The sequence below is a fragment of the Budorcas taxicolor genome, chromosome 15, assembly GCF_023091745.1.
Source record: "Budorcas taxicolor isolate Tak-1 chromosome 15, Takin1.1, whole genome shotgun sequence".
Taxonomy (NCBI): Eukaryota; Metazoa; Chordata; class Mammalia; order Artiodactyla; family Bovidae; genus Budorcas; species Budorcas taxicolor.
The window spans coordinates 75,894,371-75,958,367 of NC_068924.1; the positions used below are offsets into that span (position 1 = coordinate 75,894,371).

The following is a 63,997-nucleotide window of genomic DNA, read 5'->3' on the forward strand; positions in this document are numbered from 1 at the left end:
CCAACGGGGGGACCCTGTCTGTGACCAGCTTCATGGTCCTCTTAGCCTCCTATGTGGTCATCTTGCTCCATCTGAGGACTCGGAGCTCCGCGGGGCGGCGCAAGGCCCTGTCCACCTGTGGGGCCCACGTCACTGTGGTCACCTTGTTCTTTGGGCCCTGCATCTTCATCTATCTGAGACCCTCTACCACCCTGTCTGCGGACAAGACGGTGGCCGTGTTCTACACGGTGATCACCCCGCTGCTCAACCCTGTCATCTACTCCCTGAGAAATGCTGAAGTGAAGCAGGCCGTGAAGAGGCTGTGGATCAGAGCAGTGAAAGTAGAGGAGAGGTAGAGGCTGAGCCTTGGTCTTGATCCTTGGGTTTACAATGATGCTAAGACCAGCATTTAAAAATCCTATTATAGAGGGAAATAAAAACAGAGAAATGCTCACAATAAACATTTTAACAAAAATATATTGTTTCATTCAATAAAAATGTAAAAGATTATGTCTAAGTAGATGTAAAGACTGGAAGGAAATCTACTCCATCTTTTCAGTAGTCAAAAAAGAAAAAAAAGATTCCTAGTCCAAACTGAAAGGGCAGAATGGGACGAAGTTCAGTTCACAGGACTTGTTAGTTCTAGAGTATTCTCACTGGTTTCCATGCTCAACAACTTCATTATAATTACTTGTAAAATATTTCCTCTTATGGATATACTATTACTTAAGCCAACCAGTCCATTCTGAAGGAGATCAGCCCTGGGATTTCTTTGGAAGGAATGATGCTAAAGCTGACACTCCAGTACTTTGGCCACCTCATGAGAAGAGTTGACTCATTGGAAAAAACTCTGATGCTGGGAGGGATTGGGGGCAGGAGAAGAAGGGGACGACAGAGGATGAGATGGCTGGATGACATCACTGACTCGATGGACATGAGTCTGAGTGAACTCCGGGAGATGGTGATGGACAGGGAGGCCTGGCGTGGTGCAATTCATGGGGTCGCGAAGAGTCAGGCACGACTGAGTGACTGAACTGAAATGAAAGCCATTGTTTTGGTTCAGATGATAAAGTGTGATAAAATATTAATATTTGGGATATTTGGATCAAGCATATACAGGAATCCTTTGTACTATTATTGCAACATTTTTGTAAGTCAGAAATTATTTTAAAGTTAAAATATTTTCAAGATTAAATAACTTGTTGTACAACTTGCATTTTTAGTTTTTTTGGTAAGTGAATAGGATAGTTTTAATTATTGTTTAGCTTCGAGTCTTATATACAAAGTTTTTAATGTTTAAAGCTTTACATTTCCACATAGTAATATTAATCAGATTTTTCTTTTGGTTTTTTGCATTGTGTCTGTTTAGATTATCTTACAAGATCAACTAAACTTACATATTTAAAGAAATTGGTTAAAATTTTAACATAATTTTGTGGACTAATATATTCTTAATATTAAAAATCATCAACAAAATAAGAAGACAGCCAAGTGGAAAGTTTCATTCCATTCTTTTCCTCATTCCCACATCTGTACTAGATAAACAATTTTCTTAGTTTTCGTTTTTCTTTTGGTGTTTCTTTAAGCAAATACTAGAATATATATATGACATATATTATATATTATATTTGTATAGTATATTACATATAAATAATAATCTAATCTAATATTATATTATATAATATTTATGTATAATTATATAAATATTATATTATATTATAATATATAAATATTTATATTTATATTATAAATATTAAGATATATAAATATAATATAATAACTATAAGTTTAATATATATTATGTATGTATGTATATATTATACATATATTATTATGTATTATGTTATATATTATTATATATAATATTATATATTATATGTATTATTATATATTATATACATTATGATCATATATATGCATATATACATATATTATTATATATGTACATATATTGTTATTATATATTTATATTATTATATATAATATGTATAATCAATTATATATTATTAATATATAATATATAATGTATATATCATATACATCACACACATTATATTTTAATGTATATAATTAATATATAAACCATATATAATTAACATATATAATTATATATTTATATATTCAATTTATATATAAACTATATATGAATTATATGTATATATAATATATATACAGTATATATTATATATAAATATATATGAATTAAATTCCTGAATATATCATCTTATATGTATTCTAGTATTTGGTTAAAGAAAAAAATATATAAATATATAATATATTTATAATTATTATATTATTATAATTATTATATATTATGCATTTTATATATTATATTAATATATACTAATATAATTATTATGTAATTAATTATTAATATTTAACCATAATTATTAATATAAATAAAATGTAATTAATGATATATTTCATATCATATTATAATTATATATTATATCTATATATATTTTAGTATTTGCTTAATTAAAACCCAAAAGAAAAAAGAAAACTAAGAAAATTGTTTATCTAGTGGGTATATATATATATACATATATATATCTTTTATCTCTATGTTTTACACAAGCATACTATGTAAATGAATCTGAAATTTTCTTTATTTACTTAACAATATATCTTGGAAATTTTTGTGTATTAGTACAAGGAAAACTTCCTCTTTCTTGTAGTTTTTCATGTTCAGTGAACAGGTATACTGTCATTACTTGTCCAGTCTTCCACTGATAAATATTTGGATTGTTTTGAAGTACTGCAGAGAATAACTTCAATTTAAATATGTGCAACAGAACTACTGTGTAGTTCTAGAAATAAAACTGCTTCAGATATTGCCAAACTGTCCTTCACCTATTTGTACTCTCACCAACAACTTTGTTTTTCTTGTAAAATGTTTTTCTGAATTTTGGGATTTTGCTAATACAATCATTGAAAAAATGGGAAGTCAAATAATTTTAATGTTCATTTCTCTTATTTGGAATGAGGTTGAACATCTTTTGGGGGACTCCCTGGCAATCCTGTGGTTAGGACTCCACGCTTCACACACACACACTTTCACACGCGCGTGTGTGAGTGTGCACACGCATGTGCATGTATACGCATGGGTCTCTGACTAAAGGGAGTGAGGTAGGGCTGAAAGGAAACTCTGTCTTCCCACGTCCTTGGCCACAGAAATGCACACCATGGACCACTGTTTATATCACTTCAACTCCATTCCATCAGCCTATGTTATTCCTAGAAGTCCTTCCCAGGTTCTGGATGTAAAAAAGCTGTTAAACATACAGTGGTTTTACTACATTTGTTTCTTTTTCAAAGTTGTAATGGTGAGAAGGTAAGAAATTCTGAGCCTATTATAGTAGCCAATGCCGTTTAGTTAAAAAAAAGTTATGGAGATAGGCATTGATGGAGAAAGGTTTAACATAGGTTCCTTTAAGTAGTGAGAAATCCTGGCACTGTAAAAATAGAGTTTCTGTTCTTGAAGTATTTAAGATGAGTTACAGGAAGAGGCCACACACATACACCACTGTTTCATAATGTATTTGGCCAAACATACAAAGCTCTGAAGAAGTAGCATGGCTGAAGACCGGGGGCAAATTCTAGTTTTATTTCCTTCTGGCCTCTTTGGTTCATAGTGAGGCACCAGCTGCTGGTGACATATTCTGTGCAGATGGGAGATGCTACACTGAGTCATTTGACACAACGGGGAAATGTATTATTTATATAGGTCTGAACCATTCTCATCATCCTTCTGAACCCCAGTGACCTGATCTGTCCAGTGGGAATGCTAGTTTCTATAGTAGAGTGTTACTGTGACTGTATGTGAGATGCTAGAGGAGTTGAAGGACACAAATGTACTGTGCTGTTACTTATGAGACTATGCCCAGAAGTTAGGGAACTGTAGTCTTTCTGAAGCCCTTGCACATGAAAACCATGTGCTCACAGCGGTAAAATGCTTAGAACTTTAAAAGTGAGTCATGGTAGGACCTCTGTACTAGGAGTTAGGAAAAGAGTTTAACTATGCTATCAATGGACAGGGTGGCTTGGCACAGTGATTGTCCCTGTTTGACTGTTTGGGCATCTTTAAAACGAATGAGTTGGGCAAAATGATCCTGAAGGCCCTTCAGTGACTAGCATTCTGTGATTCAACTGTCACATGTGGACTATGTGTGTGAAGTGGTCCTGGTCCTCTTGGTTACAGTCTCCCTGGAGCTCACTGACTTCACTGAGCTAGTGAGGGCTGAGGTCAGAATCGGCTGGCAAAAGCCTCTTGTGGATGTCTAGGGTGGGACAGAAGGATGCTGTGATCCTGGATTCTCCTCCATCATTTGCTTGAAATGCAGATGGAAACCTCTAGGGGTCAGGGCAAGAGGTTGTTAATTATACAGGGGCAAGTAGAAGTCCCAGCATTGTAACTGGATTAATTAGAGAGAAGTTCCTTAACCTCTGAAAGAAAACAATTGGGAAGTTGACTTTTGCTCTTCTCAGAAATTCCCCAGACAGGAGATGCCAGAAAAGTTCAGGGAATTCAATTCTCTTGTCTCAGTTTTCCATCTCATTCACTTAAATACATACAGTTTCACCTCCCAGCAAATATTTTTCTAAATATTCATTTTATTGGGTTTTAGGATAGATTGATCTTGTTCTATTCGCCTATAACTTTCTTCATGAGAAAGTCATTAAGTGCTGGAATTGACACATGCAGATATTGGCATGGATGGTGCCTTGTGAGTCCATTGAAGAAGGTAAACATTAACTGGTGCTTTCTTTGGGTAGAACAGATTCTGACTCAGGCAGGGTCTTCACACACATTGCACCATTCATTTTTGTTACTCTAGCTTCCATGTATTTCAATCATGGGCAGTCTTTCTTAGATTTGTCCACTCTTCCAGCAGATGGGTCACACTTTAGATATCATCCTATTTAAGTCTCTCCTGCCACCTTCAATGACAGGAGGAGAAAGTGATTCTGTAGTTAGACTTAGAGCAGATATGACAGTCACCCTCACCAGAACCACTTGTAAAATGGTCACTGTGGGGGTGTTAAAGCTGGTTTTGATTTCTGCTGAGTCATGTACGAATATCCTTTTGAAAAATTCAAGGGGGCTGGCTAAAACATTTTCATGCCTGAAAGTCTCTGGTGAAAAGGAAGGCATTAGCTTCTTTCAGACCTGGGGATAGAACTACACAGAACCTAAATATTGCTGAGGACCAGTCTTGGCCCAAGATTCCCAAGTTTTAGATCAGTGCAAACTAACATACTATTTATATTTCCTTGTGTTTGTGAAACAAAAATCTCTGTCTGCCTGGAGTGACTTGTGGAAGTGAATCAGTTTTCTGACTACGGAAGTTTCAGAAGATAAAGTTAAGAATCAAGGCAATAAGCAATATTCAAGGTAAGCTTATTCACTTAATCTCTATAGGGGCATACTTTGGAATTATTTTCAGAAAGCTTACTTTTTATACTACATACCTTCATATGCTTATATATATATTTATAAGATACTTGCAATGATATCTTCGTTTTGAAATAGGGGTAGCAGCAGATGCAGAGTTCAGGGGTCAAACCTCCAGTATTTATTAACTCTGCTGAGTTCCCTACCCTATGTGAGGTGTAACAGTAGAACACTGTAAAGATGGAAAACTGAAGTAGGAGCCCACGATTGTTCACATCGTTACTGTTATTTGTTTTAGAGCTTACCCTTTAGCCTTGCTTTGCCTTTTGCTATCAACACGACTCTTCTCTCTCTATGCTCTCTATTCAGCGTGGAAGCCTGCTGTCTGTGGGCACCAGTGGGAGGAGTCAGTGGATGAGATGTGTAAGGGAGAGAGTATTGGACAGGAAGCTGTGCAGACCGATCGTAGTCCAGGCTCTGCACCAGCCCGCTGTGTGAGTCTGGGTCTTCTGTAAGAGGAGGAATCCACGAGCTTCCTTCCAGATCTAACAGTTTATTTCACTCAGTAAGGGACACTAGCGAGGAGAGGCTGGGCATCTGATTCCTCTGATGATAGAATATCTTTGGAAAACAAGTAGGATAAAATGAGTACTGGAAAAGTCAGTTGGACCAATTTGTTTAAAATTATACTTTATCTGTTGGACTTATTGAGGGCTTAAGCCTGGAATACAGCTACTCAGATAGCTCTGGGGAACTGTTCACACCAATCTTATTTTTCAGAAGTCCCAGGACCTAGAGTTCTATGATAGGAAAATTATAGTAAGAAATCATAGATGAGGATGAGAATGAAGAAGCTTCACAGAAGTTGTTTATTGGGTCTAATGTATCTTAAGCTTCTGTGTTCATCCTTGTTTCAGTTTTCTTAACTATAAACCCTGGAAATGTGCAGTTACTTACTGACTGATAAGAGTACGTTATCTTATCTTTCAGACTCTCTTCTTTGGTCCTGCCAGTTAAAATGTCAGAATTAAAATTAAAATTACCCCACAGGTAAAATGTCACTGCCACTGTCAATAATATACAGTCTGATGATCTCTTTATGCAACTCTTTCCCAAATGTTTTGAAATGTCAACTTATTTTTCTTTCTTCCGATCTAAATACTTTAAAAATTTAACTTTTTAGAGAAAACTTGATTGCACCAAATATACATGTTATTCTGTTAACCTTCAATGACGTTAGACAGAAAAGCAGAACTAATTTTTTTTTATAATTTGAAAACTAAAGTGGTCCTTAAAATCTTCTGAGAGAATCTCTCCCACTGGCACCCTCAAACAATGGCAATTATAGAAAGAGGTCGCATTTACATTTAAAGCTAAATTTCACAGAAATAATTTGTGAAATTAATTTTTTGTGAAAAAATTATCCATTTCTAACACAGCCATTTTTGCCATGAGGGTGAAGCATGCCCACCTATGATTCCTGCTCTTCACAGAAACACCCTGAGGATGAAATACTGGCACACAGCCAGGGAGTCAGCTGGATACCCAGAGGAGCCTGATGGGGAGGTAAGGGAAGGGCATGCAAATGAGTACAGTTTATGATGCCTATTTTATACTTAAGGAAACTGAGACTCAGAGAGGTCCAGTCCCCTGCTCGAGGCCACAAAGGTCAGTTTGAACAGAGATCTGTATTTTCCAAAATGAAGAGTGTGTAATATTGATTGCATAGCAGGAGTGTCGTATTGTGGACTTCCTCCAGCTAGTGCTAGTTTTTCAATTATTCTGCAATCTTTAAAATGAACCAAGTGCCCTAGTACATATAAGAGAGAAAAGGCAAAGGAAGTGGAAACGACAAGGTTGCCAAGCTTCAACCTCTGTGCTTGGAGGTTGGTATGGGTGAGGGGATATGTGAGTCTTTTGGGTTTATCTATTTCTGTCTCTCTCTCCTCTCTGTCTGTCTGTCTATCTATCTGTGGTAGAACACAAGTAACATAAAATTTACCACTTTAACCATTTTTATGTGCACAAGTGAAGTGAAGTCGCTCAGTCGTGTCCAGCTCTTTGCAACTCCATGGACTGTAGCCTACCAGGCTCCTCCATCCATGGAATTTTCCAGGCAAGAGTACTGGAGTGGGTTGCCATTTCCTTCTCCAGGGGGTCTTCCCTACCCAGAGATTGAACCTGAGCCTCCTGCATTGCAGGCAGACGTTTTACCATCTGAGCCACCAGGGAAGCCTTGACGTGCACAGTTCAGTGCATTAAAGAGCATGCACACTGTTGTGCAGCCGTCACCATCATCCATCTCAAGAACGTCTTTCATTGCCAAAACTACTCTGTGCATGCACGCACCAAGCACTAACTCCATGTACCCCCACCCCCGGCCTCTGGAAACCACCATTCTACTTTTTGTCTCTCTGAATTTTACTACCCTGCAGACATCATACAAGTGGTCTCATGCAGCGTTTTTCTTCCTGGAACTGACTTTGCATGTCACTTAGCATATTCAGTCCTGTGTTATTCCATAGCCCACTATTCCATAAGCTAGTTCTAAGATGTTTAAGTCAGATCCCGAGGCTGCTGCACACAAAGATGGGTGTCAGACCCGCCTTCCGAAGTGGGGAACATTGAGTCCCCATCAGACTCTGCACTGATAGGGTGATAAGGCAGAGTAAAAGTGTAAATCAATTATACTGATATGCATTTCTCTAATAGTGATATTGAGCATCTTTTCATGTGATTCTTGGCCATCTGTATGTCTTCTTTGAAGAAATACCTATTCAGGTCTTTTGCCAGTTTTTTTTTTTTTGATATTGAGCTACATGAGTTGTTTGTATATTTGGAGATTAATCCTTCATCTGTTGCTTCACTTGCAAATATTTTCTCCCATTCTAAGGACTGTTTTTGTCTTGTTTTGTCTTCCTTTGCTGTATAAAAGCTTGCATTCCCCAGTGGCACAGAAGGTAAAGAACCTGCATGCAAGGCAGGAGACCCAGGAAGATCCCCTGGAGAAGGAAATGGCAACCCACTCCAGTATTCTTGCCTGGGAAATCCCATGGACAGAGGAGCCTGGCAGGCTATGGTCCATAGGGTTGCAAAGAGTCAGACATGACTGACAGATTAACACTTTCACTTTGCTGTACAAAAGCTTTTAAGTTTCATTAGGTTCTATTTTTTTATTTTTGCTTTCATAGAAACTAACACAACATTGTAAAGCAATTAAATTCCAATAAAATTATACCTGATATTCTTATCAATAATTCTCTTATACAATTACTGTTTGTTTTAAAACTTGTGAGCTCATTCAATCCCGAAAAACAGCACCATGGAAAAGGTACTTTTATTTCTGTTTTTCAGATGAAATTTATAGGCATGGAAGAAAATCATAGACTTGTTTAATATCACAGAGCTACTAAATAGCTGTGCTGGAATTGAAAACTCATCTTCTGACCCCAAACCCTGTGTTTCTGTCACTGGGTCAACACACAGACGCTGACCTGGACTGCAGGCTGGTTGTGAAGTGTGTGAATATGATCTTAGGATACTGGCCGAGCTTGTTTACCTAGAGGGAACGACGGCTTCAGAAAGGTGATTATACATTTTCTGTGTCTGATCACCCTTTGTCAGTTTGTAGAGCCCTCTAAAGACTTAGTCACATTTCCTCCGCTCCATAGCCACCTCCAAGGATAGCAGATGAAGCAGGGTGACTGTCCCTTCCCTTTCAGCCTCTCCTATGCCTTTTAGGGAGCCAGCCTGCAATTCAGTAACTACAGGGTGATTGAGGTTGAGAACGTCTAGTAGCCACTGCAAAAGTTGCTTCCATGTTCCCGTGTACGGCAGGACTGACTGAAACGTATTATGGGCCCCAATAGAAGGTGCACACTTCAGGAGTAGAATGTGTAGTAGCAGCAGCTACCTTTCGAGGGATGCAGACCTCAGTTTAAAGATGAGCTGTGTGTCATTGAATTAGTGACTGAATTTCTCTGAGCTTCAATTTTTGTGTGTGAAATATTCTCCTATTTCCTTGTGAAGATTCATTAGTTAATGTAGGGACTGAATCAGAGAAAACACTTCAAAGAAGCATTATTACAAGCTCAGCTCCTGCTTTGGGAATAGTATCAAGATTTTATGACCGTTGTCTTGTCCATTTGTCTCAAGGAGAGCATGTTTTGGAGAAGCTCAAGGCAGAGGGGATCAAGAAGGAGCAGAAGGACAGCATTCCTCAAGGTCTGAAAGGAAAAGGGAAAGGGAAGTCACTCAGTCGTGTCTGACCCTTTGCGACCCCAAGGACTGCAGCCTACCTGGCTCCTCCGTCCATGGATTTTCTAGGCAAGAGTACTGGAGTGGGGTGCCGTTGCCTTCTCAAGGTCTGAAAAGGAGGCTCCTAACTATTGAAGAGACCGCTTTGCTTTCTGTGATTTCAGGTGTCAGCCCCTGAGCTTTACAACATGGCTGCTACAAGCAATGTGACTGAAATCATTTTCTTGGGATTCTCCCAGAACCGGGACGCCCAGAAGGTCATTTCTGGGCTGTTTCTCCTCTTGTACGTGGCCATCCTGCTGGGTAATGGCCTCATTGTGGTGACCATCATGGCCGGCAAAGGGCTCGCCTCCCCCATGTATTTATTCCTCAGCTACTTGTCCTTCGTGGAGATCTGCTACTGTTCTGTCACAGCCCCCAAGCTCATCCTGGACTCTTTGATGGAGAGGAAAGTCGTTTCCCTCAAGGGCTGCATCACCCAGATATTTTTCCTCCATTTCTTTGGTGGCACCGAGATCTTTCTCCTGACGCTGATGGCCTACGACCGCTACGTGGCCATCTGCAAGCCCCTGCACTACACGGTCGTCATGAACCGAAGGGCATGTGGCCTCCTGGTGGGGGCGGCGTGGGGTGGGGGCTTGCTGCATTCTGTCGGGCAAACCTTCCTCATTTTCCAGCTGCCCTTATGTGGCCCCAAGGTCCTCGACCACTACTTCTGTGATGTCCACCCGGTGCTGAAGCTGGCCTGCTCAGACACCTTCCTCGTCAGCTTGCTGATCATCGCCAATGGCGGCTGCATCTCAGTGGTCAGCTTCATGGGGCTGCTTGCTTCCTACGTGGTCATCCTGCGCTCCCTGAGGACCCAAACCTCAGAAGGCCGGCGCAAGGCCCTCTCCACCTGTGCCTCTCACCTTGCGGTCGTGGCCCTGTTCTTCATCCCCTGTTCCTTTGTCTACATGAGGCCCTGTGTGACTCTCCCTGCAGACAAAATAGTCACTGTGTTTTACACAGTGGTCACACCTCTCTTAAACCCCGTCATTTACTCATTCAGGAATGCTGAAGTGAAAAACGCCCTGAGGAGACTGATGGGGAGGAAAGGGCATTGGGAAGAGAAATAGATGATTCCATCAGGGAAAAGGACTTCTCTGGTGGCTCAGACGGTAAAGCGTCTGTCTACAATGCAAGAGACCCGGGTTAGAGTCCTGGTTTGGGAAGATTCCCTGGAGAAAGAAATGGCAATCCACTCCAGTACTATTGTCTGGAAAATCCCATGGATGGAGGAGCCTGGTGGGCTACAGTCCATGGGGTCGCAAAGAGTCGGACACGACTGAGCGACTTCACTCACTGTCACTTCGCGATCAGGGAAAAATGGGGAGTAAGGCGTAGGAAATTGGGGTACCGAGATTTCACTGTCTATGTTTAACTGACCTAGAGGTCTTGGCCCAGCCACCATCTCTTTTTTTAACATATAATTTCTTCCTTTTGTGTTCCTTCCTTCCTTCCTTTTCTATTCTTCAAATTCTTCTCCTGTTTAGGTTATTACAGAATATGGAACTAACTTGCTGTGCTGTACACTAGGTCCTTGTTGGTTATCTATTTTAAATATAGCCGAGTTTATATGTCCATCCCAAACTCCCAGTCTATCCTTTCCCCAATCCACTCTTCCCCACTGGTAACCATAAATTCATTCTCTAAGTCTGTGAGGCTGTTTTTTAATCAAGTTTATTTGTATCATTTAAAAAAAAAATATTCTGCATGTAAGTGATATCATTCAGAGAAGGCGCTGGCAACCCACTCCAGTACTCTTGCCTGGGAAATCCTATGGACGGAGGAGCCTGGTAGGCTACAGTCCATGGAGTCACGAAGAGTCAGACACGACTTCACTTTCACTTTCACTTTTCACTTTCATGCACTGGAGAAGGAAATGGCAACCCACTTCAGTATTCTTGCCTGGAGAATCCCAGGGACAGGAGCATGGTGGGCTGCCGTCTATGGGGTTGCACAGAGTCGGACACGACTGACGTGACTTAGCAGCAGCAGCAAGTGATATCATATGATATTTGTGTTTTTCTGTCTGACTTACTTCACTTAGTATGATAATCTCCAGGTCCATCTATGCTGCGGCAGATGGCATTATTTCACTCTTTTTAATGACAGCGTAATATTCCATTGTGTATATGTACCACATTTTCTGACCCATTTGCCTGTTGATAGACATTTAGTGTACTTTCATGTCTTATCTATTGTAAACAGTGACGCTCTGAACGTTGGGGTGCATGAATACTTAGGAGCCAAATTTTTCTCTGGATATATGCCCAAGTTTCAGTTTCTTCTTCTTAATGGGACTGGACAGGGTTGAAGGGGTCGCTAGGACGAAGTCTAGGAGGGGTGTTCTGGTGCTGCACTTCCACATTTGACAGTGCTCTTGAGGCAGATTGGCTGATTTGGAGAGAATGAACTCTCTAGAAAACCAGGGGCTCTCTGGGAACAATGAAGAGGTAGGTGGAAAAGGAGAAGGAGCTGCTTCAGGGAGGTGAAAGTTTAGGAGAGAAATAGTGGCCATTCCAATGCTTAGAAATTTTATTGTTCTGACATACCAAAGATTTGCCCAGTGGATTCTAGGCAGGCCAAGTTGGTCCTGGAGGTTTTAGTCCTCAGAATAGAAGGTGTTTTAGCTTTTGACAGAGATTTTTTTTTAGCTGCATTCTGGTAAAGCTCACTGGCTTCTGAAGGTCCGTAGTGCCGTTCCTTTAAAATATTTTCCCGTCTCTACCTTTTAGCACCGTACCTACTTTACAATGCCCCTCAGAAATGCTGCTACCTTTAGGGAGCTTCCAAAATTATCCAAATTGAATGTGCCTTTTTCCTTCTTTGAACTCCATAATGCTCAGCTGGAATCTTTTAAGACCTTTAATAACTATATTTCAGTGTTCATTTCCCCCATTAGAATATAACTCTTTTGAGAATATTGCCTGAATCCTATTTATTTGTATCTTGCTCTAAGTGAAATAGTGTAAAACTCAGTAAATATTTTGTTGATTAAGTTTCTAGAATTCCATAGTGCTTCAGGTTGTAAGTGAACAATGGTTGTTATAACTCTATTATTTTGGTTAATCTCAATTATCTAAATAATACACCAACATCACACAACTTAAGACAGACTAATAATTACACCTTATATTATTTCTGAAGATAATGTTATATACAAAGAATAAATATGTATATGTGTGTATATTTTACAATTATCCAAGTGATTTCATATATTTTATCTCACTTGATCGTATTATTAATAAGAAAACACTTTGGTGAGATGAATACTTATCCTTTTGTTTTACAGGCGAAGACACTGAGCCTTTGGGAGATCAGTGTCTTGATTAAGGTCACAGAGTTAGTAACCTACAAAGCTGGGTTCAAACTCAGGTTTGCCTGATTCCTAAGCCCTTTTTCTCTCTGTACATGCCTCTACTTCTCTTTAAGGATCACCAAAACATACATACATCTAAGTTTCTGAATTCTGATCTGAGAGACCTGAGATAATTTCTTTACTGTCAGGTATTTCTTTCCAGACACTTCAGGGTAAAAATAAATGTTTTAAAAAAATTGCTGCCTGACTCCCTTCATGTTTTTGGGCCCACAGAAAACCTGAGCTGCAGATCTGGAAGTATAGGGCGTGAAAACAGAAAGATATGATATTTCTGTTAGCTCAGGCTCTTCTTCTTATGGAGGCAAAACCTGGGCATTGAGCCGTGAGAGTTACCTAACACATGGAAACAAAACTCAATGTGTTGGCCAAGAAGAGAGTTTTTTTCTAGTGACGTAATTACTGAAAATGGCACAAATCTTGAGAATATCATACAGATCAGACAACAGAAAGTATGACTCAAATGACTACTATGAATTGAGCATCCACCAATAAATTTCCTAAAGTTAGATCTCAGGGGACAAAGCTTACTTTGCAGTTGAGGAAACTTCAGGTCAAAGACTCTTCCAAAACCCTTGATGTTTTTTCTCTACCAGTTGTGTGTGGACTGATTTAGAATCCAGAGTTCTTCAGGTACATCAGGGGCTGGTGGGGGAGCAGAGCAGGAGAGGATAGGATGCAGTCTAACAGGCATGTGAGGACTTTCAATCAGAGCAGTGAATTATCTCTTAAAAATCCATTTTATGTAAGATTTATGTTGATAAAAGTCAAATATTTTTATCAACATATATCTTTTTGATTTACGTTGATAAAAATATTCAAATCCTTAAAAAAGTTTAAAGTCACCGTAATATAATATGCTCACACTTCTTTCTTGATTGGTTATGGCCAGGTTCTGTGGCTTGGTTATGGAGTGGCAGGCTTTAGGAAATTACCTACATGCTGAGCAGGGAAAGCATCTGAAGTTTAAGTCCAGAGAGTCAGGGGAAGACCTTCCTCAATGAAAGTGAAGGCATGCCTCAGAGTATGTAGCGCGTCCAATCAGGGTGAACTCTTCTGAACATGCAGTTGTTGACTCAGCCTGCTCAGCCCTCTTGGGATGATATCACTATTGTCTCTTTCTATTATAACTGCAGACTGTATCATGAGACTCATAGCATTCAGGGTCTTTTTCAAAATTTAAAGAAATGTGAGACTTGTATGGAACTAGAAGTATTGTACTTTATGTGTGTGGTTAATGTCAAGGGAATTGGGTGAAACGTTGTTCAATTGCTAAGTTGCATTCCAACTCTTGGTGCTCCCATGGACTACAGCATGCCAGGCTTCCCTGTTCTTCACTATCTCCAGGAATTTGCCAAAATTCATGCCCGTTGAGTCAGTGATGCTGTCTAACCATGTCAGCCTCTGTTGCTCCCTTCTCCTTTCGCCTTTACTCTTCCCTAGCATCAGGGTCTTCTCCAATGAGTTGGCTCTTCACATCAAGTGGCCAAAGGATTGGAGCTTCCGCTTCAGCACCAGTCCTTCCAATGAATGGGTTGATTTCCTTAAAGATTGACTGTTTGATCTCCTTGCAGTCCAGGGAACTCTCAAGAGGCTTCTCCAGCACTACAGTTCGACAACATCAATCCTTCAGTGCTCAGACGTCTTTGTGGTCAAACTTTTGCATCCATACATGACTACTGGAAAAACCATAACTTTGACTATGTGGACCTTTGTCAGCAAAGTGATGTCTCTGCTTTTTAATACATGGTCTAGGTTTATCATAGCTTGTTCTTTTTTTAATATAAATTTATTTATTTTAATTGGAGGCTAATTACTTTACAATATTGTATTGGTTTTGCCATAGATCAACATGAATCTGCCACAGGTGTACACGTGTTCCCCATCCTGAAACCCCCTCCCATCTCCCTCCCCATTCCATCCCTCTGGGTCATCCCAGTGCACCAGCCCCGATCATCCTGTATCATGCATCGAACCTGGACTGGTGATTCATTTCACATATGATATTATATATGTTTCAATGCCATTCTCCCAAATCATCCCACCCTCACCCTCTTCCACAGAGTCCAAAAGACTGTTCTATACATCTGTGTTTCTTTTGCTGTCTCGCATACAGATTATCGTTACCCTCTTTCTAAATTCCATATATATGCATTAGTATACTGTATTGGTGTTTCTCTTTCTGGCTTACTTCACTCTGTATAATAGGCTCCAGTTTCATCCACCCCATTAGAACTGATTCAAATGTATTCTTTGTAAATTATATTGAGAATTCTAGGTGTTTAGGCTTTTATCAGTTGACAAACCATCTTCAGAGACATCTCCCTGGTTCTCTCGCTTCTTGGCCTTGTTTGACATCCACATTTAGTCACACTTCTGGGAAGCAGAGACATAAAACAGAGATGTGGCTTCTTTAGGAAAAGTCTGAAAAGCCAGATGTTGCAACAGAGTTAAACACATTGTATATCTTCTGAAAATGATGATTTTCTTGTGTGCGAAAACCTACCCTGAGGAATCATAAACAGTGTTAGAGCTGACAGAGTCATAGTCACGTATGACATAGTTGTGGTCATATGCAGGACATCACATAATGTAGGCATTGGGGGAGGTGTTATTACCCCCCGTTTACATAGATTTGGCTAATACTCAGATAATTTTGGCTAAAATTGCAGAGTAGATAGGTAGGGATTGGGTTTCACACCTATTTAATTTGGGAATGCTCTTTGACATGAAGCCTGGGTACTTTTTCAAAAGGTGGATGAGTTTTCCCACAAGCCTTTAAAGAGCCATTTCTTAGTTTGCTATAGCCCTTTGAATCTTATGGACATGAGCCCTGTTGGTTTTAAAAGCCAGATGTGTTGGGGGCTTATCTCTTGGGTATAGGTATTAAAAGTTGGGATGCTGGAAGTGGGATACAAAGCCTTCACTGCTCAAAGAGACGTTCTGGCTTGTGAGTTCCCTCCTGACTGGGGGTGTGTTCTGGGGTTGCGGTTCATGTAGAGGTTGTGTCTGAGCCTTGGAGGTATTAATATCTCCAACTATCATTGTGAATTTCATATTGATTTCTTTAAATCTGAGATAGGAAAAAAAATTCAGATGGGAAAATGGCATTCAGGAGATGTAAAGTCACTTGTTAAAAGTTATGTATCTACCAGGTGGCAAAGTTAACCTTTAAACAAGACAAATTGACCCTTTAGCCCTTGCTTTTAGGCATCATAGTACACTGTCTGTTGTCTGTCTTACCCTATTCACAGGGTGGAAATACTTTTCAACATGCTTTGTTAACATAAGGTAGTAGTCAAGTTGCTAGGTTAGTTCCAACTTGTCTCTGCTGCTTAAGAAAAACAAGGAAAAACCAGACAAGTTCATACTTAATACTAGCTTTTCCCCTAAATTGATAACACAGTACTGCACTGGATACGTAGTAGTTGTTGTTCAGTTGCTCAATAGAGTCTGATTCTTTGAGACACCATAGACTGCAGCATGCCAGGGTTCCCTGTCCTTTACTATCTCCTGGAGCTTGCTCAAACTCATGTCCATTGAGTCGGTGATGCCATCCAACCATCTTGACCTCTGTTATCCCCTTCTAGTCTTGCCTTCAATCTTTCCCAGCATCAGGTTCTTTTCTAATGAGTCAGCTCTTCATATCAGGTGGCCAAAGTTTTGGAGCTTCAGCTTTAGCATCAGTCCTTCCAATGAATATTCAGGATTGATTTTCTTTAGGATTGATTTGTTTGATCTCCTTGCTGTCCAAGGGACTCTCAAGAGTCTTCTCCAACACCACAGTTCAAAAGCATCAATTCTTTGGCGTTCAGCCTTCTTTATGATTCAACTCTTGCATCCATACATGACTACTGGAAAAACCATAACTTTGACTATATGGATCTTTGTTGGCAAAGTAATGTCTCTGGGCCTGTACTTGACCCCATATGTTTTTAACATTTGTTTCATGGTGTTATTTTCAGTCAAAAAAGTCCTCATTATCTAAAACCTTGCACATCAGATTTTCTGTTACTTCTCAAGAATTTTGGCACATCTGAATGTTTTCATCTACTCTGCACAGGACAGAATCCCACAATGCAGAAAACACTGTAGATTTGGAAGCACTTCCAGTGAAGCCTCAGTGGGTGGTAAAATATTTTCTTACATAGAGTCTTCCCCCAATTAAATAATATCTGTAGAAAATGAAGAGAGAATGGAAACCCAGCAGCAAACCTGGAGGACAGTTCCAGAGCCTTCCTGTTATGCAGACAGCAGGGGCCCAGGTGCAAAAGGAGGGGGAAGGTAAGGGATTTTGGACGCAAGAGCCAAAGTGCAGCTCTTAGTGTTTGCAGCTCCGGTCACTACGTAACCTGAGTAGCCCCTGCCCCGTCTGGCTAAGGCAGAGGGATGATGGCAGTGCGAGGAGGCGCTGCACTTTGTAAGTAGAAGGTGCAACAGAAAGTGTTCTCGCAATGCTAATTTTAGGCCAACTGCTTCCTTAACACAGGCAGAATCACCTGGGCGGCCTTCTGAAGAAAGGTTCGAGGGTCTGTATGCTTAGACCATCCTAGATGACTGTGCTCCCGTATGTCCCCTGCTGGACCAGTGCCTGCTCCATCTGCACCCTACTCACAGAACTGACCATCCTACCAACTTGCCCCAGGCGCAGCTGATGATTGTTCCCAATAGTTCATCAAAAGCGCGGTAAGGGGCGTGCCCCTCTGCTGGTTTCCGGGGTAACTGATGAGCCGACCTGACGTCATTTCCTCCTGTAACTGGTTACCTAGCCTCCAGAGGGAAGACTGCCGCCATGTCCTGTTGCGTCTGCTGCACATAGTGATGAGTTGCTCCAGGACCTTGCTTCAGACGTGTAAGTTCTGTTTACCTGTTAAACCACTAATGTTTCTGTTGCTGACTCAGGACTTTTTCTTCAGTCTTTATGCTGGTCAAGTAAAGGCCTGGTAGGCCTGCAGGACAGAGGTCTTGTAGACCTGTGGGGTAGAGATCTTGTGGGCCTGTGGGGTAGAGGCGTGGTGGGCCTGTGGGGTAGAGGTGTGGTGGGCCTGTGGGGTAGAGGCCTGGTAGGCCTGTGGGGTAGAGGCCTGGTAGGTCTGTGGGGTAGATGTATTGTAGGCCTGTGGGGGTAGAGGCCTGGTAGGCCTGCAGGGTAGGGGCCTTTTGGGCCTGTGGGGTAGAGGCCTGGTAGGTCTGTGGGGTAGATGTATTGTAGGCCTGTGGGGGTAGAGGCCTGGTAGGCCTGCAGGGTAGGGGCCTTTTGGGCCTGTGGGGTAGAGGCCTGGTGGGTCTGTGGGGTAGAGGCGTGGTGGGCCTGTGGGGTAGAGGCCTAGTGGGCCTGTGGGGTAGAGGCGTGGTGGGCCTGTGGGGTAGAGACCTTGTGGGCCTGTGGGGTAGAGGCCTGGTAGGGCTGTGGTGTAGAGGCCTGGTAGGTCTGTGGGGTAGATGTATTGTAGGCCTGTGGGGGTAGAGGCCTGGTAGGCCTGCGGGGTAGAGGCCTTTTGGGCCTGTGGCGTGGAGGCCTGGTGGGCCTGTGGGGGTAGAGGCCTGGTAGGTCTGCAGGGTAGATGTATTGTAGGCCTGTGGGGCAAAACCTCTTAGGCCTGTGGTGTGCAGCCCAACAGGGCCAGAGACACAGTCCTGTGAAATATGCTCCTCCCTTTATGTCAATTACAAGAAAATGCAGTTATGCCGTTTGCCTGTTGCCATGCCCTAATTCATTTGAACAGTCCTTGGACTTCTTAGAGTTACGGCCTTAGACTGATCTGTTAGCCTGGTTCAATACCTTAATAATGATATGGCCCCTGCAGGTCCAAGTTAATGCTCCTTAATCCTTGCGGTTTGCACTGTGTACGTGCATGCTAAGTCATTTCAGTGCTCTCTGACTCTTTGCGACCCTATAGACTGTAGCCCACCAGGCTCCTCTGTCCATGGGATTCTCCAGGCGACAGTACTGGAGTGGGTTGCTATGTTCTACTCCTGGGGATATTCCCAACCCAGCTAAGTTTGCATTAGGAGCCAGTATTTTTCCATGATCTAAGACAACCTCATGTCAGCTGCAAGAATGAAAACCAAGAAAGGCCCTAAAACATAGCCTCCAGGTGGAGAGCACTCACTGACTTCTGGTCACTAATAGGAATTATTACAATGGCTTTCACCATATAGAAATATTGCTCTGAACTCAAGGTCATTTGGCAAGTCCACAAGAACCACAGAATATAAGATCCATGCTCAGGCCCTTTATGACAGATGAGGAAGACCACAGAGGAGCAGTGGCTTGCCCAAGGTCAAAACATAAATGGTGGCAAAGCTGGTCCAAGAGCCCTTGCAACATGCCAGGCTTTCCCAGGGCCTCCCTGTACAGTTGAGCAAATTATGCCCTATGCAACCTGGGGGCCATATTCAGAAGCCCTGGCTCTCCCTTGCCCCTGGTGGAGTCTTTTGACCACTTGCTCAAGTGACCTGGGTTTTGCCTTATGTAAGAGAAGGGATTATAAATAGGACTTGGTTCGCTCCTGTTTTATGGGAAGCCTTCTCTGAACCGCAGATTGGGTTATATATCCCTCACTTCTGGGTTTCAGTTGCACTCTGAATTGTAAATAGCATTGAGAGGACTAGTGATTCCTTGAGGGCAGGGTCTAGTCTTATTTACTTTATATTTATGGTTTTGTCCTTAGCAAATATCAGGTACTCAATAGACTCTCCTTGTCTTATTCTCAGTAATTCAACTCAATAAGCCCCATTTGGGGCCTAATGTTTGCTTGTTGCCAGCCCATTTCATAAAGCTGTGGGAAGACTTGTTATTCATTAACCATGGTGACCGCTTCTTGGTAGATAAGTTTAGATATGGAGTGGCTGCATCCTAAGAAACCTCATGAAAAAAAAACCCAAAACAGTACCTTACATTTATTGACTGCCAATACCGTTCTAACTAGGGGGTAAATAGTATTATTATCCCAATGTTACTGTGAAAAAACAGGATGCCAGGAGATTTATCTTATGTTGCGCAGCTGATGTTGAGCTGCAGACCTTGACTGTGTGATTCTAGAACTTGTGTATTCTAGAACAGTGTATTAAAGAGCAAGGTCTTTGCAAAATCATATTTCCTAGACAACTTAGGTTTAATTTTTTTAAACACCAAAGCATCTAATTGTAGCCTAACATCTATTATGTACTTCATATCCAATATAAAGGTCACCAATCGGAACCCTCTGGGCTATTGAAGTATTGCAGGGACAAAGTTCCCCTTCACTGGATAACTCCAGACTTCCTTGATTTTTGAATGTAACAATTTTATTATTGCTATCATTATTACCTTTTAAAATTGCAAAGTAATACATACTCATTGCATTAAGTTTAAAAAGATACAGAAAATAACATTCAAATGAAGTCCTCATGGTCACATGGAAGGGATTGTTGATGAAGGAATTCTGATAGGCTGTTCTGGATGACCTCTAGGGTTTATTCTAGTACAGTGTTTCCACGTTGATTCAGTTCCCTGAAACACCTAGCATCCCATCATCAGAGCTGTCTGGTCTTGGCTGTTTTCTCCATTTAATTACATTATCACTTTCCCTACAAGCTACCATGGACTACCACTTTCCCTACCAGCTTCAAGTCCTCCATGACCTGATTGTCTAACTAAATTTCCCAGTGTTGTCTTATTTAGGCCTCCAAGACACAGTTGTTTTAGGAAAGCATCTTTTGTTCTGAACCATATATACAATGTTTACTTGGTCTTCTTTACTCAGTGTTATCTAGAGACCACTGGCATCAGATTAATCTGAGATCTGAGATGCACTTGTTAAAAATGGAGATTAAAGGAATTTCACCCAAGACCTATTAAATAAGAAAGTCTAAGACTGAAGTCAGAAATCAACATTTTTCTCCAACCAAAACATGCTTTGTTTTGTGTTAGCAAATTGTCAAACATTCAAAAGTAGAGATAATAATATAATAAGCCACATGTAGTCATTACTCAGTTTCAACAATTATTAATCCATGATTGATCTTATTTCATCTGTAAGTTGAAGTAAATTCCAGACACGATATCATTTGAATGTTTGCAGATCTGTCTATACAACATAACCACAATACAATTATCATATCTAAAAGTTAAATAATAATCATTAATGTCATTACATTTCTAGGGCAGATTTTCCTTGTCTTAAATATTTCTTAATTGTGTAGTGTCTCACTGCAGATGGTAATTGCAGCCATGAAATTAAAAGATGCTTACTCCTTGGAAAGAAAGTTATGACTAACCTAGATGGCATATTCAAAAGCAGAGACATTACTTTACCAACAAAGGTCCGTCTAGTCAGTTCAGTTCATTTCAATTCAGTCGCTCAGTCATGTCAGACTCTTTGCGACCCCATGAATCACAGCACGCCAGGCGTCCATGTCCATCACCAACTCCCACAGTTCACTCAGACTCACGTCCATTGAGTCAGTGATGCCATCCAGCCATCTCATCCTCTGTCGTCCCCTTCTCCTCCTGCCCCCAATCCCTCCCAGCATCAGAGTCTTTTCCAATGAGTCAACTCTTCACATGAGGTGGCCAAAGTACTGGAGTTTCAGCTTTAGTATCATTCCTTCCAAAGAAATCCCAGGGCTGATCTCCTTCAGAATGGATTGGTTGGATCTCCTTGCAGTCCAAGGGACTCTCAAGAGTCTTCTCCAACACCACAGTTTAAAAGCATCAATTCTTCGGCGCTCAGCTTTCTTTACAGTCCAACTCTCACATCCATACATGACCACTGGAAAAACCATAGCGTCTTTTAATTTCATGGCTGCAGTCACCATCTGCAGTGATTTTGGAGCCCCAAAAGATAAAGTCTGACATTGTTTCCACTGTCTCCCCATCTATTTCCCATGAAGCGATGGGACCAGATGATATGATCTTCGTTTTCTGAATGTTGAGCTTTAAGCCAACTTTTTCACTCTCCTCTTTCACTTTCATCAAGAGGCTTTTTAGCTCCTCTTCACTTTCTGCCATAAGGGTGGTGTCATCTGCATATGTGAGGTTATTGATACTTCTCCCAGCAATCTTGATTCCAGCTTGTGCTTCTTCCAGCCCAGCATTTCTCATGATGTACTCTGCATATAAGTTCAATAAGCAGGGTGACAATATACAGCCTTGATGTAGTCCTTTTCCTTTTTGGAACCAGTCTGTTGTTCCATGTCCAGTTCTAGCTGTTGCTTCTTGACCTGCATATAGGTTTCTCAAGAGGCAGGTCAGGTGGTTTGGTATTCCCATCTCTTTCAGAATTTTCCACAGTTTATTGTGATCCACACAGTCAAAGGCTTTGGCATAGTCAAGGCTATGGTTTTTCCAGTGGTCATGTAGGGATGTGAGATTTCATGGCAGCAGTCACCATCTGCAGTGATTTTGGAGCCCCCCAAAATAAAGTCTGTCACTATTTCCATTGTTTCCCCATCTATTTGCTATGAAGTGATGGGACTGAATGCCATTATTTCAGTTTTTTGAATGTTGAATTTTAAGCTAACTTATTCACTCTCTTCTTTCACCTTCCTCAGGAGGCTCTTTAGTTCCTCTTGGCTTTCTGCCATAAGGGTGGTGTCATCTGCATATCTGAGGTTATTGATATTTCTCCTGGCAATCTTGATTCCAGCTTGTGCTTTATCCAGCCCTGCATTTCACATGATATACTCTGCATATAAGTTAAATAAGCTAGGTGACAATATACAGCCTTGATGTACTCCTTTCCCAACTTGGAACCAGTTCGTTGTTCCATGTCTGGTTCTAACTGTTGCATACATAGACGTTTCTCAGGAGGCAGGTAATGGCCTGGTATTCCCATCTCTCACAGTTTTCCACAGTTCATTGTGATCCACACAGTCAAAGGCTTTATCATCGTCGATGAAGCAGAAATAGATCTTTTTCTGAAATTCTGTTTTTTTTTTTCTATGAACCAATGGATGTTGGCAATTTGATCTTTGGTTCCTTTGCCTTTTCTAAATCCAACTTGGACATCTGGAAGTTCTTGGTTCATGTACTGTTGAAGCCTAGCTTGGGGAATTTTGAGCATTACTTTGCTAGCATGTGAAATGAGTGCAGTTGTGCTTTAGTGAGGGATCACACCGTCATGGTTATCTGGGTCTTTAATATCTTTTTTATATAGTTCTTCTGTGTATTCTTGCCACTTCTTAATATCTTCTGCTTTGGTTAGGTCCCTACCATTTCTGTTCTTTATTGTGCTCATCTTTGCATGAAAATTTCCCTTGGTATCTTACTTTTTCTTGAAGAGATCTCTAGTCTTTCCCATTCTATTGCTCTTCTATGTTTCATTGCATTGGCCACTTAGGAAGGCTTTCTTATCTCTCCTTGCTATTCTTTGGAACTCTGCACTCAGGTGGATATATTTTTTCTCCTTTGCCTTTCGCATCTCTTCTTTTCACAGCTATTTGTAAGGGCTCCTCAGACAACCATTTTGCCTTCTTGCATTTCTTTTTCTTGGGATGATTTTGATCACTGCCTCCTGTATAACATTACAAACCTTCTTCCATGGTTCTTCAGGCACTCTGTCTATCAGGTCTAATACCTTGAATCTATTTGTCACTTCCACTCTTTAATCATAAGAGATTTGATTTGGTCATACCTGAATAGTCTAGTGGTTTCCATACTTTCTTTGATTTAAGTCTGAATTTTGCAATAAAGGGTTCATGATCTGAGCCACAGTCAGCTCCTGGTCTTGTTTTTGCTTATAGAGCTTCTCCATCTTTGGCTAAAGAATCTGATTTCGGTATTGACGATCTGGTGATGTCCCTGTGTCTTTTGTGTTGTTGGTAGAGGTGTTTGCTATGACCAGTGCCTTCTCTTGGCAAAATTCTGATAACACAGATTTGTGTCATCAGAATAAATTGATAACAGGAAACTGTGCCCTGTATGTAGTGGTGGTTCAATAAATATAGTTGAGTGAATGGGTTTGGGATGATTCAGTACGGAAATCCAAAGTCGGGATAAGAAAGTGGTTTCCATGGACAGAGGAGCCTGGTGGGCTGCAGTCTGTTGGGTCGCAAAGAGTTGGACACAGCAAAGCGCAGCGTGGTGGCGGCCTCTAAAGTCTGTCTGAGCCACTAAATTCATGCGACAAGAGAGCTGTGCCTGTCTCTGTGGCCCACTCCTCTAATTGGGTTGTAGTGCCTTTGAGGTCTCATTAGCAAACCTCAGGGTGCTCTTGCCAACCATGAATGTGTGTTGCTGACACTTCAGAAGCAGAGGTGTCCAAGCTCTACAATGGCTTTGCCTGTGGAAATTCTCTGTAAGATTCCCTGAACACTTTGTGCTTAAAAGTTTCCTGAGACCCTTCACTTCTGCAGCCAGAGTCCTTTACTCTCACTGCTCAGCTGGGAGGGTGGAGCTCACTAAGGTCAGTTCTCATGTAGTCATGAGAACTGGGGGCCTCTGGGAGGCCTCTCTAGCTAGAATAAAGCTGAACCAACCAAGGACTCTTATAGAAAACAGATGTTTTCACTTGCTCTGTGCTTTCTCTGTTTTGTTCTCAATACAAAGATAGAAACAACAGCAGTATATCATAGAATTATTTATTTGAGAAAATTTCCTTTTTTAGATCGCTTTATTTTAAACAAAGTTAAATGTATCTAGATGAAAAATAGAAATTTACTCTACTGTAAAGATTTAGAGATTTAAAAAGAAGCATTCCAGAATTTGTAACATATTTGTGGAATTCATCTGAGTAATTTAAAGAAATAAAGGAACTGAATTTTTCAAGCTTCCTCCCAATGCACTGTCACTGTATTGGTGTAATTATTCTCCTTTTGTCTTGATTTTTTTTTTTTTTCCTAAAGACGTGGCATTTGTGTGGTTACAAAGCAGGGATATAACCGATGTAGCCTGTGCTCACCTCTCGTCACTGAGCTCCTGTCTGCTGCCTTCAGTCGTCATCTCCCTTCATTTTGGATGATCAGAAGCTCCGACTTTCCTAGTCAGGAGTGTTGTACGGCAACTGAGGGCATAACTTGAGAGCTGTGTACCGGGTTGCATTTCTGGCTGTAACTCTTACTGGTCTGAGAACTTGGCCAAGTCACTCACTTGCTCTAATCCTCATTTCTCTCATCTGAAAAAGAGAAACAAGCCTTATAGCTTCCTCCAAGTACTGTTTAGTGGGTTTACTGAGATGATGCATTTTAAGTGCTCCCCGTAGGGCTTGGCATACAGCAATGCTTAATAAATGCAAGCAAATGTCTTCGTGCTTGGGTGACCATTCCCTCTACTTGTGGAGGTGTTCAGACTCAGAGAGTGTTTTCACAAGTACTTTATTATTTAGAGGCTTGCCCTATGAATGCCCGGTCCTTCACTGGGGGTTGCTGAAGGCAGAATGGAAGGATCAGAGTGTGCAGAGAAGGCTGAGTTCCCAGTCTTTTCCCATGGGCTGTCCTGGTGTGTGGTCCCTGACACCAGTCAACTTCCTGGAAATCCGAGCAGATTCCACAGTGTATTTTACCGAGGCACAGTTTTAGCACCCTTTCCCCAAAGCACAGCTGGCAAATCATGTCAGTGACTCCTCAGATACCTGAAGTCTGAAAGCCTCTTAAAAGACTTACTGACATTTTAATCTTTTAAGGTAGAAATGTTTCTAAATTGCATTACAAATTTCCTTTCTCTTTCAAGAGAGAGAATATATCTGAAAACTTGTGCGAGCTCAATCAAATTCAATGTAAGGCATGGGAAATATGAAATGCATACCCTAACCCCCCACCAATGCCTAAGCAAAGGAGTGAAAGACATGAGTAATCATATAAAGGTATTTACTTACTTTCTAGTTATTTTAAAATTCACCACAATATTGATGATATTTATCAGTGAAATTAATTTGGGGGCTGTGTATTTCTACTTTCCCAGCTTAAAATCACAGTACTTTTTCGTACTATCATTTTGAATAGATGGGGAAATAGGGCACCAGGCAGAGAGAGAAAGAGAGTTGTTAGAGATGACTGCAAATAACAAAGTTGGGACTAATATTGAGGTCTTTTGACTTCCAGATCAATGCCCTTTTCAGGGTTTCAAGCTGCTGCTTTTGGGCAAAGTCAAGTCTATGTTAATCACCTGAAAATTTTCAGTAGGTTGAGAGTAGGGAAGGTAGGAGTCTGTAGCAAACAAGTACTGTAGGGGAGCGAGTAGGAGGAAATGATTGCAATAGGGGTGAGGGGACTGTTGTATTGCCTAAAAAAAAAGCCTCAACCTAAAAGTTTAGAATTATGTTTTATTTGGTGGACACAACTGAGGATTTAAGCCAGGGACACAGCCTCTCAGATAACTCTGAGGGACTGGTCTGAACAGGCAGGGAGGGGAATCAAGATATATAGAAGTTTTTGCAACAAAGACCAGGCAGTTGGAACACCAAAGATCATTGTTAACTAAACCAGATAGCTCCAGTTGACGAATTCAGCACTCTTCTCTGTGTGGGAGGATGCAGGAATCTGGGCTCCCTGAAATCGCCCCTTTGATATGCACCTCAGCTCTGTGAGGCGGGATCCTGTGTTTCCTCATCCCAGTCTCCTCAGGGTGCATCCTTGAGGGTAGCTGCAGCAGGTGGCTGTAGATGTCAGGCGTCCTCTTTCTGACCTGAGTTCCCTCAGGGCTCACTGGAGGGGTGGCTGTAATGTGAAGGCTTCATGGCTGCGGCATCCTTTGCCTGCGGATACAGCAGGCAACGGTTTTCATCCACAATTGCAATAGGGAGAACTCTGACAGTAAGGTCTACAAGTGTCTTTCAGATCAGCTTGTAACACCTGTCATGGTGCTTGCTATCGGTGACCTCGAGCAAGTCCCTTAAACACGGAAGTTTTTGAGCTTCCTTTTCCACAGCTCCAAAGTGAGAATATTAATAGTTGTCTTACAGGTTTGTGATGAGTGTGAACTCGGATAATGCGTGAAGGTCATGAGCCGTGCCTGACCCACAGCAGCTCTGCCGCAAGAGGTGAAAAGTCCTTTTTGCACTCCTCACAGTCTTTTTCAGGTCCTCACAGGCTGCAAGGTCCAAAGGTGTGTTTACAGGTTAAGGGTGGTGTGAGGACTTTGGGGGGAACCAGAGAGGAGGAAACAAGGACAGAAATGAGTTCTTGGAGGAGAGGCTGAAGGTGTATGAAGACGTTTAGGTTGGGGAAAAGTGGTCTGGGTTGGGAGTTAATGAGCATTCTTGTTTCATCAGTGTTTACTCCCAGGAACAGCAAATGATGTTGCTTCAAACTGCATGAGATTCTAGCTGGACTCTAATTGTCATGCCCTCTCCCTCAGTCTTCCTATTCCAAGAAATTGATCCCAAGATATTTACAGAGGGAGGCCATACACTGGAGTACGAAATAGGGAGCAACTCAAAGCTCATAAACAAGAAAAAAACAGTCAAATAAATTAGGGCATGTGTTTTAAGATGCACCATTAAAAACATCTCTTGAAAACTATCACCTTGAGGAAATGCTGAAAGAAAGTGTCAAGGGAAAATGCTGAATATAATACTATGTATACATCTCATTCAAATTCATAAAAATGTTTTCATAACTGAAGGAAACAACCAAAAGAAACTCACTCTAATAATAGTGACTTCTAACTTCTAATAGTATTTTCACTACGTTCCAAAGTGTCTCTAATGAATATGCTGAACTTGAGCAAATTAGTTAATCTCCCTGAGCCTAATTTTCCTTATCTGTAAAATGGGGATAAGGACAGTAAATATATACTCTGGATTAAATAACAAAGGCATGTGTTTTTTCATTATTTTATAATACAAATCATAAAAGTAAAGTTCATATGATGATGATGATGTTCTCTGGGAGAGTCTGGGTCAGAACAGAGTCTCGTGAGTGAAAGGGAAGTGAGGATGAATCTTGACTTGCATCACCCAAACATGTTCCCTCTTTGTCCTTAGAGGAATTGGCTTTAAGAGCAGGTGGATGACCATCTTGCTCATTAGATATCCCACGTTTAATGATTCTTTGTACTAGAAATTTATAAAAATGTTTGGAAATTAAATGGCAAATCACCTTGGCAATAAATCCTAAGACATGGTGCTTGCAAACCAACCTCCCACCCGAGAATGACATGAAACCATTGAGACCTAATAATACTTGGTATTTACTCAGCACCTACTAAGGGCAAATAACTGGGCTATATGCTCTCTTCTTTAAAAAATTATTTATTTAATTTTGGTTGCACTGGGTCTTTGTTGCTGTGTGCAGATTTTCTCTATTTGTAGCGAGCAGCGGCTATTTTTCATTATGGTGTATGGGTTTCAAAAGTTGTGGCACACAGGCTTAGTTGCTCTGCAGCTTGTGGAGTCTTTCTGGACCGAGGATTGAACCCATGTCCCCTGCATTGGCAGGAGGATTCCTGTCCACTGTGCCCCCAGGGAAGTCTTAAATACTCTTACTTTATCTTATAATGGCAGCCTAGGTGATATGTATTATTATCTGATATAGGAGGAAACAGTTTCTAAGGGGTCAAGCAACTTGTCCAATGCCATCCAGAGAGGGAACGGAAGAACTGGAAATCAGTTTCACAGAATTTGTCTCACAGCGGCTGGCTGTGATACTGCCTCCCAAAGCAGTTTTCATTTGATGGCCTGAACACCAGCTGTGCAAGTCCAAGCATTTGATCTCACATCAGAATGTCCTTTTTTTTTTTTTTTAGCATGACAAAAGACCAGATAGAAACAATGGGTGTATTTTACATTTATTACAAGGCTAAATAAAAACAAAATATGGCAGAACTTTTTTTTCATGGAAATAATGGTTAGATTATTTATCTGCTATCAAAGTCTGTTTTGGGGTGTACGCAATGATTGTATTATCTTTTTATAGCATTCTCCATCAGTGGCTGGCAGGAGCTGGCTTTCTATTTCCGGTGCTATCTCTCCTCTCTGCCTTGTGGGTGAATTTAACCATCTGATCAAAGCATTTTCACAATTTGAGCAAGGAGTAGAAGAATCTTACTGTACAATCCTGGATTTTAGGAAATTTCTGGATAAGGGAGATGCTAAATAAGTCTGGGTAATATCCCAGGGCATGACAATTTTTTCCTTGTTCTTGCCTCTGACATTGTCATTGTTTATTATTTTAATTTTCAGCTTAAAGCAGATTCAGCTGCTTGAAGACAAGCAATGTGTTTGGGGCCTGGATTTGGAGATAGGAAGGAGTGGAAGAGGCTCTGAGTGTGAAGTCTTTGTGTCAGCCTCTGTGGGTCAATGTCCCAAGTGTTTCGAGTCTTCCTCTCTGTCTTCTGTGAACCTTTTCCAGGATCCTAAGTCTCCTGGGAATGTAGGGGCTGGAGTTTATCACATAAAATGTGATCATCTTTATAAAGACATATTTATTATATTAATTTATTTGACTGTGCCATTTCTTAGTTGTAGCACTCAGGATCTTTAGTTGTGGCCTGTGCGATCTAGTTCCCTGACCAGGGATTGAACCTAGGCCCCTGGTATTGGGAGTGTGGAGACTTAGCCACTGGACCACTAGGAAAGTCCCCACATGTGATCATCTTTACTGTTCTGCTGGGCTTCACTGGTGGCTCAGACGGCAAAGAATCTGCCTGCAATGTGGGAGACCCAGGTTCGATCCCTAAAAATCCCCTGGAGAAGGGAATGGCTACCCACCCCAGTATTCTTGTCTGGAGAATCCCATTGACAGAGGAGCCTGGTGTGGCCACAGTCCATGGGGTCGCAGAGTTGGACATGACTGGGCAACTATCACTTCACTGTTCTGCTATTCATAAATGTTATTTGCCATTTCTTTTCAACAGCTACAATAACAAGACACTTGGGATAAAAGCACTACTCAAAACAGTCTTGTATGATTTCCCTTCCTTTTTCCCTACACTCTAACAAGCTGCCCTTGACTGTGAAATAATGACCATCCAGCACTCTCCGGTTGTTACTGAGGTACTCATGGTGGTTTTTCATGCTTACTGATTGATGTACACAAAGCCCAGCTTTGTAATGTTGGCATCTCTCACCTTCCCCCTTAAAATTTTTAAATTATATGCTATACACAGCCCTGTGGTTAAGGACGTTTGATATGGTTCTAGGCACTTAAGGATCAGTGACAATGTTTGTTGGCACTTAGCGGGCTCAACAATTTTTGTTGAATTTAATATGATTTTTTATATCTTAATCATTTATAAATTATTTAGTATCTGAGACGTTTGTTCATGCACTCACTCACTCTTTCATTTATTTGTTTTACATGCTTTCCTATTTTCCCAGGTCTGTCTCTGGTCTGTGTTCTGATACATGTATGTTCTAGGGTAAATCTGTGCATGAAATCTTATAGGTTCTAGATAACAAAATGCTTTCCACATACTGTATTTTAGCTATGGCATAGAAAGGAGTTATGAATGTTAGTTTTAACATCCTTTGAAATAGGGTGTTAAAATCATTATCAGACTTGAATACAGTGTACTGACTCCTGGATTTGGGAAACCATCTTTAAATTTTTTTTTTTTTTGCTATTATAATGTTTTTTACTTCCACTATGTCTGTTTTCTACTATCTTCTTTTTTTTCACTTTATTTTACTTTACAATACAGTATTGTAAAATAAATTTATTTTTTAAATTGTAATTGCTTTGCAAAGTTCTGGTGTACAACAACCATAATTCAGCTATGAGGATGGATATATCTTCTCTTTCTTGAGCCTCTCTGGAGAAGGCAGTGGCACCCCACTCCAGTACTCTTGCCTGGAAAATCCCATGGATGGAGCCTGGTAGGCTGCAGTCCATGGGGTCGCTAAGAGTCGGTTATGACTGAGCGACTTCACTTTCACTTTTCCCTTTCATGCATTGGAGAAGGAAATGGCAACCCACTCCGGTGTTCTTGCCTGGAGAATCCCAGGGACGGGGGAGCCTGGTGGGCTGCCGTCTATGGACACGACTGAAGTGACTTAGCTTAGCTTGAGCCTCTCTCCCATTCCCCCATCCCTCCCCGTCTAGGTCATCACAGAACACTAAACTGAGCTCCTTGTGCTATATAGCAGCTTCCCACTAGCTGCCTATTTACACATTACAGCCTGTGTCCATAACGCCCTCTCAGTTCATCCCGCCCTCCCTTCCCCCCACTGTGTCCACAAGCCCCTTCTCTATGGGAAGCTTTCTTATATCCTGCAGTCTGTGTCCTTGCAGACCTAATCAGATTGTCAGTGCTCAGGGTAGACAATCCATGGGCGTCAAGAACAACGTGACTGAGTTCGTCTTGCTCGGCCTTTTCCAGAGCCGGGAGATGCAGCGAGCCTGCTTCCTGGTCTTCTTTCTCTTCCACGCGCTCACGGTCCTGGGGAACCTTCTGGTCATTGTCACCATCAACGCCAGCAAGACCCTGCACGCTCCCATGTACTTCTTCCTCCGCCACTTGTCCTTTGCTGACATGTGCTATCCATCCGCCACCACACCCAAGATGATTGCTGACACTTTGGTGGAGCGCAAGACCATCTCCTTCGAGGGCTGCGTGACCCAGCTCTTTTCTGCCTGCTTCTTTGGTGGCACTGAGTTCTTCCTCCTCATGGCCATGGCCTATGACCACTACGTGGCCATCTGTAGGCCCCTCCGGAAGTGTGGCCTGCTGGCGGGGGCCTCCTGGGTGGCTGGCTTCCTGCATTCCATCCTGCAGACACTCCTCACAGTCCAGCTGCCCTTCTGTGGGCCCAACAAGATCGACAGCTTCTTCTGTGATGTCCATCCCCTGCTGAAGCTGGCCTGTGGGGGCACAGCGGCATGATTTCTTTAATGTCCTTCATCATCCTTATCATCTCCTATGTGGTCATCCTACTGAACCTGAGAAGCCGGTCTTCTGAGAGCCGGCGCAAGGCTCTGTCCACATGCGGCTCACATATCATCACTGTACTTCTGGTCCTGGTGCCCCCCATGTTCATGTACATTTGACCCTCCACTGCCCTGGCTGCTGACAAACTCGTCATCCTCTTTAACATCGTCATGCCACCTTTGCTGAACCCTCTGATCTACACGCTGAGGAACAGTGAGGTGGAAAATGCCATGAGGAAGATCTTCAGGGTCAAGGGGAGCTCATGGGGAGAAGTGAAACTACAAGGCTTCTCGTGAGCCTGGACTTGGGAGACTTCCCGTCTTTGTAGCATCTGAGACGGTTTTGCATCTCTGGTCTGATGCTTGTAATGACAACTGTTGTTCTTTTTCTAATAATATTCCACTTGCTCCTCAGTCTTTGCAGATATTTATTATCTGCAATGAGTGAGGCACTGGGAATACAAATAAAAGTAAATTGTAATCACTACACTTGAGGTGGGGTCATAGTGCAGGAGGCTCATGTATGCTGTCGCTTCAGTCGTGTCTGACTCTTTGCAACCCCGTGGACTGTAGCCTGCTAGGCTCCTCTGTCCACGGGTGTCTCCTGGTAAGAAGACTGGAGTGGCTAGCTGTTCCATTCTCCAGGGGATCTTCCTGATCCTGGGATTGAACCTGGGTCTCCTGCACTGCAGGCAGATTCTCTACCATGTGAGCCATAGTGGAAGCCTTTATGGGGCTCTTAGTGTGATATTTAAAGGCTCATTCAGGAAACCTATGACAGCCTGTGAATGTACAGGTATCTCATCTATAAAATGGATAATAGCACTCAATAACTCCTTTATTAACACAATAGTTGTTGAAGTTCACTTTCTCTTTGGTTATGATATTCAAGGCGCTTTACTCATATTCCTCATTTTGTGCTCTCAGGAGACAGCTGAGTAAATAAATGCAGCAAGGTTAAAAGATTTACCCAGGTCACACAGTAAGTCTTGAGCAAGGGGGCGACCAGGATCGTAAATCTGCTTCCAGGGCTCTACCACCTCCAGAGGACTCAGGACAAAGCCTGAGTGCATGGCTACCAAGCAGGATGGACCGGGAATTTTGGGGACCAACGATTGATAGTTTCCTGGGATGCTGGGGAGAATAGCTTGTTGGCATTCCACCCAGTAGTGTCCAGTCCTTTCTCCCGCAGAACAGGGGCTGTTCCACGTTAATCTCCTTTGCTTTGCCCTACTTACTCCAGAGAGGGCCAGTTTGTTTAGGATGGAATTTGAGGAGCAGAGTTAGAAGTCCTACTGAAGTAACCATTCATGGATCATTTAATTCATTTGGGTCCCAGTTTCCACAAATACAAATGGAGACAGTAATAATACCAGCTTCAGAAGGTTTCAAGGAGACCTTCAGGGCTTTATACATTCTTATATCAAAGAATGTTCTTCAGGGGTGGCTGCTACCTCTGTTCCTTTATAATGTCTTCTAATCCCTTTTCTCTTCTTATTCCCCACTTTGTCCTTGACCTAAACCCCTCTAATAACCATATTGATTAGTCCTTCCTCACATGTCTGTTGATCACTTAGCATGTGATAGGTTTGTTCTTTTTTTTTTTCCAATCTGTGTTTGTGTTTCTTCAATATAGGTAGGCACCCAGCTCTTTCTCAGAAAAGTAGCTGAGCTGGAGGGAACAAAACAAAGGGTTTCAAGGTGTGAGTGTGGATTGGGGTGAAGCCCGAGATGAGGTGAGGGTGTACATGAGACATGGACCCCAATATCAGTGCCCACCCCTGAATCCTCACTCTTCACACATTCTAGGTAGGGCCAGTGAAGTTTGTCCATGGGAACAGGTCTTGGACTTTCTACCACTTCCAACATATATATATTTTTTTCATTTCTGCCTTCTCTTTCCAAGGCAAATACTTCCTCCCATTCTGTAGGTTTGTCCTTTTGTTTTGTTTTATGGTTTCCTTTGCTGTGCAAAAACTTAGAAGTTTGATAGGTCCCATTTGGTTATTTCATCCCAAAGTCACAGTTCAGTTCAGTCGCTCAGTCGTGTCCGACTCTTTGTGACCCCATGAATTGCAGCACACCAGGCCTCCCTGTCCATCACCAACTCCCGGAGTTCACTCAGATTCACGTCCATCGAGTCGGTGATGCCATCCAGCCATCTCATCCTCTGTCGTCCCCTTCTCCTCCTGCCCCCAATCCCTCCCAGCATTAGAGTCTTTTCCAATGAGTCAGCTCTTCGCATGAGGTGGCCAAAGTACTGGAGTTTCAGCTTTAGAACTGATCGCCTTCAGAATGGACTGGTTGGATCTCTTTGCAGTCAAGGGACTCTCAAGAGTCTTCTCCAACACAACAGTTCGAAAGCATCAATTCTTCAGCGCTCAGCTTTCTTTATAGTCCAACTCTCACATCCATACATGACCACTGGAAAAACCATAGCCTTGACTAGACGGACCTTTGTTGGCAAAGTGATGTCTCTGCTTTTGAATATGCTGTCTAGGTTGGTCATAATTTTCCTTCGAAGGAGTAAGCGTCTTTTAATTTCACGGCTGCAGTCACCATCTGCAGTGATTCTGGAGCCCAAAAAGATAAAGCCTGACACTGTTTCAACTGTTTCCCCATCCACTTCCCATGAAGTGATGGGACCAGATGCCATGATCTTCGTTTTCTGAATGTTGAGCTTTAAGCCAACTTTTTCACTCTCCACTTTCACTTTCATCAAGAGGCTTTTTAGTTCCTCTTCACTTTCTGCCATAAGGGTGGTGTCATCTGCATATCTGAGGTTATTGATATTTCTCCCAGCAATCTTGATTCCAGCTTGTACTTCTTCCAGCCCAGCGTTTCTCATGATGTGCTCTGCATATAAGTTAAATAAGCAGGGTGACAATATACAGCCTTGACGTATTCCTTTTCCTATTTGGAACCAGTCTGTTGTTCCATGTCCAGTTATTTTTTTTAGCATATTTATTTATTTATTTTTGTTGTTGTTGGAAATTTATTTTTTTAAAATATAAATTTATTTTAATTGGAGGCTAATTACTTTACAATATTGTATTGGTTTTGTGATACATCAACATGAATCCACCACAGGTATACACGTGTTCCCCATCCTGAAACACCCTCCCTCCTCCCTCCCCGTACCATCCCTCTGGGTCATCTCAGGGCACCAGCCCCAAGCATCCAGTATCATGCATCGAACCTGGACTGGTGTTATGTTTCATATATGGTTCTAAGTGTTGCTTCTTGACCTGCATACAGGTTTCTCAAGAGGCAGATCAGGTGGTCTGGTATTCCCATCTCTTTCAGAATTTTCCACAGTTTATTGTGACCCACACAGTCAAAGGCATTGGCATAGTCAATAAAGCAGAAATAGATGTTTTTCTGGCACTCTCTTGCTTTTTCCATGATCCAGCAGATGTTAGCAATTTGATCTCTGGTTCCTCTGCCTTTTCTAAAACCAGCTTGAACATGTGGAAGTTCACGGTTCACATATTGCTGAAGCCTGGCTTGGAGAATTTTGAGCATTACTTTACTAGCGTGTGAGATGAATGCAATTGTGTGGTAGTTTGAGCATTCTTTGTCACTGCCTTTCTTTGGGACTGGAAGTCCCAGTCACAAGGACTATTCAACTTACACAAATCAGCATACACAGATCAACCAATGTGATGCACTTCATCAACAAAAGAAAAGATAAAAACGACATGATCATTCATTAGATACAGTGAAGCATCTGATAAAATTCAGCATCCATTTATGATAAAAGCTCTCACCAAAGTGGATATATAGGGAGCATATCAAAATATAATAAAAGCTATTTACAACAAACTCTCAGCCAACATAATACTCGGTGGTGAAAAACTGAGTCTTCCTGTTAAAATCTGGAAAAAGACAAGGATGACTGCTCTCACCACTTGTTCCACATTGTATTGGAAGTCCTGGTCACAGTCTTCAAACAAACAAACAAAAAAAATGGAATATTACTCAGCCATTAAAAAGAATACATTTGAATCAGTCCTAATGAGGTGGATGAAACTGAAGCCTATTATACAGATTGAAGTAAGCCAGAAAGAAAAACACCAATACAGTATACTAATGCATGTATATGGAATTTAGAAAGATGGTAATGATAACCCTATATGCGAGACAGAAAAAGAGACACAGATGTATAGAACAGACTTTGGGACTCTGTGGGAGAAGGCGCAGGTGGGATGATTTGAGAGAATAGCATTGAAACATGTATATTATCATATGTGAAACAGATCGCCAGTCCAGGTTCGATGCATGAAACAGGGTGCTCAGGGCTGGTACAGGGATGACCCTGAGGGATGGAATGGGGAGGGAGCTGGGAGGGGGGTTCAGGATGGGGAACAGATGTGCACCCATGGCTGATTCATGTCAATGTATGGCAGAAACCACTACAGTATTGTAAAGTAATTAGCCTCCAACTGAAATTGAAAAAAAGAAGGAAAGTTACCCAAATTGGAAAGGAAGAGGTTAAACTGTCCTTATATGCAGATGACATGACACTCTGTGTAGAAAACCCTTAAAACTCCACACAAAAACCATTAGAACTGACAAATGAATTCAGCAAGGCAGCATATAAAAGAATACTGGAATCTATTGCATTTCTTTAGATGAACAATGAAATATTAGAAAGAGAAAGTAAAAAAACAATCCCTGTTAAAACTGCATTAAAAAAATATCATAGGAGAAAACCCGACCAAGTAGGTGAAAGACGTATATGCTGAGAACTATAAAACACTGATAAGGGAAATTGAAGATGATTCAGAGAAATGAAAAGATATCCCATGCTCCTGGGTTGGAAGAATTAATATTGTTAAAATGGCCACATCACCCAAAGCAATCTACAGACTTAATGTGATCCCTATCCAGTACATGACATTTTTCATGGGACTGAACATACGGAAGTCCTCTGCTTTCATGTATTATTGTTGATTGTCCCTGTTCGTATTAGTTTAACATATAGGATTGGCCAAATATTAGTATGAGTTTTTCCGTAAAATCTTATGGAATGAACTTTTTGGCCAACAAAATATTTAGGTGCTTCAGTGTTAGTTGCATATATATTTACAAACGCTACACCTCTTTGATGAATTGACCACTTTATTATTATTTAATGACCTTCATCTCCTATTCCAGTTTTTGCCCTAAAGTCTACTTTGTCTGATATAAATATACTGCTATTCTGCCCTGTTTTGGTTTCCATTTTCATGAACATTTTTTTTTCACCCCTTTACTCTTGAGTGTGGTGGTGGTTTAGTCACTAAATCGTGTCTGACTCTTGTGACCCCATGGACAGTAGCCTGCCAGGCTCCTCTGTCCATGGGATTCTCCAGGCAAGAATACTGGAATGGGTTGCCATTTCCTTCTCCAGGGTATCTTCCCAACCCAAGGATTGGACCCAGGTCTCCTGCATTGCAGGCAGATTCTTTACCAACTGAGCTATGAGGGAAGCCCTACTCTTGAGTGTAGATGTTCCTAAAGCTGATAATGGGTATTGTGTAACAGCATATAACTGAGTCTTTTTTTTTTTTTTTAAATCCTTCCAGTAACTGTGCCTTTTGATTGGAGAATTCAATCCACTTATCCTTACAGCAGTCATTGAAATATAAAGACTTACTATTGCCATTTGATTGTTTTCTGGCTGTTTTCTAGTTGATTTAAAAAAAATTAATTTATTTTAATTGGAGGCTAATTACTTTACAATATTGTATTGGTTTTGCCATACATCAACATGAATCCACCACGGGTGTACATGTGTTCCCAAACCTGAACCCCCCTCCCACCTCCCTCCCCATCCCATTCCTCTGGGTCATCCCAGTGCACCAGCCCCAAGCATCCTGTATCCTGCATCGAACCTGGACTGGCAATTCGTTTCTTATATGATATTATACATGTTTCAAGTGCCATTCTCCCAAGCATTCCTATACACTAATAATGAGAAAATAGAAAGAGATATTAAGGAAACAATTCCATTTACCATTGCAATGAAATGAATAAAATACTTAGGAATATATCTACCTAAAGAAACTAAAGACCTATGTATAGAAAACTATAAAACACTGGTGAAAGAAATCAAAGAGGACACTAATAGATGGAGAAATATACCATGTTCATGGATCAGAAGAATCAATACAGTGAAAATGAGTATACTATCTAAAGCAATCTATAGATTCAATGTAAAGAACAGTCTAATTGATTTTTGATTCTTTTGCTAACTACATTTTTGAATTGGTAACTTTACGTGATGTTATGCTCTGATTTCCTTGCCTTTATTCTTTTTGAATCTACTGTAGGTTTTGCTTGTGGTTACCATGAAGCTTACATGAAACAGCAACACAGTATGTTGATGGCAGCTTAATTCAGTTGCATACAAAAACTCTACCCTCTTACATCTCCTTTGGTGTCTTTAATGTTGTAATATGCCTCTTTTTATATTGCATATTCTTTCACAAATTGCAGTAGTCGTGGTTATTTTTGATACTCATGTCCTCTTTATACTAGAGTTAAGCAGTTACACACCATCTGTTACAGTATTAGATTTTCAGAAATTGGCTATACATTTACTTTATTCAGTGTGTTATATATTTTTCAAATATTTTCATGTTCTACCTAATTTTCTTTTATTTTAGCCAAACAAACTGACAGTATTTCTTGTAAGGTAGGTGGAATTGAATTTTTTTAGCTATTTGTCTGAGAAAGTCTTTTTTTCCTTTATTACTTAGTGAAAACTTTTCTGGATAGAGTATTCTGTGTTGGAAATTTTTTTTTGTTGTTCAATAATTTCAGAATATCAATGCACTTTCTAGGGCCTCTAAGATTTCGGCTGAGAAATCTTTTGATAATCTCATGGAGGTCCTTTGCAGGCTTCGAACTTCTTTCCTCTTGCTGCTTTTAGGATTCACTCTTGATTTTTACAATTTGATTATAATGTGTCTCGAGAAGGTAATTTTGGATTGGCATAATGAGTTTTGTCTGCCTCTTGCCCCGCGCACCTGTGGATGAGATTCTTCTCAAGTTCCTTGGCATATGGAGCTGGATCCCACATGTCCCACAGATGGACTCCTTCATAGGTAGATGCCAAATAGTTATTGTTAACTGAAGGGAGGAGACAAAAGGGAGGGTGTCTTAAGCCACCATGCTGCTGCTGTCACACTATATTTTCAGGCATTTGAGGCAATTCAGTCCTTCTGTTTTAAGGCTCCTTTGGCCGGTCTTACTTAATAGTTTTTGCTTACCAGGCACAGTACTTGGCACAGTATAGCTGCTTAATAAATATTTGTTACGTAGATATTGTCTGTAACGTAGCACCTCTCCTATTTTTTATGCTAAATATGCTTATATGGTTGACTCTTGAAACACGTGGATTTGAACTATGCAGGACCACTTATATGAGGATTATTTCCAATAAATATATTGAAAAAATTTTTGGAGATTTGTGACAGTTTGAAAAACTTTAGAGGAACCATGTAGCTTAGAAATACCTTGAAAATTATGAAAAAGTTAGGTATGTCATTAGTAAAATACACATGAATAGATATGAATCTACTTTATCATTTGCTACGATTAAATATATACAAATCCATCACAAGCGGTGAAAATTTGTAAAAAATATGCACATTTAATATTAATATTAAATATTGGAAGCTTTTATGTAATTATTTGCTAATCTTCTTCCTAGTGCTTTTTTTCAATATAGTGAATAATGATTAATTAGGGTTTGCATTCTCAAAGCGATTGCATTACAATCTTTAAAACAATCTTAAAATATGTCATTATAATTTTCTCCTTAATTATTAGTTGGAATTTCTCATCTTGTTTCAGCTTTAGTTTTACTCAAGACTGCATTAATGACATTCGTGAATAGCACTGGTGTAGAGTACATTGATTTTGCAAAGTGCTATTATGGCATTGGTAAAACATTTTGTTGCAGGGTCAAAGCCGATTAATAAACTCATATGCAGTGAAAGTCCAGTATTAATAAACACCAATTCAGATTGTTTTCCCTCTTTAGTAGGGTATCTGAATGGCACTAGTATTGTGATCTGGCTCGGATAAGCTATGCTGTGGAGGCTGTCCTGTGCGTTATAGGATGCTTCTTAGCATCTCTGGCCTCTGCCCACTGGATGCTGATAACACCTCCTCCCCTGCAGGTTGGTACAGTGAAAAATGTGTCCAGATATTGCCAAATATACTCTTGAAGGCAAAAACTGCTCAGGTTGAGATCTGCTCTTCTGCACCCTCATCCACACCAAAGGCCAGTAGAAGTGCTATCTCAGTTCACCAACACCACCCATAGTCCTTGGACCCATCCTTTGAACGGTGTCATTTCATGTAAAGTCACATGACTGAGTTCATGATAAGACCTGGATCTGACTGACCTCTAAACAGCATGGAGCCCCATAGCCTAAGTACCCTGTGAAATTAATTTACCATTCCCTATTGATTTCTGAAGTTATGTTACCTGTGAGGAAGTCTGAGATGTTCGTATCCAGGTCCTGCTTCCCATGAGGTAGGTGCCTGATTAGGAAGGGGCCAGGCATGGGTCTCTGGGGACCAATCTTCTCTCACTTGATCACCATGCTTTCCTCCCTGGTATCTCTCAGCTACGTGAACTCAGGCTGAGTCACCAGAATTCTTATATCTCTAGGGAACACAAGGGAGGCAAGTCTAGTGTGCTCTTGTTTTATTTATTTATTTATTTTTAAAATATAAATTTGTTTATTTTAATTGGAGGTTAATACTTTACAATATTGTATTGGTTTTGCCATACATCACCTTCTGGCTTAGTCTCAACATTCCCAAGCCTGAGGCTGCAGAGGAGCGGATTCTCTATCTGGCTAACCCTGAGATGTATGAGCTCTGTTTGGCCACTTGGCCTTAATGGTTTTAGACTGAATAACTGGGAAACTGCATACTCTAGGGGATGTTCTTGGGGTATTATTTCCCTCTCTGTGGTCAGAACAGAAAAAAGAATTGTGGGGAGACAATAAAGCTACAGGAACCCTGGGGTGAGTTTTATTTTGTGAGCATGTGATGGTTGCCACTTCACTTTGAAAGCAAAGGGAATATTGTAAGACATCCATGGCATTTTACAAAGTGCTCCACATTGATCTGGTCTCTGCCTGAGGCAAGCACTGTGCTAGACATGGGACACAGGGATGGAGAATATTTGGTGTTAATCCTTTATTCTTTCAACATTTAATGAACATTTACAACGTACCAAATACTGTGCTCAGAAGCTAGGAAAGACCTATATTTGCTGCTCATTCTATGCATATTCACTGAGTACTATATTGTGGTGGATACTCAGTTGGCACCAGAGATGGAGTGTTGAGCAGCTTATAATCTCTGCCCCAGTAAATTCACAATTTAGTGGAGCAGATGATCATAGAACACAATTATAAGTTAGTGTGTAACATGCTGTTATTTCAAAATGTCTTGAGAGTGGAGGGATCACTGACTGTAAGGGTCTATAGATTGGGAAATGGATTTCCTATCTCTGAGAAGCTTCCAAGGCAGCACAGTGTATGAATACTTAACTTCTCCTGGGATGGGCTAGGAGGGAGATATATGGCATCCGATTGTGAGGTAGGTTTTATCTCCATGGAACAGTGTGGATTTGAGTCTCTGACAGGGTAAATAACTTTCTAGATTAGTTACCACCTGTAGTAATTGGAATGTGAACCTAGGAGTCCAGCAGTGGTTTCTTCTAAGAGTGATTTGGTAAAATTCTCAAAAGATCTGAGGGTTTAGTGATGGTCTCTGCCCTCTCTTGGTCTCTGCAATCATAAACTCTATTGGTGATTTCCTTGTAGTGGTGACTTGTGATAGTCCGTCATCACCTGTTCCCAATGTTCAAGGAAGGATGCTTTGTGGTGTGAGTGGATGTCACGTGACTCCTGGTCTCAGGTGCCCTGGAGTCCACTTGCAGGAGGGACCATGTTGATACACTTTGGTCTCAGTCACCTTGACCAAATCCAGCATGGGTGAAAATGGTCTGCTAACCAGTCAATGCACAGTCGTGGCGATGTTTTTGAGGTGTTGGAAGGCCTGCCTTCTTATAAGGATGTGTCTTAGACGGCATTTTGGGTGGAGAGGTGGTTTGTACTTCTCTTGCCACTGAGGGACAGAAGTCTGAAAGAAGTGAAGGTACCTGTAAAGAGAAGAATTGTGAATGGATTGAACTGGAACTTTTGAAAGGAACCCCTGGTGACCGAATGTAGAAGCAGATAATTAGGTGGAGAAGCAGAAATAAGAGAGTGTGCTGAATGTCCAGTGAAATTTCTTCAGAAGACCCTGAAGGGTATACGGGAAGGTGAGACTCCTATTCTGAAACCCAGAAAGGGAGAGGAGCAAGAGGAAGTAGGATGAAGGAAATCTGCAGGCAAAAGACAAGCATTCAGTGGCAATAGACAGTCATTATGGACACAGCAACGCTATACCTGCCGCCCTACATCACCCAGTGAGGCAATCAGTCTCCTAGTAGACTTCTCCTAGTTCAACCTCTAGTCCACTAGCCCAGTTTCTGCAGCCAAGTGATCCTGCCTTTGGGTCCAGTAACATTTTTGATGATTCCTCATTGTCTGTTGCGCAAACCCCAAAGTCCATAACAGTCCTTTGTGAATTGGTACTAGATCCTGTCTCCAACTGTATGGTTGCTATTCTTCGCTTTACTCCAGCCTCGCTTAAGTTTTTATAGTTTGCACTTCTCCACGGCTTCCTTGGAGTGTTCTTCCCTTCTTTTCTAAATAACCAACTCCTACTTGTTGTTCAGTATCCAGCTTACAAGCTTCTCACACTTAAATCGCCAGTCTATGTCTGACGCAGGATACAGCATGCTTGGGGCTGGTGCATGGGGATGATCCACAGAGATGTTATGGGGAGGGAGGTGGGAGGGGGGTTCATGTTTGGGAACACATGTAAGAATTAAAGATTTTAAAATTAAAAAAATAAAAAAAAATAAAAAAAATAAAACAGATTGTTATGTAAATTTCCCACTTAATGTAGGAGTCTTGTTTCCTGTCATTTCAGATCACCCTTCCAAATTACTGCCTCCTGGTGGCTACCTCATGGCTCACATGCACAATGTGACAGAATTCATTTTCCTGGGACTTTCTCCCAATCCAGAGGTGCAGAAAGCCTGCTTTGTGATATTTCTGCTCCTGTACACAGCCATTGTGCTGGGGAATTTCCTCATTGTCCTCACTGTCATGAGCAGCAGAAGCCTTGGCTCCCCCATGTACTTCTTCCTGAGCTACCTGTCCTTTGTGGAGATCTGCTACGCCTCGACGACAGCCCCCCGACTCATCTCAGATCTGCTGGCTGAGAGGAAAGCCATCCCTCTGTGGGGCTGCATGACACAGGTTTTCTTTATCCACTTGTTTGGTGGCACTGAGATTTTCCTGCTCACTGTGATGGCCTATGACCGCTACGTGGCCATCTGCAAGCCCCTCAGCTACACCACCATCATGAGCCGGCAGGCGTGTGCCGTCCTGGTGGGCGCAGCATGGGTGGGGGGCTTTGTGCATTCCTTGGCCCAAATCCTTCTTGTCTTCCGCTTGCCTTTCTGTGGCCTCAATGTGATCGACCACTATTTCTGTGACGTGCTTCCCCTGCTCAAACTTGCCTGCTCTGACACCGTCCTCATTGGCCTTCTGATCGTTGCCAATGGGGGGACCCTGTCTGTGATCAGCTTCATGGTCCTCTTAGCCTCCTATGTGGTCATCTTGCTCCATCTGAGGACCCGGAGCTCTGTGGGGCGGCGCAAGGCCCTGTCCACCTGTGGGGCCCATGTCACTGTGGTCACCTTGTTCTTTGGGCCCTGCATCTTCATCTATCTGAGACCCTCTACCACCCTGTCTGTGGACAAGACGGTGGCCATGTTCTACACGGTGATCACCCCACTGCTCAACCCTGTCATCTACTCCCTGAGAAATGCTGAAGTGAGGAAGGCCGTGAAGAGGCTGTGGATCAGAGCAGTGAAAGTAGAAGAGAGGTAGAGGCTGAGCCTTGGTGTCTTGGTATTAACATCCATCACCACAAATAGTTACATATATTTTTTATACATATATATATATATGTCTTTCACCTTGTGAGAATCCATTTCCCCTGCCCCCACCCCAGTCCAGCTGTCTTGCTTGTGGGTCTTAGTTTCCTGAGCGGGAATGGAGACTGCATCCTCATCACTGAAACCATGTCCTAACCGTGAGACTGTCAGGGAATTCCTCTTCTTTTTTAAAAATCTATCCAGCAACTCTGTGCCTTTTGATTGGAGAATTCAATCTATTTATCCTTATGGTAATCATTGAAGTGTAAAGCCTTACTGTTTCCATTTGATGAAATACTTTCTGGCTGGTTTGTAGTTAATTTTTAATGCTCTGTTACCTAGATTTGTGAATTGGTGACGTTGCATGGCGTTATCCTCTTATTTCCTTCTCTTTATTTCTTGTGAATCTCCTGTAGACTTGCCGTGTGGTTATCATGTGGCTTACATAAAAGATAACAAAGCAGTCTAGCTTATGTTGTTAGCAACTTAATTCAATTGCATACAAACACTTTACCCTCTTATACCCCCTAAATGTCTTCAATATTACAATATGCATCTTTTTATATTGTGTATTCTTTCATAAATTATAGTAGCTGTGATTACTTTGCTACTCATATCTTTTAACTTTTATACTATAGTGGGTTAACACATCTATTACAGTATTAGGTTTTCAGAATATGACTATACATTTGCTTATTTTATGTGTTGAATATTTTCCATGTGTTTTCATGTTACTAGTCACTGTCTTTTTTTTTTTTTTTTTACCATAAGGAATTTTCAGCACTTCTTGTAAGGTATGTCTAGTGACATTGAATTATCCTAGGTGTTTGTCTGTGAAAGCTTTTTTCTTCTTTATTTCTGAATGATAACTTTTCTGGATAGAGTATTCTGGGTTGGCATGTTTTTTCTTTCAATAATTTCAGAATATCTTTTCATTCTGTTCAAGCCTGCAAGATTTCTGCTATGAAATCTGCTGATAATATAATGGAGGTTTCTTTGCAGGCTTCAAACCTCTCTCCTCTCTCTGCTTTGAAGATTATCCCTTTGTATCTGATTTTTACAGTTCTGTTATAATATGTATTGAGAAGGTCATTTTGGATTGATATAATGAGCAATTTATTACTTTCATGACTTGAATGCCCAGATCTCTCTCCAGGTTTGGAGAGTCTTCTGTAATTTCTTCAAATAAGCTGTCTGACGCCTTCTCTTTTTCTTTGGAATGACAATGATATTGATTTTTATTTTGATGGTTTCCTATAGGTAACATTTCTTCACCTTTTAATTTTTTTCTATTCAGCATTGGATAGTCCAATGTTTCTATTCTGTATGTGGGCTTCCCTGGTGGCTCAGATGGTAAATAATTCACCTGCAATGAGGGACGCGTGGGTTTGAACCCTGGATTGGGACAGTCCCCTGGAGGAGGGAATGGCAACCCATTCCAGTGTTCTTGCCTGGAGAATCCTCACGAACAGAGGAGCCTGGCTATGGGATCACAAAGAGTCAGATATGACTGAGTGACTAAACGCACTCTGTATCTCCTGATTTTTTTTTTTCTGGGCCTACTCTTGTTGATGTGCTCTATTGCATTTTCTATCTGTTGAATTCTTCAGAAATTCAGCTGCAGAATTCCTGTTTGGTTCTTTTGTATGATCACTAATCTTTGTTAATTGTCTCATTTTGATCATGTATTGTTTGCCTGATTTCATTGGATTGTCTTGCTAGGATTTCTTGAAACTCAGTAGCAGGTAAACTGTAGATCTCCATGTCTTTGGGTTTGGTTACAGGAAGATTACCTCAATCTTTTGGTGTTGTCTTGTTTCCTTGATATTTTATGTTCCTGGGAATTTTGCATTGCTGTTGTTGCATTTGATTTAACTGTCACTTGCTCTGTTATTTACCAGTTGCTTTAGGATAAAATATCTGTCATCAATCTTGCTATTGATTCTAAGCTGTTATAGATTCTAAGGCTTTCTCATACCTTGTATAGATGTACCTGCTCTAAACCTCTTGCTTCCTTTGTGGCATAATTCTTAAGATTATTTGTATTCTTTTGAGCCTACAATGCATCAATGGAACTGTCTCTCTCCTTTCCCCCTGAATACAGTGTACAGTCTGGGTTTATGCCCACACACCTGGGGCTATTTCTACATCTCTGCCTATCTGTTAGAACTTGCTCTTGCTGTTGCCCTTGGGAGTATGCACTGGGAGTTGGCTGCAGAAGAGGGGAAGATGGGAGCTTGCATGCAGGGTGTTGGGGATGCCAGTGGTTTAGCTGGGTGTTCCTGGGTGAGATTTGCTCCATGACTTGTGAACAATCTTCCTGATGGAATCTAGAATTCAATCAGTATGAACTTGTTGTTCAGTCACTATGCTGTATCCAACTCTTTGTGACCCCATGGACTGTAGCACACCTGACTTCCCTGTCCTTTATTATCTCCCAGAGTTCACTCAAATTCATGTCCATTGAGTTGGTCATACCATCCAACCATCTCATCCTCTGTCACCCCCTTCTTTTGTCTTTAATCTTTCCCAACATCCGGGTCTTTTCAAATGAGTCAATTCTTCACATCACGTGGCCAAAGTATTGGCGCTTCAGCTTCTCCAATGAATACTCAGGACTGATTTCCTTTAGGATTGACTTGTTTGATCTCCTTACTGTCCAAGGGACACTCAAGAGTCTTCTCCAACACCACAATTCAAAAGCATCAATTCTTCAGTGTCAGCCTTCTTTCTGGTCCAACTATCACATCTGTATATAACTACTAGAAAAAACCATAGCTTTGACTATATGCACCTTTGCCAGAAAAGTGATGTTTTGCTTTTTAACATGCTGTCTAGGAATGTCATAGCTTTTCTCCCGAGGTATAAGCGTCTTTTAATTTCATGGCTGCAGTCACCATCTGCCGTGATTTTGAAGCTCAAGAAAATTAATTCTGTCACTGTTTCCATTGTTTCCCCATCTATTTGCCAAGAAGTGATGGGACCAGATGCCATGATCTTTGTTTTTTGAATATTGAGTTTTAAACCAGCTCTTTCTCTCTCCTCTTTCACCTTCATCAAGAGGCTCTTTAGTTTTTCTTCCCTTTCTGCCATTATACTGGTATCATTTGTATATCTGAAGTTGTTGACATTTCTCCTGGCTATCTTGATTCCAGCTTGTGATTCATTAAGCCTGGCATTTTGCATGATGTACTCTGCATATAAATTAAATAAGCAGGGTGAACTTAAGTCTGTTTAATAAATTCAAGAATCCAAAATTCCTCACCACCCATCTGCTTCCTCCTTCCCTCCCTATTTGTGCTAATCATGAAACCCCCAATACAATTCTCTGGAAGCTGTGAGGGTGAAACGAGCCTTCTCAGCAGCATCCTGCAGAGCTGGTGAAGTCATATGTTCACTCACCAGCTCTCCTTTTCTCCTGTGGGAAAGTCACAGGGAACGAGGTCAGCCCTAAGTTGTGCCCCTTTGGGGGAGGAGTGATGCCGGCAAAGTCAAGATGTTAATTCTTCACACTCTAGTGCATGCAAAGGTATAGATGTGTGTGTGTGTGTGTGTGTGTGTGTGTGTCTGTGTGGGTGTTATACATGAATTTTGCTTCAATGGAGTGTGAAAGTTCCATTGAAAAGTCTCACCTTCACAAAGATTCTCTCATATGTAGGTGAAATCCCCAGTTAGTGTTCCTACTGGCCCTCCCATTACAGGGCCAAGAGGGGCCAGAACTCATTCACAGTCTCCTGTAGGCCCCACAGCTGGTCCTGACATCTGCCTGCCTCTTGCCCCATACACCTGTGGGTGAGATTCTTGGTGAGCTCCTTGGCGTATGGAGCTGGATTCCACATCTCCCATAGAGGCACTTTTTCTCATGGGTGGATACCAAGTGTTTCCTGTTAAAGTAAGGGACGGGGCGGAACTGAGCGCATCTTATGCCAGCGTGATGCTGCCGTTGCTCTCCATTTTCAGGCATTTGAGGCAATTATATTCTTCCTTATTGAAGCTTCTTTGACCTTTGTTGCTTAATAGTTCTTGTTTGCCAGGTACAGTACCTGGTATGATGTAGCTGCTCAATAAGTACTTGTTAAATAGATATTGTCTGTAACATAGCACCTCTATTATTCTTTATGCTAAATATGCTTACATGATTGATCCTTGAACAATACGGTTTTGGACTGTGCAGGGTCACTTATCTGAGGATACTTTCCAATAAATATGTTGAAAAGTTTCTCAAGGTTTGTGAAAATTTGAAAGAGCTGATAGATGAACCATGGAGCACAGAAATACCTAAAAAATGAAGAAAAAGCTCAATAAGTCATGAAAAAAGTGTAGATATTAGTCTACTTTACTATTTACTGCAAATAGTACATACAAATCCATTATAAACTGCTAAATTTGTCAAAACTCATGCATAGTTAATATTCCTTAAATATTGGAAACTTTTATATAATTATTTGCTCGTCTTTTTCCTAGCATTTTTTTTTTGTGTGTGAAGTGAAGTGGAAGTCGCTCAGTTGTGTCTGACTCTCTGCAGCCTCATGGACTGTCCTCTGTCCATGGGATTCTCCAGGCGAGAATACTGGAGTGGATTGCCATTTCCTTCTCCAAATGTTTTTTTAATTGGAGGATAATTGCTTTACAATGTTGCATTGGTTTCTGCCATAGAATAATGCAAATCAGCCGTAAGTGTATAGGTATATATCCCCTTCCTCTTAAGCTTCCCTCCCACCCCCCACCCCCATCACATTCCTTTAGGTCATCACAGAGCATCACTGGGCTGAACGACCATACCATATAGCAGCTTTCCACTAGCTATACACACTCTTTTGCAACATAAAGGGTAATGGTTAATTCACGGTTTTCACTCTCAAAAGCAATTGCATTAAAGTCTTTAAAATGATGTTAAAATGTATAATGATTTTCTCCTTAATCATTAGTTAAAACTTTGCATCTTGTTAGAACTTTAATCAGCATTGAATTAATGACATCCTGAGTAGCACTGGTATAGAGCACACTGATCTTACAAAGTGCCATTATGGCACTGGTGAAAGCTTTCACTACAAAAAATTTAGTACATATTCAGGTGTGGTCAAGACAGATTAATATAATCACATGTAACCAAACTCCACCTTGAATAAATACTGCTTTGGACAAATTTTGTTTCCTCTTGAGCAGGGAATCCCAATAGCAGTAGTATTGTTGCTCTGGACTCAGATACCTTTGCTCTGGGGGGCTGTCCCATGCATTGTAAGATTCTTCTCAGAATCTCTGGCCTCTTCTCATGAGTTGCCAGCAGCATGTCCTCTCCACCCAGATTGGGATGATCAAAAATGTCTCCAGATATTGGGGGGCAAAAACTACCCATGATTCAGAACCACTATACCTTATCCTCATCAATGGCCAGGAAGTGCTATTTCAGTATTCTGACACTTGTGACCCATATTCCTGGGACTCATCCTTGAAATGGTATCATTTCATGTAAAGTCACGTGATTGAGTTCACGATAAGCAAGAGGTGTGTCTGATTGACTTCTGAACAGCATAGAGGTCCATAGCCTAAGTGCCCTGTGAACACTGGCTGAAATTAATTTAACATTTCCTATTGATTTCTGAAGTTATGTTACCTACAAGGAAGTTTGAGATGTTCGTATCCAGGTCCTGCTTCCCATGAGGTAGGTGCCTGATTAGGAAGGGGCCAGGCATGGGTCTCTGGGGACCAATCTCCTCTCACTTGATCATCCTGCCTTCCCCCTGGTATCTCTCAGCAAAGTGAGCTTAGGCTGAGCTGCTAGACTTCTTATTTATGGAACATAGAGAGGCAAGTCTACTCTGCTCTTGTTTTTAATCGGGTGGAGTAGACACACTGGCTTAGTCTCAACATTTGCAAGCCTAAGGCTGGAAGGGGATCATATTTTCCATGTGGCAACTCCTGAGCTGTGTGAGCTCTGGTTGAGATCTTGGTCTTAATGCTTTCAGATTGAGTAACTGGGAAACGTGCATGCTCTGTGGGATAGTTTCAGGGCATCATCTGCCTTCTGTGGTTGTAACAGAAAAAAGAATTGTGGTGAGACAGGAGAGCCACAGAAACATTGGGGTGAGTTTTATTTTGTGAGCATGTGTTGATTACAATTCCACGTTGAAAGCAAAGTGAATTGCCCATGGCATTTTACAAAGTGCTCTCACATTGGTCTGGTCTTTGCCAGAAGCAAGTGCTGTGCCAAGTATTAGAATTCAGGAATGAAGAATATGCGGTCTTCGTCCCTGGGGACCTTTATTCTTTCAACATTTTCTGAACACTTACAATGTTGCCAAATACTGTGCTATGACGGTAGTTAGTCTGTGTTAGTCTCTCAGTCGTGTTTGACTCTTTGTCGCCCCATGTACTGTAGCCCACCAGGCTCCTCTGTCCATGGAATTTCCAGGCAAGAATAGTGGAGTGGGTTGGCATTCCCTTCTTCAAGGGATATTCCCGACCCAGGAATTGAACTCCAGTCTCGCATTGTAGGCGGTTTCTTTACCATCTGAGCCACCAGATCTGTAGCCACTCTACATTCTATGTACACCGCTGAGTGCTATATTATGGAGGATATTCAGTTAGCACTGGAGATGAGTGTTGAGCAGGACATAATCTCTGCAAATTCATAACTTAGTGTGGCAGATAGTCACATAACACAATTATAAACCAGTGTGTAAAGTGCTATGATTCCAAAACGTCCTGAGAGTAGAAGGCCACTGACTGTAAGGCCTGTGCATTCAGAAGATGGACTTCTATCTTTGAGAAGTGCCGGGGTCCAGCCCCGGTGGATCCAGGGTGATTTGAAGGTGGGGACGGGGTTGGCGTCTTTGGAAAAATACATATTTAATCACAGATATAGAGAAATTAGAAATGGATAGTGTAGTAGGAAGATTAGTGGAGAAAAAGAGGCTGAATAACTTCGATTACATGGAATAGCATCCATGCTCCAGATGGGAATTCAGCCAGAAAAACGGGAGCAAGAAAGAAGCGACATGGGGGAATCAGTCTTTCTGGAAACTGATCCGATTTCTTTATTTTTGGATTTGGTTATATACCTTTTGTTACACATAGGGATGAATACAGAGTCACGCGGGGGTCAGCAGTCCTGACCTTTATCAAAATCAGGTGCTTCACATAAATGTATAAAAAAAAGGTCTTAGGGATATTACATCATCTTCTGGCCATGAGTGAGACCTGCTGACATTTTATGATCCTTTCTTTCTGATAACCAAAAAACTTATTTCTTCCAAGGGTGTTTTTTCTTAAACCAGGCACCACCCTCCAAATAAAGTTACATTCCTATAGGGTGAGGGTGTAGTGAGTTACAATCAAGAAAGGAATTTATTTAACCCAAGGTTAACATGATTAGTCTTAAAGGTTAATACTTATTTCTCCTATATGCTTAAAGGTTAATACTTATTTCTTCCTATATGCTAGTTATATTCATTATAAGGGTAGGGAACATGGAGATTTAGCAGCAAACATCAGCCCAACAAATGAAAATCCTTTCACCAATGCTCCCCTTAAGATCTATTTAGTCTTAAGATATGGTAAAGTTACATTCTTACATAGCAAGGACACAGTGATTTATAACAAAGAACAGTGATCTATTACAAAAGAGAAAATCCATTAACTCAAAAAGTCTAGTATTGCTAACATCGAAAACTACTGCATTTCCTTTTCTATATTCCAAATACATTGATTAATATATTCCCAGGTGCCTAAGGATATGGAGGCCTGGCGGCAATCATTGACTCAACAGGAAGAAAAAGTCCTATGCTAATTAAGATTCTCAAAATACTCCAAAACTCTCTGTGCTGTTTATGGTTGAGAGGTAGTAAACAATCATGTGGCAGGAGTATGGATAATCCTGTCACACAAGCTAGGCTGTCAGCAGAGAGGTTTGACCTGAGACATCCTTGTCCCACCCAGAGCAGGGAATTAGCAGCAATTATTGACACAACAAATGAAAAACCCTTCACCAATATAATTCCTAACCAACCCATTATACTAATAATTTCTAACTCCCCAAAGGAATTTGCCTTTAGTAAGTCTAAAACATCTCGTGCCTCTCAGATTGGGAGGCTCTAAACAATCACATGTGGCTGGACGAACCTATACAGGCAGGCTAGATAACCTTCAGAGGAGTCCGTAAGCTGAAACACTCTTGTCACGCCCAGGAATTTTTATTGCCTTGGAGCTGCACGTTTACTCCTTCTCCGAGAGAAACGGTTGTGGGGGAGAGCCCCCCGAAAAGTCAGAGGTGTAGGTGAGAGCATAAAACAGACTCTGGTTTTGGGGTTAGATGCTCAGGAACAGGGGGTTTCCTGAGGCTTGATCACGCCTTTGCGTATGCCAAGCCTCGTTCCTCATGACCTTTGCCATGGGCGGAGTTCCTCACGCTGGCTCCCGGCAGAGAAGTGTCCACGGCAGCACAGTGAATGAGTACTTAACTTCTCCTTGGATGGAGATGTATGACATCCACCTGTGAGGTAGGGTTTGACTCCATACAATTTGGATCTTGAGTCTCTGTGAGGTGAAATAACTTTCCAGGTAAGTTACCACCTAAGGGTATTGGTATGTATACCTAGGAGTCCAAGCAGTGCTTTCTTCCATGAGTGATTTGGTAAAATTCCCAAGCTGATCTGAGAGGTTAGTGCTGGCCTCTGCAATCGTAAACTCTGTTCATGGTGGTGGCTCATGATAGTCCTCAATCATCTTGGCCTGTCTGCAATGCTAAAGGAAGGAAGCTTTGTGGTGTGAGTTGTTATCATATGACTCCTAGTGTCAAGCACCCTGGAGCTTAACCATACAAGGGCCTATGTTGATACACACTGATCTCAGTCAGCTTGGATGAATCCAGCCTGGATGAAAAGAGTCTGCTAATCAGTCAGTGCACAATCTTGGTGATGCTTTAGGTGTTGTAAGGTTGGACTTCAGAGGAGGATTTGTCATAGCATGAGTTGGGATTCTGGGTGGAGAAGTCGTTTGCGCTTCTGTTGCCACTGGGGGATATACAACTGAAAAAGTGAAGGTACCCGTGTAGAGAATTGTGGGTGTATTGAACTGGAGCTTCTGTAAGGAACTAGGTCACCTAATGTCCAAGTGTAGAAGCAGATAATTAGGAGGAGAAGCAAAAGTAAGGAGTCCTGAGTGTCAAGTGAAATTTCTTCAGAAGACTCTGAAGGGTATATGGGGAGGTGAGAATTCTATTTTGTAAGCCACAAAGAGAAAAGCAGCAAAGGGCAGTGAGATAAAGGAAATTTTGTAGGTAAAAGCCAAAACATTCAAAGTCAATACAGAGACGATTATCATGAAGATAGCAACACTATCCTTTCTGCCCCTATATCACCCAATGGGGCAACAAATTTTCTAATAGGTTTCTCCTAGTCCAAAGTCTGGGATCCGCTGGTGGCTCAGTTCAGCTCAGTTCATCACTCATTTGTGTCCGACTCTTTGCGACCCCAAGGACTGCAGCACGCCAGGCCTCCCTGTCCATCATCAACTCCCAGAGTTCACTCAAACTCATGTCCATCGAGTAGGTGATGCCATCCAACCATCTCATCCTCTGTCCCCTTTCCTCCTGCCTTCAATCTTTCCCAGCATCAGGGTCTTTTCCAGTGAGTCAGTTCTTCACATCAGGTGGCCAAAGTAAGTTTCAGCTTAAGCATCAGTCCTTCCAATGAATATTCAGGACTGATTTCCTTTAGGATGGAGTGGTTGGATATACTTGCTAACCAAGGGGCTCTCAAGAGTCTTCTCCAACACCACAGTTCAAAAGCATCAGTTTTTTGGTGCTCAGCTTTCTTTATAATCTGACTCTCACAATCAGTACATGATGACTGGAAAAGCTGTAGCTTTGACTAGACAGATCTTTGTTGGCAAAGTAATGTCTCTGCTTTTCAATATGCTATCTAGGTTGGTCATAACTTTCCTTCCAAGGAGTAAGCGTCTTTTATTTCATGGCTACAGTCACCATCTGCAGTGATTTTGGAGCCCCCCAAAATAAAGTCTGTCACTGTTTCCATTGTTTCCCCGTCTATTTGCCATGAAGTAATGGGACCTGATCTCATGATCATAGTTTTCTGAATGTTGAGTTTTAAGCCAACTTTTTCACTCTCCTCTTTCACTTTCATCAAGAAGTTCTTTAGTTCTTCTTCATTTTCTGTGGTAAGGGTGGTATCACCTGCATATCTGAGGTTATTGATATTTCTCCTGGCAGTCTTGATTCCAGCTAGTGCTTCATCCAGTCCAGCATTTATCATGATGCACTCTGCATATAAGTTAAATAAACCGGGTGACAATATACAGCCTTGATGCACTTCTTTCCCTATTTGGAACCAGTCTGTAGTTCCATGTCCAGTTCTGTTTCTTCTTGACCTGCATACAGATTTCTCAGGAGGCAGGTCAGGTCGTCTGGTATTTCCATCTCTTTAAGAATTTTCCAGAGTTTGTTGTGATCCACGCAGTCAAAGGCTTTGATATAGTCAATAAAGCAGAAGTAGATGTTTTTCTGGAAGATCTGCCTGCAGTGCAGGAGACCTGGGTTTGATCCTCTGGTGAGGAAGATCCCCTGGAGAAGGGAATGGCTACCTACTTCAGTATTCTTGCCTGGATAATTTCATGGATGAAGGAGCCTAGTGGACTGCAGCCCATAGGGCCTCAAAGAGTCAGACTTAGTTGAGAGACTAACACTTTCACCTGTTTCACAGTTCAAAGTCTAATCCACTAGTCCAACCTCTACCTACAAAATGCTTTTACTTTTCAGTTGCCTAACTTTTTTCAGGATTTCCCATTGTCTGTTGACTGAACTCCAAAGTCCATAGGAGTCTTTTATAAAGTGATACTATAGTCTGTTTCCGGCTTTAGTATTTCTATTTCCACTTTACTCCAGCCTTACTCAATGAATTTCCATTGTTTGTACATCCTCTTCTGCTTTTTTGGAGTGTTGTTCCCTTTTTTTTTACATGACTAACTTCTACTAATCTTTCAGTATCCAGTTCACAAGCTTCTCAGACATGCAAGGGATTGTTATGCAATTTTCCTACTTAATGTAGGAGTGTTTTGTTTCATTTCAGATCACCCATTGAAATTCCTGCCTTCTGGTGGCTACCTCATGGCTAAAACACACAATGTGACAGAATTCATTTTCCTGGGACTTTCTCCCAGTCCAGAGGTGCAGAAAGCCTGCTTTGTGATATTTCTGCTCCTGTACACAGCCATTGTGCTGGGGAATTTCCTCATTGTCCTCACTGTCATGAGCAGCAGAAGCCTTGGCTCCCCCATGTACTTCTTCCTGAGCTACCTGTCCTTTGTGGAGATCTGCTATGCCTCGACGACAGCCCCCAGACTCATCTCAGATCTGCTGGCTGAGAGGAAAGCCATCCCTCTGTGGGGCTGCATGACACAGGTTTTCTTTATCCACTTGTTTGGTGGCACTGAGGCTTTCCTGCTCACTGTGATGGCCTATGACTGCTACGTGGCCATCTGCAAGCCCCTCAGCTACACCACCATCATGAGCCGGCAGGCGTGTGCCGTCCTGGTGGGCGCAGCATGGGTGGGGGGCTTTGTGCATTCCTTGGCCCAAATCCTTCTTGTCTTCCGCTTGCCCTTCTGTGGCCCCAATGTGATCGACCACTATTTCTGTGACATGCTTCCCCTGCTCAAACTTGCCTGCTCTGACACCGTCCTCATTGGCCTTCTGATCGTTGCCAATGGGGGGACCCTGTCTGTGACCAGCTTCGTGGTCCTCTTAGCCTCCTATGTGGTCATCTTGCTCCATCTGAGGAGTCGGAGCTCCGCGGGGCGGCGCAAGTCCCTGTCCACCTGTGGGGCCCATGTCACTGTGGTCACCTTGTTCTTTGGGCCCTGCATCTTCATCTATCTGAGACCCTCTACCACCCTGTCTGTGGACAAGACGGTGGCCGTGTTCTACACGGTGATCACCCCACTGCTCAACCCTGTCATCTACTCCCTGAGAAATGCTGAAGTGAGGAAGGCTGTGAAGAGGCTGTGGATCAGAGCAGTGAAAGTAGAAGAGAGGGAGAGGCTGAGCCTTGGTGTTGATCCTTGGGTTTACAATGATGGTGAATAAAAGTGAAGTGACACAATGGAGTGAAGGACATTTTTCTAGGGCTTGTTATTTTTAGATTACTCCAACTGGTTCCAGTCTTCAATAGGTTCATTGTAATCATTTGTTAAATATTTTCTTTTATGGATATACTATTACTTAACTAGCCATTTTTCTGTTACATGTTTAGATTGTTTATATATTTTTACTAGTATAAATAATAATGTGCTAAGTATTCTTGAATAAAAATCTTTAATGATACTTCTCAGTTTTAAATCTAATTTGCTATCATAAATTTACTACATTAAAAGTTACTATAACTTTTGATGCATAGTCTCAAATCAATTCTCAGAATGTTTTTAATCCAGCACAGTCATTACAGTTTTTCTTGGTGAGAAATAAAATTTTATACACTCTCAAATGATCTCCCCACAAGATGTTCATTAATTGTAAAAATTTAAATGTAACTTTATAGTTGTGAAACCTGGTAGACACTTCCTTAACAATTACTCACATTTATTATTGCCATTTACAAAGAGACACACAATGTCAGTGTGATATTTCTACCCAAAATACATAATCTGAGTTTAATTATGAAAAAAGTCAGTCAAACCTTAGTCAAAAGACATTTTGGAAGGAGAGAGATCAAGATGGTAGAGTAGGAGGAAGCTGGCTCATCTCCCTTCATACATATATGAAAACTACAGTTATATATATAGTGACTCTCACTGAAGTTGATACAGGTACTAGCAGAATTCTTCTACTAACGCTGTAAAGAGAGATCCCCATGGATTCTGATGGAAAGGGAGGAGATGTGATCTGTTTAGGACTCACACCCCCAGAGGGGAACACAGAAAAGGAGAGAATATTATAGACTCAGTGTACTGAGGGGTTGAAACTACGTATTAGACACCCCAGGCCTGAAGTCTGATACCAGGAAGAGCAGCCCTCTTAGCTAGCTTGAAAACCAATGGGGCTTACCAGAAGGATTTAAGAATCCAAGACTCTGCTCTTAAAGGCATACACACAGTCTTGCTTACTCCCAGTTACAGCACAAAGACAGCAGATTGAAAACTGTCTGGGGATCCAGCTGTTCCTCCAGCACCACTCAAGCATGCCACTCTTCTTGCCTGTCTGCACTGGGCCCCTAATGCTCTGGGGCTGTTTACCAGTAAGCCAGAGGCTGCCACTACTAATAGGGAACACATACTTCAGGGAGCAAACCAGAAGGAATCCAGCCCCTGTTTCTGATCAGGGCAGGAGCAGCCATTGCAATGCACGCTTTGGTGCGCACAGTTGGGAGAGTGTGACTAGCTCCAGGGCACAGAGAGCCTCTGCCATTGTCTCTGTGCACACTCTCAGAAGGGAGCGAAACTAGCTCTAGGTGGAGACCTCCATCAAAGTACTGAAAGGAAAAAGCCTACAACCTAGGATACTCTACCAGCAAGATTATCTTTCAAAATTGAAGGAGAAATAAATAACTTCTCAGACAAGCAAAAACTAAAAGAGTTCATCAATACTAACCTGACCTTATAAGAAGTATTAAAGGGTCTACTTAAGGGAAAGAGGAGAGGCTACAAGAACTAAGAAATTATAGGAAGGGGAAAATTCCACTGGTAAAGGCAAATGTATAGTAAAGGCTGTGGATCAGCCACTTAAATAAACTAGCATGAAATTTAAAAGGCAAACAATGTAAAATCAGCTATCACTACAATAAAGAGTTAAGGGATATGCATGAAGATGTAGAATATAACATCAAAAAATGTGGGGAGGAGAGAAAAATATAGAGATTTTAGAATGTGTTTGCATTTAAATGACAATCAGTGTAAAAGAAGTAGATATAGGCCAACATATATGAACTCCATGGTAACCACCAATCAAAACCCTACAACATATACACAAAAACTAGAGAGAAAGAAACACAAACAGCATTAAAGAAAATCAGCAAACCACAAGGGAAGAGTCTAACAGAACAACAGAGTAGAACTACAAAAACAATCAGAGAATAAATGGCAAAATCACTAGTCCATACCTATCAACAATTACTTAAAATGTTACTGGGCTAAATGCTCTGACCAAGGACTTAGGGAGGTTATTTGGATAAATAAACAAGACTTATCTAAGTGCTGCCTCCAAAAGGCTTACTTCAGAGCTAAAGATACAAACAGACTGAAAGTGTGGGGATGGAAGGAATATTTCATGAAAACAGAAATGGAAAGAAAGCTGGGATAGCAATATGCATTTCAGACAAAATATGCTTTAAAGCAAAATCTATAATAAAAGACAAGAAAAGACATTACACGATGAAAAAGTGATAAATACGGGAAGATGATATAGCATTTATAATATACCTAATATAGGAGCATCTAACTGTATAAGACTATATAAATTATATAATTATAATATTTATATAATTAAATATTATTTTAAATATTATTTATTAAATTAAATATTATAATATTTATATAATTATACAATTATATTTATAATTATATTATATAAATTATATATTATTAAATTAGATAATTTATATTAATATAAATTGAAAATTGGCAATAATACAATAATTGGAAGGGCCTTGTCCACTTACTTCATTGAACAGTCATTCAGATTTCTCTACCCCTTAACATCCTATCCACCCTCAAAAACCCACCTGAAATGCTGCTGCCTTAAAATTTATCAAAACTTAGGTACGCACACACTTACAGACCACGTAAGTGTAAAACATGGCACTGTTTACAGTAGGGAATGTGAAGAGGCAGTATCAAACCAAACTTCCTGAAGCTAACGGTAGTGCATACAGCATGACTGTGGTGATTCCATTGCCACCTCCTGTTGCTATGGCAGTGAGCTCAAGTGTTGCAAAGATACACTTAAAATGCGTCTGAGGCTAATCAATTACCCTGAGCAGTCACCTCTGCAGGAAATTGTTTTTCTCAGTAAAAAGTGACCTCTTGAGGTTCTTGTGTATTTTTCATCATATTTAGTGCAATAAACATTTATCATAAACACTGAATAACACTAGGGAACCCTTATGAAGTGCCACTAGTGATTCTAGAAGTACTTTTAAGAAGCAAAGTCATGATGTTACAGAAAAGTTGAGTTGCTTGATATGTTCCATAGATTGAGATATGCAGCAAGCGTCACCTGCCACTTTAAGATAAATGATTCCAGTACAAGGATGACTGTAAAAAAAGAAAAGAAAAGAAACGAAAATCCATAAAGCTGTCATTGCAGCTAATGGTTCCATTGACACTTTGTCTCTGAAGTCAGGAAGTACCTTGCCAGTAAGGGACTGTCTTTTAAATCTCTTCTGGTGTTGGACAATGCCTTTGATTATTCTTTGGAAGGAAAGTTATGACCAACCTAGACAGCATATTAAAAAGCAGAAACATTACTTTAGGTCCACCTAGTGAAGCCTATGGTTTTTCCAGTGGTCATGTATGGATGTGAGAGTTGGACTATAAAGAAAGCTGAGCAACGAAGAATTGATGCTTTTGAACTGGGGTGTTGGAGAAGACTCTTGAGAGTCCCTTGGAATGCCGGGAGAGCCAACCAGTCCATCTTAAAGGAAATCAGTCCTGGGTGTTCATTGGAAGGACTGATGTTGAAGCTGAAACTCCAATACTTTGGCCACCTGATGTGAAGGGCTGACTTATTGGAAAAGACTCTGATTCTGGGAAAAATTGAGGGCAGGAGGAGAAGGGTATGACAGAGGATGAGATGGTTGGATGGCATCACTGACTCGATGGACATGGGTTTGGGTGGACTCCGGGAGTTGGTGATGGACAGGCAGGCCTGGCGTGCTGTGGTTCATGGGATCGCAAAGAGTGAGACATGACTAGGTGACTGAATTGAACTGAACTTGATTACTCAGAACCCTGTGAGGTTAACACTGAAAGCATCGAACTTGTCTGCTTGTCCCCAAACACAAGGAGTATAATTAAGCCTCTAGATTGAGGGAGCGTAAGGACCTTTGAGATTCATTATCTGTGGTGCTCTATGGAAAGGATTGTCAACAGGATGGGAGAGAACCTGATAGAGAAGGCACCATGAAAGTCTGGAATAATCACACCAGTGAAGATGCCATTGTTGACAAAGCTGTGAAACCATCAAGCCTGAGACAATAAATTCCTGCTATAGAAAACTTTCCAGATGCTGTGCATGACTTCACAGGGTTTATGACAGAGCCAATCAAGAAAATAATGAAAGAGATTGTGGATAAGGAAGACAAAAAAAAGGTAGGGAGTGAAGTGTTTCAAGATATGGATCTTGAAGAAATTCAAGAGCTAATAGACTGCACACTCGTGGCGTTAGCAGAAGACACCTTGATGGAGACAAGAGCTTCCAAACCAGTGCCCAGAAGTGAAGAAGACATCAAAGTAGCACCAGAAAACGTATTGACATTAGACAACCTGGACAAGGGTTCCAATTAGAAAGGGCTGATTTTGACTTCTTTTAAAACATAGACCCTTCTATGAAACAGGCACAGAAACTAAATAGTAGAAGAATTAGTACTTTGTAGAAACAATTTTACAGAAATGAAAAACAAAAAGTCAGAAGTTATGATGTATTTCCATAAAGTTACATCAAATGCATCCGCCTCTTCTGCCTCCCCTTCCACCTCTGCCTGAGACAGCAAGACCAACCCTCTTCCTCCTCTTCCTCAGTCTACTCAACATGAAGATGAGGAGGATGGTCGCAAAGAGTTGGACATGACTGAGTGACTGAACTGAGCTGGACTGAAAGCATTTGGTCCAGACCTAAACTCAGAGGAGCTGCCCTCCCTTTCTCTCAGTCCTTGATGTAGCAGGCTAGGATGTTATCTGCAGGCTGTGATAGGAGTTGCTTACTCATGTGGGTGTTTCATTTTCTCCTGAGATCTATAGAAAGGACATTAGCAATGAACTTGAGTCATTGGATATTGCAAGAACAGATAATATCTACTTCTACTAAACTGTCAAAATTCTCAGGGATTATCTCATCTATTGAGGATTGAGAGTTGGTTGGTCTATTGAGGGAGAATTGATCACTTTTTTCCTAGTCTCACTGGAAAAAACACAGGAATCAATGAAAACATTTTATTTTATTTTTTAAGAGACAGAGATTTGTAAAATGTTTAAAATGCCTTCTTACTTCACAGAAGTGTAATGATATAACACTTAGCATTGGAGACCTCCTGGTTAGGTTCTCAATTGTCAGTTCTGTTACAACATAAAATAAAACCCCAAGAAAATGTATTTTTTAGGCAATAAACTGGAGAAGGAAATGGCCACCCACTCCAGTGTTCTTGCTTAGAGAATCCCATGGACAGAGGAGCCTGGTGGGCTGCCGTCTATGGGGTTGCACAGAGTCGAACACATCTGAAGCGACTTCGCTGCAGCTGTAGCTGTAGGCAATAAATAGAATAGTACAAAGGAAAATTTGTAGAGGGCAGAAAACTACTCTGTGTATACAATTTTGTATTCTCTTCCCACTTATTATTTGTATCCTTTTGGGTGTAGCTTGAACTGCATATAACAGAAAAACAGAGCCGCTTATAAGATGGAATTACGGAGGCAGACAAGCCAGCGTGATTATTGAGGTCGAACAATATTATCAGAAATCTAGACTCCGCCACCTCAATCATGCAGCTGTAGCCTCGTCACCTCGAAGGGCTGCTGGTGCTATGATCCAGCGCTGTCCAGCAGACTTTTATGCTCTGCTAGAGACGTTCTCAGAGAAGGCAATGACACCCCACTCCAGTACTCTTGCCTGGAAAATCCCATGGATGGAGGAGCCTGGTGGGCTGCAGTCCTTGGGGTCGCGAAGAGTTGGACACAACTGAGCGACTTCACTTTCACTTTTCACTTTCATGCATTCGAGAAGGAAATGGCAACCCACTCCAGTGTTCTTGCCTGGAGAATCCCAGGGACGGGGGAGCCTGGTGGGCTGCCGTCTATGGGGTCGCACAGAGTCGGACACGACTGAAGCGACTTAGCAGCAGCAGCAGAGACGTTCTCTGTCTGTGTTGTCCTATGTGATAGGGACAACTGAGCAGCTGAAATGTGGCTATCCAGACCAAGGAATGGAATTTTAAAATGTATTTATTTTTAATAAGTTAAAGGTGAAACGTTTCATGGGGCTAGTGGGTACCATATTGGACAACACAGCTCTCACATTTCATCTATCTTCCCAGGAAGCAGGAAAGGAGTGCGGCGAAGGGGCAAGTGAACTCCTTTCTTTTCAGATTTTTCAAAAGTGCCACATAGCACTTTTACTTTCACATTATTTGATGGAAGTTAGTCACATGATTACCCTTATTTGCAGGGGAGATTGGAAACTAAAATATTTTCTTCTGTGTAGAATTATGTTCTGCTAAATATCAGGGTTCTGCCCTGTTCCAAAAGGGAAGAGGATGATGGATGGAAGGACTGGCTTATGGCCTCAGGCAATCTATTACAGTCTATTGTGTGCTCAGCCCCTCAGTCGTGTCAGACTCTTTGTGACCCTATGGGCTGTAGCCCACCAGGCTCCTCTGTCCACGGAATTTTCTAGGCAAGAATACTGGAATGGATTGTCATTTCCTCCTTCAGGGGATCTTCCCCACCCAGGGACTGAGCCTACATCTCGCAGATTCTTTACCACTGAACCACCTGGAAATCTATTACACATGTAATTAAACACTTTTTATAAACATGATTTTGATAGCTTTGTTATGTCACAGAGTCCAATTGTGACATAATTTACTGATTATTCACTCACTCCGGAATTTTCAGATACATTTAATAACTTATTCAATAAAGCTTAACGAGCATGTACTGCATTCCAAACGTTGATGAGGAGACTGACGCATGGGGGGAACTCAGTGACTTGAATCCATGAACGTTAGAATCGGGAGGTACATTGGAGTTGACCTAGTGCAATCCTGTCACTTTATACAGAAGAGGAAACGGGAGAGTGACAGGTGAAAAGGTGAGATGACGTGGCTTAAGTTAGATAGTTAATCAGCCCCTGAACCCAACTAGTGCCCAGGGGTCCTGGCTCGCTGTCCAATCCTCTTTCTTCTCTGTTTATTCTCCTGTTAATTCTCAGTAGTACAGTCTGGAAAAAATTTTCCTTCATCTTACTTTCAAGTTTCCTCTCTTACTGTCTCATTCTTGAGTGCAAAAACTTTATAAAAATCTCACTAAGCTAATTGAAAGTGATTTTGAATCTTTCCCCAAGTCATAGTTTACTTGGTAAAGTTCACCCCAGAGAAAGGAAATTCCATGGGGAAATTGTTCCCTTGATTATATGTGTGGCTGAAATTATTTCAAATAGTTCATGGATCTAAGCATTTAATCACAACCCTTGAACTTTCAGTGGGTGGATAGGTTTGTCTACAGGAAAGGCAGGATCTTAAAAATCTCTGGGTTGCTACTTCCTGGGCTTATGTATATTTCTTCTATACTTTATAAATCCAGATGTTAATCTGTATCCAAATCCTCTGTATTTTCCTTTTTGTTTTTGCTGATTCATCTTAGCCATGACCTTCTTTGTTTTCTAAAAGTCCTAGGAATATTGCTGATTTTTCTCTTGGGGACAAGATCTGATCTTGAGTCCAGTAGCAACCACCACACAGTCCCATCAGAAGCCAGCCTAGTGTTGTTGAAAGAGCACTGATTTCTAAGTTAGTAACCTGGCAACTAACTGGCATGTGCCTTAGGATCCAATTAACATGGCTCATCCTCTGTCGCCCTATCTATAAACAAAGGAGGTTAGAATGAAAGGTCTCTATATCTTTTCAGCACGACTCTCAGAGTGGCATAGCTGAGTGTGACCTGAACTTGGCTCAGTGGGGGCCTTCAGGGGAAAATCATCTGAGCGTGTTAATGTTAGTTAAGCACCTTGCTTGTCAGGATTCCCAGAGAGGAATTCAATGCTTCATCCCCTCCCAGTTTCTCCAAACCAGATCATTTCCTGAAGTAATGGTCAATTCCAGCAGAAGCTAACTTCATGCTGAATTGGAGGCACTCGAATGCATTTGGG

At 41.4% G+C, this 63,997-nt stretch overlaps 5 protein-coding genes across 5 annotated transcripts in view; all 5 read left to right on the plus strand.

Annotated features, from left to right (window-relative positions):
* The window catches only part of LOC128060147 (olfactory receptor 4X2-like), a 930-nt gene extending 595 nt beyond the window's left edge, over positions 1-335 (plus strand). The window contains exon 1 of the mRNA XM_052652449.1: positions 1-335. This exon is cut by the window's left edge and continues 595 nt beyond it. Coding sequence (XP_052508409.1) covers positions 1-335 — 335 coding nt within the window.
* Positions 336-9,819: 9,484 nt separating this feature from the next.
* LOC128060436 (olfactory receptor 4X1) lies at positions 9,820-10,749 on the plus strand. The gene has a single exon (XM_052652841.1). The coding sequence runs from the start codon at positions 9,820-9,822 to the stop codon at positions 10,747-10,749; it is 930 nt and encodes a 309-aa protein (XP_052508801.1).
* A 20,493-nt stretch (positions 10,750-31,242) lies between these two features.
* Positions 31,243-32,138, plus strand: LOC128059942 (olfactory receptor 4S1-like). The gene is given in 2 exon segments (XM_052652185.1): positions 31,243-31,777; positions 31,780-32,138. Coding segments are annotated over 2 exon segments (894 nt in total).
* Positions 32,139-42,934: 10,796 nt separating this feature from the next.
* On the plus strand, positions 42,935-43,864 carry LOC128060162 (olfactory receptor 4X2-like). Its single transcript, XM_052652482.1, has one exon. The coding sequence runs from the start codon at positions 42,935-42,937 to the stop codon at positions 43,862-43,864; it is 930 nt and encodes a 309-aa protein (XP_052508442.1).
* An 11,169-nt stretch (positions 43,865-55,033) lies between these two features.
* LOC128059943 (olfactory receptor 4X2-like) lies at positions 55,034-56,011 on the plus strand. Its single transcript, XM_052652186.1, has one exon. It carries the CDS (start codon positions 55,034-55,036, stop codon positions 56,009-56,011), a length of 978 nt encoding a protein of 325 aa, XP_052508146.1.
* Positions 56,012-63,997: the final 7,986 nt, after the last annotated feature.

What these genes read in the sequence shown, in the direction of transcription:
- LOC128060436 (XM_052652841.1), top strand. Translation starts at nt 9,820, where the DNA reads ATGGCTGCTACAAGCAATGTGACTGAAATCATTTTCTTGGGATTCTCC.
- LOC128060162 (XM_052652482.1), top strand. Translation starts at nt 42,935, where the DNA reads ATGGCTCACATGCACAATGTGACAGAATTCATTTTCCTGGGACTTTCT.
- LOC128059943 (XM_052652186.1), top strand. Translation starts at nt 55,034, where the DNA reads ATGGCTAAAACACACAATGTGACAGAATTCATTTTCCTGGGACTTTCT.